This window comes from Hemicordylus capensis, chromosome 4 (genome assembly GCF_027244095.1).
Source record: "Hemicordylus capensis ecotype Gifberg chromosome 4, rHemCap1.1.pri, whole genome shotgun sequence".
Classification (NCBI taxonomy): domain Eukaryota; kingdom Metazoa; phylum Chordata; class Lepidosauria; order Squamata; family Cordylidae; genus Hemicordylus; species Hemicordylus capensis.
The window spans coordinates 76,441,675-76,512,924 of NC_069660.1; the positions used below are offsets into that span (position 1 = coordinate 76,441,675).

The window sequence follows — 71,250 nt, forward strand, 5'->3', positions numbered from 1 at the left end:
GGTTCCATGTAATATTCTAATTTTCTGAGATTGTGGATTTGGGGTTTTCATGAGCTGTACGCCATGATCATCACAATTATAACAAATTAAGGCTTGACTTATCTCGCTTTGCATGTAATGCGTCTGTCTCATATATCAGTTTCACCTTTTAATTTGCATTACTGAAATTAATGGACTTTTGCACGATATTCTAATTTTCCGAGTTTCACCTGTAGTTATAAATAACCACGCAATCCAACTTTATGAATGTCTCCCTGGAAGACAGGATTCCCACTGCAATCAGTGGGACTTACTCCCTGGTAAGAGTGCATAGGACTGCAGCCTTATGTATTTAAATTAAAAGGCAAATGATGAATCAGCTAAATGTTCTACAGGCTCTTGATAGTGACAGCATATGAAACAACAGCCAGCAGGTTTTAAAGGGCATAACATCTCAGCCAAGTCTTGTTGCCACAGCAACAGCTGAAGTAGGGTTCCTCCGCTGTTTGCAAGAAGGACCTGTAAAAAATACAGTTCTAAAATACAACCCACATAGACCATTTAGTAACATGCATGCAGACAGGATCTGACCTCTGATCAATTAGTTTAGAAAAACCTCTGCCCCTAGCTTCCTACTCATACCTATCTGCAGGGATAAAAAGTACCACTCCACACATTAGCACGTGCTGAAATATCACTTAATGCAGATTACTGCCTCAAGCACATCTATATTTTCATGTGTATCTGTCATGTGTATTAGAATACCCTGATTGGTGGGGATCCTATACACACAGCGGCTGATATCCAGATTAATACTGCATTAGTACAACAAAGAAAGATGCACACATGCAAGAACATCATGTAGCTGAAGGGATGCTAGGGTTGCTATGTCCCCCAGAATTTAGGGTAGCCCCCAGATTTTGGCTCCTCCCCCCGGCTGCTAAATTCCACCTGTATTTACAAGGATTTCAAATGTGCTGCCCAGATTGCCCAGATTTTACTCTGGAGCTGATCACATGGGAGGGCAGAGAAGGAGGGGAAAGTATACAAATCTGTCAAATAAATAAAAATGCAAATTAGTTGTCACATGATTTGCATAATATGCACATTAGGCCACACAAATTTTGGAAGCTTGAATATGGCAACCCTAGGGGATGCTCAAAGTTGCACATTCTCTTGCAGTGATGCTAAATGGTCTGCTTGCACAAACACTGAACTTTCCCAACAAGGATAGTAGACAGGGCTCCATATACAACATATATATATGGACTGATGAAGAGGTTTCATAGTAGGAGCAGTGTTCCCTCTAACAGGGATTTCCAGATGTTGTTGACTACAGCTCCCATAATCCCCAAGCAAAAGCCATTGCAACTGAGGATTCTGGGAGTTGTAGTCAACAACATCTGGGAATCCCTGTTAGAGGGAACACTGAGTAGAAGGTGCACCATGTTGGGATTTCACCATGGACATTGTCTCAGTTCTCTGTGTGGGGCATGCTTGTCTATGTTTGAATGTGTCTATGTACTGGCTTGGGGGTGGAGTCAGAGTTTGTCAGCTTCTTACATTTCAAACTGAGAGGTTCCCTCTCTCTGCATAAGAAATTGTTAGTTTATTGTTTTCTTAGCCTATGTTTCATTAGAAATAAATATCAGACTCTTGTTTCTCAGTTAAAGTTCCTTCCTGTAGTTTCTCTGCAACATTGGTTTATGGGCCCAGTTGTGAAAGAGTTTGTAGGCAAGAAAGCTGGACAAGATGAATGTTTTGCATCTGTGGGGAGACATCTCATGATTGACGTGCTCAATGAAACTAACTACAGAAAATGTTCACCTGTGTGTGTTTTGTGTGACCCTGTGATGATTCTTCTTGAGTGTTCTTATGAAAATTATAGTTTATTCTGTTTGGATGTGCTTTGCATCGGTACATCAGTTTAATTAAATAGCATCTTTAAAAATTAAACATGTTTGATCAGGAAGGGGTTAATAGAGCAATACTAAGTTCTGGGGAGGGGAGCAAAAGTAGAGTTCTTTTGAAAGCTATTTTTAGACGTTCTATAATATGGATCCTCATTATTTCTTCCTCAATCTTTCAGCACTATAGTACAGGCAAATCCTCCCTGCCTTCTGTACGTGAACGGCTGGGACTCTTAATTTGAAATATGTACATGAATCACCATCTGGATCGTAGTTAGTGGGTGGAGTTTCATCGCTACAGCACAAACAATTCTAACTCTCAGCTGTTCTGCTGCTTAGATTTGTCCTTTATTAAATGTAGATTTCAAGGCTTCCAGGTGGTTGTATCGTCTGGGACTATTTATCGAATGGAGGTAGGTGTAGTAATATTTAATTCGCTCTCAAACTGTATCGCTTGTACGGGAGCTCGATTCCAAAAATAGAACTCGACATTGATTCAAGTCAGCGCTTTGATTGTACGAAGTTTTCCATCGGTATGTTGATGTTGATTATAGACTGGGACGAAAAGCATTTCAAAAACCAAAACGCGTGAGCTTTGGGGCATCCTTACGTGCAGATTATATAATTAAGACATGGAAAAAGTATGAGTGCAAAGGGTCGGTGTTGATGTTTTTAAGGCCTGGGAAAGTTCAGTGTGTGTCGTACAGTAGGCCATTTGTAAGCAAAATTGTTGCTTTGGCATATAAAAGACTTGTAAACATCCTGCATTATTTTGTGTTAGAGGGCAGTCGCTCATCTAAGCAGGCCTCTGAATGAATCACTCTGCTAAGGAGCAGTGCAAAGCGGGCAGGAAACGTTCTGTGTACAGCCTCTCTCATCCTTTGTCTTTGGGCGGTTCACAATTAATGGGAAGCTATTGTCGGTCTGTATGGTACAAGGGGCCATAAAATAGCTTACAAACATTTTCAGTTTGTCTCAGCGTTGCTTCTCTTCCAACAGTATAAACAATAATTGGGCACCAGTGATGCTGTTGTTGTTGTTGTGATTGTTTGTAGCCTGCACCTTTAGGATGTATTTAAACATTTTAAAACATTCATTCATACCCGGATTTTCTGTCACTCAGACGTTTAAGCCGGTTAACAAAAAAGAAAGAAAGGGGGGGGGGGACTGGAAAGCAGTATAATAGCATAATACTAAAACAAAAATGTTATAAATAGGAGAGGATACTTGGAGACATCCAAGCATTTGCCATACTCCCAAATGTTGTCTGGTACAGCAGGTCTTCATAGTAGGGCAGAACCTAAGGAGTGACAGGGCCACAAGGGAGTTGCCAGGGAGGAATGGGAATCCCAGAGCCTGAAAAAGGCCCTTATGCAGGGCCCACCCATCTTGCTGCAGGTTTAATCGAAGCTTTGTTCCCTACTGCACAAGCCGTGCATGCAGCTCACTCCAATCCATGGTGAGCCACCCCTTACTCCAGAATGTTCCAGAAATAAATGAGGGAATTTTTTAATTTTTTTTAATTTAATGAATGGGAATGAAGAGAAAAAGAAAAGGAGAGAGGGGAAATAACAAGGGCTGACATTCCAGACTAACTTACTGAATGGTACTACTCAGGAGTTACTCTAAAGGACTACTAAATTTCAGTAGGACTTTCTCTGGTAAAGTTAGTTGAGTGTCAGCCAGGGGAAGGAAGGAAGGAAGGAAAATAGAGGTGCCTTGAAAAGAATGGAAGAGAGTAAGGGAAGGATCTACTTTTGTACAAGGTTATGAATATTGAAGGAAGCAGTGTTCATCTTTATTTTCTCTTTCTCTTTTCTTTTTATCCCCTATTTCTTTTAAAGGAACAACCTACTTTCTTATTAAACTGCATAGGTCCAATTGCACAAAAATTTCATTTTCATGTCACTGCACTGCACAAAATTTGCCCAGCTGCACACTAGAATAAACCTTATCTCAGGTGACAGAGAGACACAGAGCAGGGCTTCAGAGAAGGTAACCCTTTATCTATCCTGCATGTGTACTGATGAAGACATGTTGTTTTTCCTCTAGAGTTAAAAAAAACAACTATAACACCCCAAACCCTCTCCCTGTTTTAATTCCTCCTACATTTATCATACCTACTTAAATTAATGGATAAAATCATTTTTAGTCCCAAATGCTAATTTGTCTGGTAGATATTTTTATGTAACTGCCAGTTGCAAGCACATCTGATAGATGTCAGTTCATGTGATCAGGTTTAGCAGAGGAGAGCAGGATTTGACCATACAAAGAAAGCTCTCAAGGCCGTTACTGAAATCTAGAAAATTTCAGCTTTTTACGTTTGGGAGGGAGTTTCTAGTCCTCATATCCGCCAATATATCTTTAATCATGTTAAATATGACAGGATCAGAAATAAAGAAATAGATTCGTTATCCCATTCCTCATGAGGTGGAAAAAATATAAACCATTTTAGATCTGTATTATGAGTTTTTCTCAAGATGGCTCAGGAGCTGTTGCATATTTGACAATAAAATTATCCGTCAATGGGACCAAAGTTCCATGACGAAGCATCTTTCATAAGGCCTAGGGTTCAATTCCTGACATCTTCATGTAGGGCTGGGGAACCCAGTTGCCTATCCCTGCTACATTGGACAGCCAAGATCCAAAGAGCTTTGCATGCTTACTCCTTTCAGATGCAGCTCCTCCTGTTGAATCAGGCTGAGATCCCTGGTCAGCCACAAAGCTGACTGTCAGTCACTGTATTTCAGCCTAAACTACCTCACAGGATTGTTGTAAGGATAAAAAGGGAGGAATGTTGCCACCCTGAGCTCTCTGGAGGAAGGGTGGACTGCATATGTAAGAACTAATAATAGTTTTTAGCACCAAATTATTTCCAAAGCACCTCAAAACTGGTAATTATCTAGCTATGTCATTCATCTTTTCCCAGTTAATCAATGTGTGTGTCTCTGTAACCTTTCTATTTTGAAAAAAGCTGACAATGGGAGGAAAGCAGAAGTATGCATAAAAGTAGATGGATCTTTTTAGTTTTATGGTAACTGAGTTTTCACAAGTTTTCCTGACAAAACCAGCTTAAGCCAAAGTATTTGTAAACTGTATATGTGGTATTGTATGATTACAGGAAACAGTAGCTCTTTCAATGTAAATCTAGCTATTTGTGCTGGGAGATATTTAAGCAGAGGCACATTGCCAAGGATCAGTTTAAATGTAGGAATGTATAAGAAAAGTAGTTATCCTTAATAAACATTTTCTTATTTAAATATAGCTTCTCAAAAGGAAATTGTTTAATGGAACATGCTATGTGTGTGTGCATACACAGATACACGCACACAGAGTCAATGGCTTTCAACAAACAGACCTCAGTAAACTGCACCCCACAATTACCAAAGGTGCAACTTCTTGTGCCCAGCTGAGAAACACAGATACACAAACATGCATCCCTGGCTGCTAAAGAGTCAGTGCTTGTTGTCCAAGAATAGCTCAGCAAGCCTGGCTGCGTTAACCCCACCCTTGTCTTTGATGCTGTTGATGTCAGCTAAGGATAAGGGAGCTGGCCCTTGGAGTAGGAGAAGCGAGAGTAAAGACGCAGATGCTTGAAGAAGAAGAAAAACTGCAGATCACATGCCACCTCTGGACCACGTAGTGAATGCTACAATACTAAAGGAAGAATGGGTGAAATTCATATGGAAGTGTCAAGCATTTTGTCCTGTGTGCTAAACGGCATTTTTAGCCCATAGTTTCAAGGTTATGGTATTTGCAAAGATGGGATTTCTTGTCAGAGTAGAATAAGGCAACACTGCTCTTAAGTGTTGCTACCATTAAACTACTAATTCAGAATAAGAAACACAGTTGGGCAATTCATCAGTTTTACAGAGTAATCGTAAATATTGTCCCTATAATATAATTGTTTGTGCAGGTTGCTAATGCAGCCAGTGTTAGGGTTCCCCCACCCCACCTCTTATACCAGGAATGCATCCATAGATAGCAGCCAGTACATGAACAGTTTTTATGTTTATACATACATACATAACAATAAAAACAAATTTACAGCTTACACAAATTACAAGAAGTTGTTCTAGTAAGAACTAATCTGCCTACTTTCCTTTCACTTTCTCTACAACTGGACTAAATTTGGTTCAAATCGAGGTCCACAAATTAGATCTCCTGCACCTCAAATGTTCATGCATCCACCATCTTGGATCGGAGTGGATGACATCATTACAGACTACACCGTTGAGGTGTCCCTGTGTGTCACTCACTACAACTGTACCTCATTTGGTTCAAATCAGTTAGACCGTCCACAAGTTAGCCCACTTGCACCTCATTCATGTGTCCGCTATCTTGGATTGAGGTAGATGACATCATCACAAACTATGCCATTGAGGTTTCCCCATGTGCCCCGATTGATTGATTTAGTGTCGTCAAGTCAGTACCGACTCTTAGCAACCACATAGATAGATTCTCTCCGTTGTAGCAAATTTGGTTCAAATCCGTTAGGCAGTTCACAAGTTATCCCACTTGCGCCTCAAGGTTTACGTGTCCTCCATCTTGAATCAGAGTGGATGATATCATCACAAACTACACCGTTGAGGTGTCCCTGTGTGTCCCTACAACTGTACCCGATTTGGTTCATATTGGTCCAGACATTGCGAAGTTGATGGGTGGGACACACAAAATGCCTGGTGGTGGTGGTGGTAGTAGTAGTAGTAGTAATAATAATAATAATAATAATAATAATTCTATTTCTATACCGCCCTTCCAAAAATGGCTCAGGGCGGTTTACAAAGAGAAATAACAAATAAGATGGCTCCCTGTCCCCAAAGGGCTCACAATCTAAAAAGAAACATGATAGACACACACCAGCAACAGTCACTGGAAGTACTGTGCTGGGGGTGGATAGGGCCAGTTACTCTCCCCCTGCTAAATAAAGAGAATCACCACGGTAAAAGGTGCCTCTTTGCCCAGTTAGCAGGAGGGGAATCTCATAAGCCCACAGGAAAGTAGCCTAATAAAACAAAAAATCAAATTAAAGCAACACTCTTTAACAAAATATCAACAGCATAAAACTATCAGAGGGGTTAAATGCCTGAGTAAAGGAAAAGGCCTTTGCTTGGTGCTGAAAAGACGGTGGCTCAGTTCAGACGAACATGGCCCTCACTGCCCCGCTATGAGTGATTAAGTCAAGGACATGCCAAGAACATGGTCGCCCCAACATAATTAAACAATGTGCCAACGTGTTCTCAACACGTCCTTTAACTGCTTATGAGGAGTGATCATCTGAATCAAAGGACATGTAGGGCTGTGAGGGGCTGTTGTTCATCTGAATCATCCCATAATAGTAGGCATCAGGTGGGACTACTGAGAAGGCCCTCTCTCCAGTTTCCACCTATCTCGTTCCAGATGGCAGGGACATTCCAGAGGTGAGCTTCTGTAGATTACCAAAGTGCATGGTTGATGTGGGCATAGGTGTTCTTTCAGGTATCTAGGCCTCAAGCTCTGGCAATGTGATGGCTGCTCCCCATATTAGAACTTGACAGATTCTCATGAATCTAGTTCAGAGTCGGTTTGGCAGTTAATGGAGTTGGTATCTTGTAGTTAATTATGTATGCATTAACCACTCCCACACAATACGTTCTGACACAGGTGTGACCCATGGAAGTAGTGATTAATTTCTCAGGGATGCTTTACTCATGATACTTTCCCCACAGAGGGATGCAAAGTTGTGGAGAGGGGAAATCCATTGACACTGTGGTATGTGTGTTGTATAAAGATCTGTCAAATATGTTTTGCTGAGTGTACTCACTGCCAAAGGCAGTTCCTGCATATCCAGGAAAACTGACACTTGCATGATCTTAACACATTACAGTGCATCCTGGTGTACACAAGTGCTTTTCTACATCAGCGTACATCTGTGTAAAAATAATAATAATAATAATGTGTGTGTGTGTTGACTGTCATTGTTACTTGACTCAAGACTTGGCTTGGTGAATAGAGTGCAATGAAATCCCCACCTTACACACACTGAAAAAAATCCCACTATCTCAAAGTGTTAAGACACAAAGCAGGACACCCTAAGAATGATGGCTGGGCTGACTTGGGCAAATGACTTAAAAGTGCTTTAACATTAGTGATGTGCACGGATTGCGGAGGCGCAGTCCAGCGCTGGGTGTGTGTGTTGCTTTAAGGGCGGGGGGGTTGTACTCACCCCTCCCGCCGCTGTTCCCCCTTGGGCGCTGTAGTTTTCGGCAAAATCTTCAGGGCGGCAGCAGTCCTCCCTGCCGGCCCTGCCCCCCTTGTTGGTGCCCAAATGCGAAAGTAACACACGCGCATGCACCCGCTGCCGTGCACGCACTGCGCATGTCACAGTGATGTGTGTGGCGCATGGCGGGGGGGGCGCATGTGTGCCTGTTGGGCACCAACATTTGGGCACCAACACATGTGGGCACCAACAAGGGGGCAGGGGTGGAAGGGAGGACTGCTGCCACCCTAAAGATTTTGCCGAAAACTATGGTGCCAGAGGGGGGAAAGCGGTGGGAGGGGTGAGTAAACCACCACCCCCGCCCTTAAGGCAATACCCACCCACCCCCGCCAACGGTTCATCGGAACAGCAAACTGGTTCGTGCACATCCCTATTTAACATTTTTATAATGTGTTCTAAGTGATCAGAGTGGTACACATACACACACCCACAACATATCACTTATATCCCACTTTTCTGCATGAGTGTTCTGTATTGGAAACAGCATATAACAAATCCATCCACAGACACGCTAGAATACACTGTGTTGAATGGGGTCTACTCACATATAGGTGTGTGTAGTAGCCTCAGTAACCTTTACAACTAGTCTGTAATGCAAGTCAGTATTAACTCCATGTTGCAAACAAGGATTGAGGCTGAGTGGGTTACCGAAGGGCTTCACATGAATCCATGACAGAAGCAAGATTTGGACTTCAGACTTGTACTAGTATCTTCGCTACGAAATTTCACTACTCTCTGAAGTATGTTCTCTGTAGCTTGAGTAAAAGAAGCATTATTGTTCAGTTCCATAATCTTGACCAATGAACCATTCAGAGCAGTTGCAAGCAAAAATAAATAAATAATCCATGTTTCACAATAGGTGCATTTCGCAAAATTACATGCAGTTAGGAGATGCGATCAAGTCCTTACAGCAGAAGGTGTACATTTCTGTTAGGGATGTAATCTCTTCAGTATAGCATATTCAGATGTAATTGGACAGGGACGTAGACCACAATCTAGAGTTGTGACTGGGATGAGAGAGTTCTTCCAGATAAACCCAGCTATTTTTTTCTTATTTACAGAACCCCTCTGCAGATGGGCAGTCAGTCTGAATTATAACCACCCCAAAGGAATAGTAATCGCGCCACTGGAATGGAAAGGTTAAACAATCAAGAATCATGCCAGATGACTGAAAACTTGACTGCTACAATCCACGATCCAGGAGAAAGCAGCCTGAAGCAGGGTAGTCAAACCATGAACATTTCTCCACTATGCAAAAATCGTGGTAAGGATAAGGAGGGCATTTACTTCGATGCATTTAACAGGCTGCAGGCCTGACCTGTCTAACTGCTTTTGCCATGATGATGGAAGCAGCGGTGACTGGCCCTGCCACAGCTAAAGCAAGGAATGGGGCAGGGCTGATTAGCCTCTCCTCACTTGCCAAGCAACCTGCTGTCCCTACACAACATGCCTGGCATGGATTTACATTGATGGTATATCTTCTGAGGGGTTAAAGCATATGGAAGCTCCAAGTGCAAGGAGCTTGGAGGGGTCCCCACTGCCAAGAGTGCTCTGAAGTTGTCCTGTGTGGTCTGGCTGCCACTGTTGATGCAGCTAGTGGTGGGCTTGGGATGGGATCTCCTTCTTCCCTCCTTGCTCTGAGATTTTGCCACCTGAACCTTGGAGTTCCTGTGTTTGCACAGCATCATAAAAAGAGTTTTGCCTTCAGAAGGTCATCTTTTTCTCTGCACATGCGATCTCCAGAAAGCAGTTCAGGCTACTAAATGGAGTGCTTGTTCTCACGATCAACAGCTGGGTTGTAGGAGCATCCAGCCAAGCTTCAGCCCTGTGTGTGCTGCTCCCAAGAAACGGTTGTGTGTTGGCAAAAATCAAGGTAGGAGGAGGGGGAAATGATTGTGCGCTAGCTGCGATCTAGGTAGCATGGGACTGGACATACTGTTCCTCTGCCCTCAAGATAGTGCTGGTATATGATGTGGGTTGGTGGTACATGATGTGGGTTGGTGGGTTGGTAGCCACTCAGATCGTGACTAGCACACAATCATTTTCCCTCCCCCCCCCTCAATTTTTTCCAACACATGACCATTTCTTGGGAGTGCATGTGGTGTTAGAGCTTGGGTGGTTACCCTACCCAGCTGAGAACAAGCCTAGAATGTTGCCTGTTATCAGGCTGAGTCATGGGCACCTACCTCTAGGCAACACAGGACTCCAAGCCAGGGCTAAGAGAATCAACAAGCCAGTAGTCGGGAACAAGACAAGGGTCAAGACAAGGCAGGAATCCAGGATCAAGTTGTAAGCCAGAAGTTAGGAACAGAGCCAAAGGTTAAATCATGCCAATGAATCCATCAAATCAGAGGCTAGGGAGTAAAATAGAGCAGGAGACACAACCAGAACCAAACAAACTTTGAAACCAGGGCAAGGCTTGCCTCAGACGGTAGCTTCTTGTAGCCCTCCTGTTTTACAGAGAACCAGGGCATGCCTTCATGGGCAAGGCCTGCCCATGACCTGGGGGCTCAAAGGCTTGCTGCAGTGCAAGTAAGCAGAGTCTCTGTCCATGCTTAGCGTGTTTTCAGATGGAGAGAGTCTCCGTTTAAAAATGGAAGGTCTTTTCACTTATCCATTCCCTGCCCAGAAGACATTTTCCCTATTGTACAACTTTGCAGCTCCATCTGCCAATCTGTGATGAGAATTGACTCTTTTCAGACTGCCTTAAAAGTACTTCAAATATGTTTGCGCAATTGCACAACACTGCTTCTATTGTTTCCCATGGCAGTAGTGCTGTGCAATTGCATGGATGTTGTTTTAAGTCATTGCACAACTGCCCTGTTGCACAACACCATCAGGGCTGCCTGCTACATGCGCAGTAGCCTCAGCAGGTCCCTAACCAGTATTGTGCTACACTAAATCTTGGCCTCTGTATTTAAGTGCAGAGCTAAGGTATGCTTCTCATGCAGCTAATCCTCAATGTACTTACTCTAGAATATACTAAAAGCATTTTCTTTCAAGCAGGAGGTAAAAGAAATCTTGACTATTATATTGCACAAGAGCAGTTTGGAAATAGTTGTAGCAGTTTGAACAGTGCACCAGAGAAAGTGACTCTTGTTGTTGATGGCACTAGATTTGTTGTCAATCCCCAGATTTTCACAGCTCATCCTGATACTATGTTGGGAAGGTGAGTGGCTTCATTACTTCTTAAAACTCTACAACTCCAATGGAAATAGCATGAACTAGAACTGATGTTGAAACCTTGGTCGGGTTCACACATCACAGCGGCAAGTAAGTATAGAAGAGCCGCAAAATCGCAATGGGCGCATGTTTCCATGACTGCCACCACTTCCATAACAGAACCCGAAAGTGTTGGGTGGAGAATGTCGGGTACCTGCCTCAGCCCAACTTCATCAAGCTAACTTTAGGTGATGGTAACAAATGTTGGGTGACTGTCAGGCTCAGGTGGGTACCCAACATTTTCCACCTGACATTTCTGGGTTCTGATGTCATGGAAGTGTTGGTGGGAGCACATGTCTGCTGGGAACCGGCAGCTCTTCTGTATTTACTTGCCACTGTGACATGTGAACTAGCCTTTGTATCTTTCAAATTGAACAAATTTAAACTATTTTCACATTTTGGAAGATGAGAGAACTGCAGTAGTAAACTCTTCGGACATGAAAGTTAAACCTGCAGAAGTCTCATTGGTATTTGAAAGGTGTAATCTTTCTGTTTCAAGCAAGGGCATTTTGTTTTGGTGATTTTTGCTTCAGTTGCTGTGTAATTGTGAAAATAAAACCCTACACTGGCTAGAATTCTCATCTAATTTACAAATGCCTCTCCTTCAGTTTCTATTCTGCATTAACCAGGATCACATGTTCACAAAAATAGCACGAGACAGTGCTATTGCATTGCAAGAGAAAGGTGCTTTGAACTTCAAGCTTTAAAACGTCCTCATATCAGGATTTTAACTACATGTTAACAACTACATTTACAGAACATCTACTATTGGAATGCAGGTCATGCTGAATTTTTGTAAAGTGAGGGGGCAGTTTCAAAGGATGGGCAGGAGGAGGTTGTTGAATACTTCCCTGGCCTAGCTACTGCCACCGCCACCCCCCATTTATTTCCAGGCATTTTTCTTCAGACTGGAATTAACTCTGATTTCAGAGCCCATGGGCAGAAACGGATTCAAACACATGGGTCTGCTGTGAGCCTCTGTCCCTGCTAAGTTTCTCTTGTCCATACTTAGGGTGTGATCCTGCTTCCCCAGCATGTGTGTATGTGTAGAGAGCAAACTAGCAGAACTTTCCCTTCACCCTCCCTCCTGTCCTGTGTTACATACGAAGCTGCCCTGTACGAAGCCAGAGACCATTGTTGGCCCATCTAGTTTCATACTCTACACCTGGGGTGAACAACTCAAATGAGAACTGCTCTTGTGGTAAAGTGTACCGATTTCAACTCCTGGTAACCACAGAGCTATGTGGTTTTCTTTGGTAGAATACAGGAGAGGTTTACCATTGCCTCCTCCCACGCAGTATGAGATGATGCCTTTCAGCATCTTCCTATATCGCTGCTGCCCGATATAGTACCAGTGGGGATTTGAACCAGTAACCTTCTGCTTGTTAGTCAAGCATTCCCCTGCTACTTGAATTGTCCCCTTTGCTAAGCAGGGTCCACCCTGCTTTGCATTTGAATGGGAGACTACATGTGAGAGCACTGTAAGGTATTCCCCTCAGGGAATGGAGCTGCTCTGGGAAAAGCATCTAACGGTTCCAAGTTCCTTCCCTGGCATCTCCAAGATAGGGCTAAGAGAGATTCCTGCCTGCAACCTCGGAGAAGCCGCTGCCAGTCTGTGAAGACAATACTGAGCTAGATAGACCAATGGTCTGACTCGGTACATGGCAGCTTCCTATGTTCCTGTGCCCCCGTGGGTCGGAACTAACTATTGCTTGATGTACAAGGGCTGAGGTCAATTTTCAGTCCATCAACTATTGCATTAAAATTAATTACTAAAAATATTAATGAGGTGCCAGTGGGCTCCAGCCCAAGGGCATCTGGTCTCAAGCAGCCAATTGCACTGAGTGGCTGCAGCAGATCAGCAAAAGAAGCCCATAGCTCTTCATGGCTCCTGCTATCGAAACAGGGTATTCCTACCCACAGTTCAGCAAAAAAGGCCTCGCGGGCTAGATCTGGCCCCCAGGCCTTATGTTGTGCAGGTGACCTACACTCTCTGGCAACTGGTCTCCAGGGTTTCAAATACGGATGTGCATGAAACTGGGCGGGAGAGGCTCGAAGGCGTGTGTGTGTGTGCTGCTTTAAGGGCGAGGGAAGGTGCACTTACCCTTCCCACCGCTTTCCCCCTCGCTGGCACTCCGTTTTTAGAAAGTCCATCAGGGCAGCAGCGTACCTCCCTGCCACTCCGTTTGCCCCCTTTCCCGGAACTGATTCAGGTACTTCCGGTTAGTCCCGGTAAAGGGGGCAAACAGGGCAGCAGGGAGGTTACGCTGCCGCCCTTATGGACTTTCTAAAAACGGAGCGCCAGCGGGGGAAGAGCGGTGGGAGGGGTAAGTGCTCCTTCCCCCACCCTTAAAGCAGCACCCCCCTGCCTTCGAACTGGTGGAACCACCTGCTGTTGGGACCGGTTTGGAGGCCCGTAAAGGGCCTCCAAACCGGTTCTGTGCACATCCCTTGTTTCAAATTCAGAGAGGTATTTCCTAGCCCTGCCGGGAGATACCCAAGATTGGACTCAAGACCTTCCACATGCAAAGCAGGTGCTCTACCACTGAGCTACGGTCCCTTCTCCGTTGGGCCACTTGAGCCACAATGGTGTTTTCATGGTCCCTCGCAGTCAGGCACTGAATCTTGGCAGAGCTCTCCTGCCTTTTACGTACCATGATCCAGCAGCAGCCCATTCATTCTCAGGCCCCACATGCTCAGGCTGCTCTCAGCATGTGCAGAACCCAAAGGTGAGAGATTTGCTGGATCCTCCTAAAGCAAAGGTGCCGATTCACCAGCACAGCACTGTCCGAGAAAGCCAGGGGAGAATTCTGTATGGTTTCTATGGGGAGCCTCTCTGCAACCTCCTCAGTGGGCAAGCCGGGTTGCACCCACTGTGTTTTACTTCTTGGTTCTTGAACCAATTGCTCATGACTGTGTTTATCTCCAAGCATCTGCAGTACAAAGCTAAAGAGGGCATAGAGCAAATGTGATGAGTTGGCCAATAGGTAGCTAGCTACAGCTGCTGCCATGGAAGTAAAGAAAATGTATGCAGTTAAGTACTGAATTCAGCTGGATCAAACAGCAGATACCCTTAGAAGAACTGCAGTCCCTTTTCAGCTGCTTAGGATACCATCCACCTCCTGACCAAAGAATCTTGTTGCATTCTGAAATAAAGGGTTGTTCAAATTTGTATTATTCTTTCTTTAGATGATCTTAGACCCAAACGAAGTACAATGTGGGAGATCCATGATCAGGATGGATCCGCGTGACTTTTAGTTCTGTTTTTGGTTTTTTAAAAGTCAATTTTAAAAAAAAAATCGCTGGTGGCACTGAAGGAATGGTGTTAACTATTCTACCCCATGCCATTTTCCTGATTGAAATGTACCCCCAAGCAGCTCATTGCCCCATAGGGGGAAACATACAAGTACCATTGATACCTGTAAGTTTTCCCCTACATGGCAAAGAGCAGCTTCAAGGTGGTGGTGGTGGTATTTAAATCAGAAAAATGGCACAGTTAACCCCTCTTAGCCAGGGGTGTAGCTATAATTGAGAAGATGGGTTCAAAGAACCTGGGCCCCCCAGCTCCACCCCTCCCTATTTTCTTCATTATCTCCCTCACTCAGGAGCCGCCGGAGAAAGGGGCGAACACGGGCCCCCTCTCCCCTAGCTACACCCCTGCTCCTAGCACTGATACCCACTGGTGCTATTGCATTAAGAAAAACCTGCAAGCGATCCTGATAATAGATCTCTTGCATCGTATCGTGTTGTGCCTTTAGTGTTATCTTCTTATGTCAATATTTCATCACCTGATACTCGGATATTTCTACCTTTCAGAATGTTTGGGCCAGGACGCGAATATAACTTCACTCGGCCAAATGAGAAGGGTGAATATGAAATTGCAGAAGGAATCAGCTCCACTGTGTTCCGGACTGTGCTGGTGAGGAACCCCACAGTAGCAAATCAGAAGTAACATTGTCTTTCCAGTGCTGCATAATAATCCTTTTGGCAACACCCCATGTTCAACACTCCCTCCATCCATGCCTGCTTCCTTAGTTAGGATATCAACCACTACTCCTGCCTTCAGCTTCAAAGGCACTTTGGAGCTTCTCTATAAATATTTTAAATTCCGTTCTCTGTGCATATTCTAAAGTACATAGATCTCAGATGTTTTCCTCATTTCCTCCTCCTTTTAAAGACTGTGGCCCAGTTCAGACACAACAGCAAACTGTAGCTTGTTATTACAAACATAAATCACCATGAGCCTTGGGCTATTCCCTCCCCCCCCCCACACACACACACTTTGTGCACAAGGTGTAGAGACTGAAAGCTTTCTTTTATAGTTTGTAGCAAACTACTGTTTCATCTGGACACGGAAACTGGAGTTGGTTGTTATTAATAATAATAGTAATAATAGGAGGCCTGCTTTATCATTGTCTCTTTCAGGATTATTACAAAACTGGAATCATTAACTGTCCTGATGGGATTTCTATTCCTGATCTTAGAGACACATGTGACTACCTTTGCATCAACTTTGACTTCAATACAATCAAATGTCAAGATTTAAGTAAGTGTAGCGCAATGAAAGAGAGAGACATGTCATTGTTGTGTCCATCATAGTCATTCTGCAATAGATCATGCTCTGTTTTCTGAACTTACATACAGTGCAGTGCACCGTCCATAGAAGAGTGGGATGCATGCGCTGGCTCCATTTGAGCCCAAACTGTGCCCTATTAAGCTTATAGAGTCTCTCTGGCTCCTAAGAGTTGTGTCATCGCTGCAGCAATGAGCCTCCCATTATTCCTAATGGGCAGTAAGCACCAGGGGGGAAACTGAGGGAGGCACAGAAGGAGCAAAGTGCATTTATGGGTGGACAAGCTGTATCTTACATATGATTTCTGGAACAGAACTAGGGGAGGTTTGTTTGTTTGTTTGTTCCATTTATAAACCGCCCCATCCAGAGGCTCTGGGCAGTGTACAACTTTTTAAAAATACATAAAACCCACAATTCAAACAATGCTAAAAACAATATAAAAACAATTCAAAAATGATTAAAACTATTTAAAACCAATTAAAATACATTTAAAAACAACAAAACTTTACAAGTCTTGGAAGGCCAGGCCAAATAAATAGGTTTTTAGGGCTCTCTTAAAGGCCAACAGTGAGCCTAAACTGCAGATATCTTTCGGGAGTGCATTCCATAGACTATGAGCAGCTACAGAAAAGGCCCAGTTCTGAGACGCCACCAGACGTACCGGTGGTAACTGGAGACGGACCTCTCCAGATGACCTCAATGAGTGATGGGGATCATACTGAAGAAGATGCTCTCTAAGGTAACCCGGACCCAAGCCATTCAGAGCTTTAAAGGTAATAATCAGCACTTTGTATTTCGCCTGGAAACATATTGACAGCCAGTGCAGCTGTTTTAAGACAGGCATAATATGGTCTCTCGGGGTTACCCCAGAGACCAATCTGGCTGCCGCATTTTGAACTAACTGAAGTTTCCAAACTACGTACAAAGGCAGCCCCACGTGGAGCGCATTGCAGTAGTCCACTCCTAAGAAGTGGTCTAATCATTGCCTCCTTCAAACAAGGAGGCATCCTACCCTCCCGCAGCGATGACTTAATGATATTAACTAAGACATCTGCAACAATCTCCCTGCTAGATAGAATCAGCAAAGTTGGGCAAGGATCCAGAGAACAAGTGGTAGGCCGCACCGCCCCAAGCAGCTTGTCCACGTTCATCAGGCATCACAGATTGAAACTGATCCAGTCTAATACTGCAAGAGGGATTGCTGGACACCACCTTAATAGACTCTGCAGAAACAGTGGAGTCCAAGTCGGCCTGAATACAGGAGATTTTGTCTGCAAAGAACCCATTAAGAGCATCACAGCAGAACAAAGTCCCCGGGGATTGGTTTGAATTGGAAGGAGCCTGAATCAAACTCCTCACAACCCGGAACAGCTCTGCCGGATGGGATAGGTGATAGAGGTCAAACAACTTGTTTGAGTGCACACTTGCCTCTCCTCTGGAGCCATCCTTGCCAAAGGGAGGCTCATTGCTACAGCAATGACTTTATTTATTTATGACTTAATGACTTTATTTATTTATAATATTTATAACCCCATCCACCCACCCCGTGCACTACTGCTCGGGGCAGCTCACAACATTAATTTAAAAATACAATATAAAAGTAAAATAAGACTAACGAAATTAACCAAATTGAAGTTAAACGAGTTAAAACCAGGCTAAAGCCACAATTCTTAGGAAACCACCTGTTTTTTACTATTCTGTAAACTGTGCTGAGAACTTCTTGATTTTGTTGAAAAGCAATATATAAATAGGAACATAGGAAGCTGCCTTCTCCCAAGTCAGATGCTTGGTCCATCTAGCTCAGTATTGTCTACACAGGCTGGCAGTGGCTTCTCCAAGGTTACAGGCAGGTGTGTCTCATCCTGGAGAATATTAATATTTTTGATGTGTGCAGCTAGGGTAGAGCTTTCCATTCTGGTTGTATGGAAAGGTCTCATTGGTGATTTCTTTCCTGTTAGGTGCTTTATTGCATGAACTGTCTAATGATGGGGCTCACAAGCAGTTTGATGGCTTCCTGGAAGAGCTAATTCTGCCTATCATGGTGGCTAGTGCTAAAAAGGGAGAACGCGAGTGTCACATAGTGGTATTAACAGATGAAGACACAGTAGATTGGGATGAAGACTATCCGCCGCCTGTGGGAGAAGAATACTCACGAAGTAGGTGCTCTTACCAATTTATTTTTAAATAAATATATATATTTATTTATTATAGACTATTTTTTATCTTGGCCAGAGGCTCATCCCCAATAGTCATCATGTTTTGGTGTCCAGATTTGCACATCAACGTCTTGTTGATTGCATTGTGTGTAGTTGAATGTCACAATGTGGGCTAAAGGCCTTCCAACACAACCAAGTTCTTGTTTCATGCAATGGATGTGCCATTTTTGCTCATATGTTGCTTGGGATCCAAACATGACTGTAGCAATTTTGTCTCAGCTCTCTTACAGCAACGTTTTGTCATGGTGAAAATGCTATTTTTCCTGTGGCAAGTTCATGCATTGATATGAATACTGCATGGAATGTCATTATGCAAGTGTCACTTGACACTTATTGAATAGCACATGTGATGTCACTAGTGATAAATTACATCACTCTTACCACATGTTTACATCACCCACCATCACATGTAGCAGGATTGTGTGCAGGCTTAGATCTGCAGCCTGACACATTAGCCCTATTCAGACATTATGTTGCACTGATGTACAGGTGTATGCATTGACATGTGTTTGTGTGAATGACTGTACATGCATTCTTTTAAAATGTGAACCTGCGTACAGGCCCTTCAAATGCAAGATACAGTTAGGAAGTATACTAGTGTGTGTTTTGAACATTATGTGTGAATAACTATACATGCACACACTGTACACAGATTGTGAAAGAGTTGAACATAACATGAATTGGGCTGCAGCTAAACAGGCTTCAGCCTATTAATTTTGGTAAGGTTAAGGACCTTGACTTATAGCCCCTAGGTTACAAGAAAGTGGTGATCTGAACTCACCATTCTTTTCCCGCGTGGAGCAGGTTCTGGTGCAGGTTTGCACACAAAGAGCAGCTGTTTCCCAGCTGCAAGGGTCTTATCCATGCCCAAAGCAACTGCTGGAATGAGGCATCTGGTAACAAGCTGATCCAATAGCCACGTACAGCGCAGTGAAAGGCTGGCAGTCCAGCACTGCTGACGCCACTGCGTCTGTCTGAAATACTGCCCATGGAGTTTGCATTTGTGCAATTTTAAGTTGGAGCTGAACTGCCCTTAAATCAAGATTTGAATGCACAATTATATCTTACACTGCTGCATTATATGTAAGATGCAGCACTGTAGGATATAATAGTGCATTCAGATGTTGCTTTCTTGTAATATTTGTTTCTTTCCAGAATATTTCTTTTTGGATGCCTCTTTCCAATGGCATCCAGACAGTTTTGCTGCTAGTGTGAATATTGTCAGGAGGGCTCTCTTATGCAGATATTAATTATGGTTTTTCCCCATCTCTACTCCAAGTCCTGTATAGTTCTAAGCTCTACAGATTCTTCAAGTACATTGAGAATCGGGATGTTGCCAAAACCGTTTTGAAAGAACGTGGCCTGAAAAATATTCGAATTGGCATTGAAGGTAGGTATTGTATTTCCTAAACCATAAAGGCATTTCAGATGAAGCCACCAACCATTTCCTTTAGAAGTTACCCTGTACTGATTCTGCTAGTATTTGCCTTGCCACTCCCAGGTGCCCTTTTGCTGCTCTCGCAGGTGATGAATGTTGACCTGCTTCTCGGCATTACTTTAGCGCTGCAAGCCTTCGCTTCCTGATTAGTGATTTCATGAATAGCCCTTTTGCTGGAGGTTCTCAAACTTGGGTTCCCAAATGTTGCAGGACTACAACTCCCATCGTGGCCAAAGGCCATTGTGGCTGGGGATGATGGGAGTTGTAGTCCAGCAATATCCAGGGACCCAAGTTTGAGAACCCCTGCCTTACCCCTGTTTCTGGCAGCAGTGTTGAGAATCCTGAGGCTGTTGTGCCCCGTTTGAGGGTGCTGCCTTACAGTCTGCTCCATGGATTAATTGCGGCAACTGGTGAGTAACTTATTTATTTAATACAGTCCCATACCGCCCCAAACTCATGTCTTTGGGCTGCTTACAATAAAAATACCATTAAAACACTTTAAAATTTAAAACATGTTAAAGGTGTTAACTGTTAAAACTATAAATCTAACTTAGAGCCAAACTATACAAGACCGGGCAGCCACATGTTTTACTATCTGTTTATTCACATACAAAGTGGGGGTGGGACTTTCCCCCCTTTTTGCTTATTAAAATTATACGGCACCCTTCCACACAAAGATTTTCAGAATGGTTTACAAAATCAAAAGGACAACAAAAACAACCAACCCAATAAAGCAGCACAAGAATAAAGCAGAAGGTAAAAACAAGCCTCAGCAAGAGTTTAAATGGGTGGAGAGCTGGTCTTGCAGTAGCCAACATGACTTGTCCCCTTTGCTAAGCAGGGTTTGTCTTGGTTTGCATTTGGATGGCTGACTGCATGTGAGCACTGTAAGATAACCCCCTAAGGGGATGGGCCATAGCTCAATGAAAGGCCATCTGCTTGCATGCCGGAGATCCCAAGCTCAATTCCTAGCACTTCCAGGCAGGGCTTGGAAGACTTCTGTTTGAGACGTTATGGAGTCATCACCAGTCAGTGTTGCCCTATATGGACCTATGGTCTGACTTCATATAAGGCAACTTGTTATGTTCAAAGACATCAAAGTAGATGCCAGTGGAGTCTTCCTAGGGAGAACATCCCAGAAGTATGGCACCACCACCAAGGCCCTCCAAAGATGACCCCACTGTTAATGGAAATGAACACATGGGGGAGGGGAGCAAAGTCTGCCCCCTCCCCTGCTCTCCCTGTCTGTGTGCACTGTTGCTTGAAAAACTCCCAGCTGCCCATCCAAATTATAGTATTGGAACTGGGCTGAAAGAAAGCTCCTTTAAGCAGCAGTACACAGCAAGGTCAAGCAGTAAAGCACACTTCTTCTCATTTAGAACTGCCCCCACTCCATGCATCGACATGCATGAGCACTGTAAGGTGTTCTGGGAAGAGCACATGCGTGCTTGCATGGAGACAGTTCCAATTTCCCTCCCTGGCATCTCCCAGACAGGGCTGAGACAGACTCTTACCTGCAACCTTTGAGAAGCCGCTGCTAGTCTGTGTAGACCAGGGATTCTCAGTGTTGGGTCCCCAGATGTTATTGGACTTTAACTCCCATAATCCCCAACCAAAGTTCACTGGGTCTGGGGATTATGGGAGTTGAAGTCCAATAACATCTGGGGACCCAACGTTGCGAATCCCTGGTGTAGACAATAGTGAGCTAGATAGACCAATGGTCTGACTTGGTATATGGCAGGCTCCTATGTTATATGCAGACAGGGCAGATATGGCTGACCTCTCATGTCTAGTTTGGCTGGTGCTGCTAACATGTCACTGGTCTTAGGGGGCGGCAGGTGGACAGACACATTTTCTTCCGTCTTCCCTTTGCTTCATTTTCAAGCTGAGTTCTATTAGCACGAGCACATTTCTGCCCCTGAAGGCATTTCGCTTTTATTCTACAGCCCCCTTCCTTCTGATTCTTTGAACTTGTCTGGTCAGGGCTGGGTGGAAACTATGCTCCCTTGACAGGTGTGGCTGTGTGAGCTTCTCCCCCACCCACCCCCAAACAAATAGAGGTGCCTCTCTGTCATGTGGCTTAAAAATAACTGTTTGGCCATCCCATAAACCATGCACTCTTTTGTTTGGTGAGAAAATAAAATCATGATTGGCTGACATCCAGGAAGGATAATTTTAGGACCTTTTAGAAGGTGTCTTCTGTGGATGAATATGCAGAACTTAAACTTCTGTTTCATGAAGATGACTTTGGAAACTGGCGAGATCCTCTCCATCTCTCCCTTAGAAGTGCTTCTGCACCATGATGTCCCTAAGAGAGTTCTGCCCCTATAATCTAGGTTCTTTTACTTTGCTGCACGAGTGATAGGGCTTCCCACAGGGGCTGGAGTGTACATGAGATAATGATGCCAGGCTAATTATGTTTCAGGTTACCCCACCTGTAAGGAGAAAGTGAAAAGGAGGCCTGGAGGACGCTCGGAAGTGATTTATAACTATGTGCAACGCCCATTCATCCAGATGTCCTGGGAAAAGGAAGAGGGGAAGAGTCGCCATGTTGACTTTCAGTGTGTTAGAAGCAAATCTCTAACCAACCTTGTGGCAGTGGGTGAAGATGTAGCAGAAGATCAGGAGGTCATGTTGCATCACCCACCCCAGGTGGATGAACTTGACAGATTAAATGCACCATTCTCTCAAATGGAGCCCAATGATCTACAAGATTAATACTGAAGTTAAGCACAGTTCTCTAAAATGAATTTGACTGATCTTCTACATTAAAACTGAATAACTAGGGCAGCTTGCCAATGGTCTTCCTACAACCGGATCTCTTACAAGCTGTTCTATTCTTACAATTGCTGCGCTCTATAAATATGATGTCCAAGCAAAAAGGACTAGTGCCATTAAATCCACAGTTGAAGGCTTCCAAACACTGTCCATGGAGGACCTGGTCCCTGATGAGTGATACGAAGGTTATATCTAATCCTGTCAAATGTTCCCATTAGAAAAAATGTTCATATGCAATTCTGTGTTACTGCTCTGCATCTGTTGCTCTTTTCAGTGGCCATCACTCAGTTACAAAGAGACCGAGCATTATACCATGAGGGCCTCCCTTCCAGGAGTACAATTGTTATTGGCAGAAATTAAGAGACTATGGCTGTTTCCAGTGAGCTAGCTGTTCAGTTTCCCTTTCAGCAGCTCTGACACCAACTTCCAAAACTGCATCTTAAACTCAGGGACCTACGGAAGGAAAACAAAAAACTCCTGCTATGTGCACAAATCAGACACACACCCCTCTGCGTCATGAGCTGTATGGGAGAGACTTTGAGCACAGGACAGAGGAACTTCTGCACAAACTCCCATTAAATGTACAATGCTGTCTTCTGAAAGAGTGAAAGCCTTCAAGAAAGCAAATGTTAAATTAGTGAATCCCATTCAATAATCTAAAGATGCAGGAAGTTTTCAATATGAAGTACAGCGATGCAAATGACAACATGTACCTGTCTTTACATGTTGTACCTCTAACATGCTCTCTTTTATGACTCCCTCAGATTACTCAGCATGTCTTAAGGCTATCAAGACTGTTGAATTCTACTGGCTTTGCAGGTGACAAGTGCAAAAGCTTTCTTCTCATTAAACAGTGAACATTAAACCGTTTGCTCCTCCAAAAAGGATAAAAAATGCTGCTGGTGAATATGTATGACCCAAGACAGCTGCTGTTTCACCAGTATAGTCTTAGTCTTAACATAGGCATATTTCACAGTGTGCTGGTCCCCCCTGCTTTTATGTTAACATTGAGCCAATCAGTGTTGAGCAAGGTCATGAGTTCAGAGATCTCACGGGAACTGCAACCTCTATATTATGTAGGAGATAATCTATTTCATATACATCAGTATCAAACCTACTCTGCATGGTGAACACAGCCAAGCATACTGGTGGTGTTCAGGGAGTTGCATGCAAGGACTGTAGCACATGGATCGCTGAACACTTGAGTTGGCTGTTACATTGGTCCAAAGAAAGACAAGGTATAATGCAGTTCCATGCTGTGGTGACTTCTTACTTCTCAGTATGCCAGCCCCTTGCATAACAGCAAGCTCTAAAAACAGATATAGATAATTTTGTTTAAGATAGATGGGCAGCTAACGATGATGATGATTAAAAGAACATGGACATTTGTAATTAGTTGACTTCTGCCAACTTAAGTGGGGGGTTTTAGAGGCTGTGCACCAGAAGTTTGAAGCACACCAAATTTTAGAACAGATGCCTGTTGCTAAGCTAAAGCGGTCTTGTAACTTCATAAAAGAAACTTTCAAAGAAAGCAAAACAAATTTTGTAGATAGATTTAAAAATCTATGCCAGTGCTGTTTCCAGACCCTTTCACAAGTAAGTGCCTATAGGAAAGGGTTTTCAAGAACATGAGAGGAACCACCACGTTACATGTGCTCTGAACAAGGTGAGTGGCAGAGTGTTCAATTCCTTTGATCTTTTTGACAATATGCTGTTTAGATGCATCAAGAGGACAGATTCAGCATTTGCAAGCAGGCAATTGGAAGCAGGCACTGGTTGCATGTGAACTCTTCCAGTACTGAATTCCAATATGAAACTAAAAATTCTTGATCAAGAGATAGGTGGATAGCCCTGTGTATGTTATACAACATTTGCTTGCCAGTCATCTCTATAGTTAAAGTCCCAAAATGTTACAACCGTGCCAGGCACTAAGCACAACAGCCTGATCTAGCAAAGTGTCAGTTTCACTTTGGTAAGACTGACTTTCATATACATGTTAAACATTTATTAAGGGCTCATCTCCAGTGCAAATGAAACTGGTTTAACAGTATTTTCTTTGAAGAAATTACAGCTTTGATAGGTGAGAATTTCTGATTGAGATCTCAAACAGAATATACAGCCATGTTTTCCAAACCGGAAGCTATGCATGTTATCAGTGTTGCTTAGAGGCAGCCTACTTTATACAACAATTACATTTGCTGCAGCTGTACTGGTGTTTCCAGCAGCAAACCTGTGAAATGTGAAGGTCAGAGGTACATTCATAAGCGCTGAAGGATACCTGCTGGAAGGTCAAGGTGGCTGTGACTGCCTGGCATGTGTCCACTTCATGTTCAGAAACACGGACCTGCCCTTCACATTTTGCATTTGCTGTGCTGCAGTCATGTTACCACAGCAAACATGACTGCCATGCAAAATATGAAGCAGCACTTAAAAATAGGATTCTGAGTACAAAGTTCAAGTGCTGGAACTTCAAATGTGAAGCACATCAATGAAATGAGAGGCACGTCGGTCTTTAAAGGATTACTCTGCCATTCATTTCATTAAGAGTTGAATGTTCATATTGCAAAACAATACATGGGAGATTGAAAACTATCCATATATGTTGGTTTCCTGAAGAAACAGGATGTATTTAAATCTTGTATCTGATGCAAGAGGGTTTAAAAAAATTGTTCTTTAGCAAATGCCACAGAAGTGTGTAAATGGAATGCTTCCAATTCAGGTGTGAAGGCATCTTTACTCCCTTCTTCTATTACTTGCCATTCAAGTTAAAAAAAAAGACAAAATTTGCCTCATTTTATATTTACAAGAACATACTGCTTCTGTGGCTACAGTTTCTGTATAAGTTGTTTACATGCTGCTTTATACCCTTGAATAAAGGCGGCTTTAGATCTTATTTTTATGCTTCCAACCTACTTCTTGTGCCTTTTCTTCCAAGGTCTTCATACGGAACTTTACTACGAGAAAGGGCCACATCATTCCCTTCTTCACATTTCCTTGCTGCCAATTGTTTACCTGAAGACACTGCAGAGGGCCAGACTGACTCCAGCTTCCCACCCACATGTGCACATGGTGGAAGGAAGGTGTATATCCCCCTGTGTTACAGGACACATCTTGTGCCCTCAGGAAACCGAACGTGTGAAGCAGCCCTAAGGATATTTCACGTTAGAGAAGAGCCAATTAGCATATTAGGAGGTCGTGAAGAGGAGCATGAAGCTGATTCCTCATTCTCATGCTGAACAAAAATGGTTTCTGAGGTGCTTTGAATTATCAGAGGCAATGATACGTTTTCCACTCTTGCCCAATCACTGCCATGTGTCTCTTCCATCTCCCAATCCTCTGCCAGACTAGTTTGCAGTTCAGGGTTCTTTTCAAAACCTGCATTTCAGCAATTATAATAAAAGGAACTTGTGTATTTATTCTAGTTGCACCTAATCAAGACAATGTATAAAAAATGTCAACACACACTTCAAGATTACTTCAGTGTAATCTGTAAACAAGGCTTTCAATTCACAACAAACCCTCCAAACATTAGCAAAACTACATTTATTGAAGAGCAATGATTTTAAACAGCTCAGAATGCAAAGATTGTTCCATAAAAAGTTGGTCTTCACACAAAACCCCAGAATCACATACAAAGTATACCAATTTTATATTGCCATTAGTAACAGTTGTATGCAGATACAAAACCAATTTTCATCTGCCAAAATTAGACAGAACCCAGGCACATTGGTTAAGCAGTACCTAAGTGCAATACTGTGCTAGGAATCTCATACAACCAGCAGCATTGCTTATATACATCTCAGCTAGGAAGTTTATTCTCTCCTGCACTCACACGCGCCTAACTCATTTTGCAGCTTTGGGGGTATGTTGGGGAGACTCCAGCATCATTCAATACTTCAGGACAGCAAAAAAAAAACCCCAGGAAAATATACAAGCCGATAAAATAGTAAGATGTGTAATTGTTTGGCTACTAGATCTAAAACTAGTTTTCAGGGAACAAAATGTGCCATTCCAGAAAGACTGTGGCCAACCTCCCGTGTAGCACTGATTCATCAGAGCTGCTGCGGCTCACAGTAGAGTGCTGGCAGTCTTCCACTTTTGTGCAAGAGTGCAAAAATGTTGATTTGCCCGTCTGTACTCTGGAAGTACTAGTTGGATCGGGCGTGTATGTCTGACAATCAGCGACATTTTCCTAATCAAACTAGCACTTCCAGAGTAAGGGCACACTAATCAAAGTATATGCACCCTCATGCAAAAGCACAAGGCTGCCAGCTCTTCACTGCAAGCCTGCAGGAGCGTAGGTGGAGCAGCGCTGACCATTTTATGTTACACTGAATGTTGGCCTCTGGTTTTTCCTTGAGAGATTAATATGAGCTGGTGCAGACTTAATCAAAGGTGGCAGAGAGTCAGCAATATGAGGTTGGACATCTGCAATGGGCAGCACACTCTCCAGTTTCTCCTGTCTTAATTGTTGCTAAGTGTTAACATTAACACCGATAGTAACTGCAGCTAAACCTAACTGGAGTTCCTATTTATGGAGGAGCTGGAACTATAGTTTACATGCTGGCCTCAAATTCTGACTAAAGAGGAACCTTAGTTTGCCATTGTTAAGATGGGAAGGGGAAATCAGCAAGTGGAAGGGGGTGCAACAGGTAGGGAACTCACATACTCCACTCTTAATTGCAGTCAAGAGGGAACCAACTTTTACGTCTAACAGCCTATATGGTCTACTCAATGAACATCCCTGCTTTAGTGTTTTTTTTTAAAAAGAGAGCTATAGGAATTCAATTTGTAATGCTAAGCGAGAGTAAAATGGTTGATTAAAAAACAACAACCCTAGACTGATGTTCTAGATCCCCAAATACACATATCTCTATTCCATACACATTTGTTAATAGCCTCCACTTGCTGCAATAAAAGTGTCAAAAGTCTCAGGAAAGTCAACTCCCATCTTAGCTGCTGCCAAGACCACAGCATTAGGCTCCCCCTTGCAACAATACACTCCATTCATTTTCACTACAACGTGTAAAAGATAAACCTCCCAGAAATTCCCAACGGTGGAAGACACAGAAAATTACATCTAGTGTGGCAACTCATTTGCTCATGTACATACAGTCATTCAAATCTGTCACACTGTGGCACAGAGATGCTTTGTGAAATGGTCATAATGCAAAAGGACAATGCAGAAGAAGCATGCAGCAATATATTTTTCTTTCCTTTTGTGCAAGTTATTGGCTGAGCACCTCTCTATGCAATCAGATGATCCTGAAGTCTTCTACAGCCTTTTTATGTTAATGAAGGCTTTATAAGCACCAGTTAGGAATGCTACATATTTTAAACATTCAGCAAGTACTGGAAATTTAACTCATCATTATCTAACCCATCATTATCTAGCAAGTAAGCAAACACTTTATCCCCCACCACGTGTGGGACACGTCATTGAAGCACAGTTATAATTACAAACTAGGCACAGTGGAGACATGAAAGCAAGAACAAGAGTTACTTCCCTGTAGTCTCTCTTTAAATACAGTTCTTTGTCAAAGCCAAAATTTGAAGTATTTTTGTATTGTAGTCCTTCCCCAACAACTTTTTCATTGAAGCTTCTCTAGTTCTACCTCTAGAAAAACGATTGTGTGTTTGAGGGAATACCAAGTTAGACAGTAAATTCATGGCAGACAAGAACAAAAAACCCTACTACATAAAACTGCTGTATTGGTTGGAGTGGTGGAAGGAGGGGGAAAGGGGACACTATCTTTAAGGTACAATGACTACTAAAACAGCTTTTTGTCAACATTCTGGGAAAACAATCCTAAGCCACTAGAATAATGAGAGATGAACCCAAATGAAATACGAATCTACATTCAGTGAGTGTGGTCAAGGCATCTGTCATTGCAATATCACAGCAGGCTTCATCAAGCAGACTTTTAACGACAACAGCTACAATGATCTTTGGCAAGTGCTTTCTAAATTGCAACAACAGAATCTTGGTCCCTCGGTTTGATCTAAGAACGAAGCACTTGAGCTGCTTTTAGTCTACTTTATCAATCAATAAACCCTGCCAGAGCATCTTACAAAATGAAAGTTCATGTTCTTATCAAATCACCTGATAAAGATCCTGATGTACTTCATATTTCCCAAAATACTATCTTTAGATTTCATCCTCTGGCTTTTCTGTCCTCATCTTGGCTCCCAGATAAACACGGGGCCTATTCCTACATAGCTAACCCTCTGTCTGAAACTTACCGGTGTTTAGAACAAGACACCCAACATGTATCAAAGATAGTTGAATACACAGGACAGCAAGTAATAATGATGAATGACATGGAGCTCTTATATCATTGCAATATGTTGCATCATGCAGAGATTGGGGAGGACAGGGGTTCTGAATGCTATTAAAATGTTTTAAAAGTTATTAAGGCCACCTAATCACACAAGCAAACTCCAAGATGTGGAACTACACTACAAAAAAACTCTTAGCCTGATCAATACAATCTCCATTACCCTAGGAGTTTCCACTAGCAACCTCTACAGGAAGCATCCCAAGGCACTTTAATGTTCTCAGCGTCCAAGCTACAGAAGGATGACATTCCAAAGCATCATCATGCTACTAGTTCAAACTTCACACATTACCATTCTTGGCTTGTAGCAACTTCTGGGCTTCGATTAATCAAAGACTGGTGGGTGGGAGCAGGGAGGAGAAGGAGACAGACACACTTTCTTCCTTCTCCAACATCAAATTTGTAAGGACATGGTTCCTGACAGTATAAGCCACAGTGTGCCAATAACTATTATTTCTAGTGACCTGCTTTCTACCAAGCAGCTGAAAAAATGTTGCACAGAATAAATTTTACTAGGAATCACCCTCCTCTAAACATTGCTCATAAAAAGCACAAAGTATTTCACAAATTGAAAATTTAGAAAGAAGTTTAACATTTTAGGGCTGCTATTTTAGTACCAACAGTAAAGTGCAGCAGGCTTTGAGGCTATTGTTGAGTAGAAAAAAAATGCAATCCAAAAGGCTTTTGACCCAAATATAAAAACACTAGTGACCTTTAAGGCAATACAGGTTTTGCCTTCCTATGGGATAAAACTTACTGAGAATTTGGTCTACCTCATTCTAGTTATTGCTCTATTTCCTCTAGAATATCTTAGCCCTTAGAACAGTGCTGTACTGTAGCACAGCACTTGTGACAGAACACACACACAAAAATCACAATGATGCTATGCTTTGCAATGTTAGTAAGTAAAAGCTTGCTCTCTCCTTTTTGATGGAAGTAACAGTCTTAAGAGCGTTAACTAAAGCAGGAAGAACCTATATCCACAGTAAATTCTGCAAAAGCAGATTTTAAGTGTGGTTTGTGGAAGCTTTCAATGAATAAATCCATTTCAATGTAAACAGTGCATAAAAGATATTATCCGGCAGACTTCTCAAAGAGTTCACAACCCTCAGGTAACGTTCTTGAAGCATAGGGAAAAATAATTGTGCCAACAAGCAGGAATGAAGGCTCAGGAACAGTTCCACTGTGAATCATTACTTTCCAGTTTTCATGTAGGATGGTATTGCCCCTCGAGCTGTCAGGCCCTCAAAACGCTTGTAGGTGTAATTGATAAAGACCCAGTCTTTATTCTTGTAGTCTGTCTCTGGATGGTTACTGGTGGTCACTGAAGAAAATAAGCACATAGAAGTTGTTCAGGTATTATGTTATAGAGTTTAGAATAGGACACAGATTTTTTTTGTTGAGAATATTCTAGAGTTGCTTGCCAGGTAAGTTCTGCATTCCAATTATAAGCTTCAGTTTAGCTCCAACATGAGCTTTTAGTTACAGAAATGTTTGAGATAGTCATATTGATACCAATAGCCAAGAGAAGCCATTACAAAGCCACACTGAAATTAAATGTTGATTGTCATCACCTCACCCCCAAACATAAAGGCCATGACATTGGGTGCAGCATAAAATAATTAAGTTTGCACATTAGACAGAGAATCTAGAGAACTAATTTCCATGTTTTCCTCCTGCATTTAATCAAAATGCTTTAGGGCAATAAAAATAAAGGGGCATTTCCATCTTCATAAACAATTCCATCTTTGTATTATGGGAAAATGCAAAGAGCAAAAAGAAATTATGTCACTATCCTTAACTCATTTTAACACAATCCAACACAATGTTTACTGTGCTTTAGCACACTGAAACCAACAAGACTTTAAAGCATGCTTAAACATACATGTATGGAATTGTGGCCAGTGCCTAGACACACAGAAGTAGACGGCCTCCTCTCTCGAGGCCAAGCTTTAATATAAACAGAATGAAAGGGCATGGGGTCTGCAGTACTGGACGTGCAGGAAATTAAGGATGATTTTTCTATGAACTGACTAACTGAAAAAGCAGCAAAGGATAAAGAAATCTATATAAAAATGAAATCAAAAACCAGAAAAAGAAATATTTACCTGCTGGTTTAAGGATATCAGATTCTGGAAATTCATCAAAGTTTGACGTATCATCAATACTTTTTATTTCTATTGATATTGCAGCTGGTCTCTCCCTAAGAGGAATCAGTTTTTATTAGATCTCACACTGCAAGCAAGAATCAGGAATCCAATCTCAAATCTAGATCATGACTGCTTTGGAAGCTCAAGCAAGCTAACAAAGTTTGCCTTGCTCAAAGACAACCACCACACAGGCACCCCCACCCTCATTATTAAGATATTGGATTAGATAACTAAGAAGTTACCATCTTAGAGGGAAGGGGCAGAGAAATGTACCTGATATGCTCCCAGTCAACCCCTTCAAAAAAAGGGTTTGTTTTGATTTCTTCAACACCTGGGGCACCAATTCGATGTTCCCACTCACAACAAAATCTGTGAGGAAAAAATGAAGCACAAAGTGGTCAAAAAGTTAAAGAAAGTTAAGCACAAACTCACCAAGTAAAGAAGGGTACATCTGAGATAATATCTGTGTTTAGGTACCATTTCTTTCTAGAACAGACCTTCATATGCAGAAAAAACCCTGAGAATCAGTGGCAGCTTTGCATTACAACTAATGCATCTCTTAAATGATTTCTGTTTGGTCATGAACAAGTGAGAGAAACTCGCATCTGAAAACTGCTCTCTCATATCCCTGAGGAATAACGACAAGGATTTGGAACATTTTTCATCCTGAAGCAGCAGTGGTGGCGGTTGGAAAGGAACTGGGAGAAGTGATGCTCTAACCACCCTTTTCAATGGCAATGCGTGAGCAGAGCTAAAGGGTCACGTGGAGCTTTAGAAGTCCAACTGAAGTGGCTACTGCACATGTGCTTTGCCCAGTAATGTGAATACCAACTGGATCACAACAAGGAGCTGGGCTTTCTTGTCATTCAGTTATTTCAAGTGTGGCTAGGCCAGTTAGGCCCCAGCAAATTGAGGGTACAGGATCTTTCACATTACATGGTTGAAGACAGCATGACAGCCCTGCTACTTCCAGTCTTCCTTCAGGCACCCACTCTTGCCTCAGCCCTCTGTGTCTTACAGAGAAGTCATGTGGCGTCTTTCTGCAGGGCCTCCAAGTACAGCAATGAGTGCCAGCATCTTTTACACTTGAGGGAAATACAATGCAGAAGTGAACGCCCCCAGTCCTCTTCAATGCACACAGGTTTAGGAACAGAAGGCAAGTTCTTCCACTGGAACACTGAGCTTTCAAGAAGGCTGAAAGCAGTAGAAGTCTCTGTAGGAGGTCAATGTAAGAATGCCCAGCTTCTCCTCTAAATCATGTGTAGCAACAAGGGACTTGGGGAGAAGACAGAATTTCTCACTTTATGCCAGCCGGCCGGGGAAGTTGTAGGTAGCACAAGAGAGGCTCATGCCGCTTCTAACCTTTTCTGAAGCCCACTAGGAAGTGGCAAATGATGTGAACAACCGGTGGGCCCCTAAGCTCCAGCATTTGCCTAACTTATCTAATCTCTAATGAGGATGATGGGACAAGCTTAAGCTAAAAGAGGAAGAAGGCCACAAAATGGCAGGACATGTGGGGAAAGGCTGGGAAAAGAGAAGAAGAGGGTAGCTTTGCTGTATGCCACATAAAAGAAAGGCAACATGAACACTCATACTCCTAGGGCACACAATGCTCTACCACTGCACAGTTCTTAAAACACAAAACTCAAAATGTTAGAAGTTCACCAAATGGTAGCCAACCTACTTTTGTTGACTGAATGTTGAGAAAGTGTGCAATTTGCATGATGAAAACACACAGGAAATATAGGTTATGTCATGCTCCCAAATTTACTGATAGCAGAGGTAAATGATCTAGTACCTTAGAATAAGATCTTTAGCTCTCTCAGAAATTGGAACTTCTGGTGGAAATATTAGAGTCTCTTTCCAATTCATCACTTTCTTGTATGTTTCTTGAGGAGTCTCTGAACAGAAAGGAGGGTAACCTGAGAGAGAAAGCAAGCTGTGATTAGAGTCTACTGAAGACCACATCTAACTAGCCCCACTCACCCCCCTGAACTCTCTTTTCAGGTCAAAAACCACAACTGCAGATAAAAATCAAACTCAGCAACAGGGTTTTGTATCTAATAAAAAACAATAACACAGAATCAAGAGAATTAGTGGAAGATCCATGAATGGATATAGGCTTTCAGTATTTTATTTTAAGAATTCAATCATAATGCTTCATACCGATTAGCATCTCATACATGATGACCCCAAGTGACCACCAGTCACAAAGCTTATTGTAGCCCGTCTGCATGAAGACCTCTGGAGCAATATAATCTGGAGTTCCCACTGTGGAGAAGGCCTGAAATTAAACATTTGTTACACATTTTCAGAGAGATCCCGAATCTGAATGCAGAGTGAAAAATCTAAGGAAGATTGTGGAAGACAAACTGCTTCTGTAATAGTTAACTATGAATAAGCTTAGGAAGAAATTGACTTATCCTACTTCAAGAAGTAGAAAAGTGGTATTAAATAGACAATCCAAGCATAAAAGAAAGCTCCTGGCCTGATTTAAATCTGGCCTGATTTAAACAAAATAATCCTAGTCCAACAGAGGAGAGGAGAGGAGAGCTGGTCTTGTGGTAGCAAGCATGACTTGTCCCCTTAGCGAAGCAGGGTCCACCCTGATTGCATATGAATGGAAGACTTGACGTGTGAGCACTGTAAGAGCACTCCATCCCTTAGAGGATAGAGCCACTCTGGGAAGAGCAGAAAGTTCCAAGTTCCCTCCCTGGCATCTACAAGATAGGGCTGAGAGAGATTCCTGCCTGCAACCTTGGAGAAGCCGCTGCCAGTCTGTGTAGACAATACTGAGCGAGATGGACCTATGGCCTGACTCAGTAGATGGCAGCTTCCTATGTTCCTATAGATTGTGGTTTGTTGGGCTGGGAGCAAGCTCTTACCCACACATTCCCCCTGCCTTGCACATTAATTCAAATCTTCCTGGTTTGTTAAGCCACAAACTGTGGTTTGAACAATCCCTATGAAACATGAGCTCAGCATGAGAACACAGAAACCAGGCAGGCCTCTGCTAGTGGAAAGCGCCCCCATCTGGTTTCCAGGCTCTCCCCGACACGCCCTCCATCCCAGCCATAACACAACTCTTAGCAACACTTTTTCAGCAGGCTCTGGGGTTGCAGCAGCACTGAGAGTTGCTTACACCGACTCTTTTCTGCTGGCATTGCTGTGCATGTGAGCCAGTGCTTTTTCTCTGAAAACATTAGTTTCTTCACAATAAATGCCAAGATCTACATACTGGATAGCATTCAAAATGCTGCTGGCACAACATATGCTAGCACAGTCCCCCTCCCACCCTCCATGAGTCCCCCCAAAAGAAAGTGTTGAGGGTGGGGGAAATATTGGGAAGCCACAAATGGAGCACCCACAAGCAGTTTCCCCTGATGTTTCCAGGTATTCCCCACAATCCCCTACAGCCCTCCATGCCACATCCCATGCTGCTGACAAAGGTCCTCTGATCCTTAACACTGGCTTTTGAGGGCTTACAAATTACATACAAAGCAAGATCATTTTATTAATGCAATCTTTAGGGACAAGTTGCAATGCTCTCAAAGCAGAGCTAGCACCAAAACTTGTCAAGAAAAAAAGTCAATTTCAAAAGATTATCTAGTGTATCTAGCTGCAAATGACTCAAGCCAAGTATAATGCAGGGCCTCTTTTCACATTACGTTGTTTCTAAACTTGCAGAGAATCATGCACACCCACTACAGTGGGATGCCACATGTTGGTAATTCAGTTATGCTCACAAGTGGCCAACATGTCCAGACAGTCACAACAAGCAGAGGAGTACAGTGGTCCCTCTACTTACGAAATTAATCCGTTCCGAATGCACATTTGTAAGTCGAAAAATTCGTAAGTCGAAAAGCGGTTTCCCATAGGAATGCATTGGGAACGGATTAATGAGTTCCGGAGCCTAGAAAAAAGACCCAGACCCCCAGTAAGGCTTGCAAACTGCACAGGAACATTTCTTTTCAAGAATAAACAGGCAGTAAACAGGCAGGCAAGTCAAGGAAACCGCATGTAAAATTCGTAAGTCGAAAAAACCGCATCTAAAACCGGATCTAAAACTGCCGTTTGTAACTCGAAAAATACTTATGTCGAGTAGTTTGTAAGTCGAGGGACCACTGTACCATGGAATTGCAGCAATAACAGTACCAGCATTTCCCTACATCACAATATAATGGCAGGGAGAAAAGAGGCTTATTATTACTGCTCTTGCAGAGCCCCGTTACCCATACTTCTTTGGGTATCCCAATGACTTTAAACACAGCTCTGGAATATTGCGTTATATCAGCAAGGATCTCTAAAACAGACTGTACCTACCAATTGCCGTCTGTTTCTTTTCCAAGTTTCTGCTTTCCTTTTGGAATTCATATTCTGAAAAGCTGAAGAGAAATATAGGCATTTTTAAAAAGTTACTGAAAATCAAGACATCATTAAATTTAAGGAGGTGCAAAATCCTGGATGATAGTTAAATCATTTTTAACATATTTCCTCTGACTGCCACCTCCTCCCAACCCATGATTTAGAAAGAAGAAAGTGGAAGGAACATTAATTAAGGTTGCATATTGATGCCAAGACACAAGTTCAGCGTTAGTCAGCGTAACTTCCCCAAAAACGGCTCCCATATTGAATAAAGTTTATCAGTTGTTTCTTCAGCTCAATATAGGCAATTCTTTCTTTTGTGGCTAGAACTACAAGACCTTAAGTTCACCACCCTGCAGTAGGCATATATTTTGTCTTCTGTTTTTGCAAACACAATGCTATTGGCTACCTGTAGTGGCACTTGCAATCCATAGTTCATGTTGAGAGAGCCCAGATCAAATCCCTACAGGGATATTCTAGCATGTTAAAACCACCCTCTTTCAAAAGTGGCTAAATAATGGTTCTTGAAGTACAGAGGAAGACTTACCAGGATTACATTGGGTACTATAAAAATTCATTGGCATACCTCTCTCAATCAGCTCTACCTTGCCAGCTTGAGGCTTGATTTTAAAAACCAACTTGCTGTCTTAGTTGACCTTCTAAGTGCCTGAGGGGCCTGCATAATCCCAGAAGCAATAAGCACCAAGTAGGACAGCTTTCCTTTTAGGGCCCTCAGGGGTCCTGCTCAGGGCACTCAAGGTCCTAAAAGAAAAGCTGTTCTACTAGGTGCTCATATGGCCCAGCTGCTTCTGAGATTGCCCAAGCCACTCAGGCACCTAGAAAGACAGCTAAAGGAAAAAAATAATTGCTTTTAAAATCAGGACTCAAGCCAGTTGATTAAGTGCTCCCTCCAGGGTGAAGAGGAAGTGAAGCAGCCCTCTCTCCTGCCCCCACTCAGTAACAGGCAAAAGGAGGGCAGGGGTGCAGAAGAGGCAGGAGACAGGGCTAACAAGATCAGAGTTCCACAATAGCAGAACTTGACCCGATAGTTGCTACTGTCTGCTCACATCTTGCTGGAATCAACAGTTCTAGCTGTGCACAGCTGTAGCAGCCAAACAAGCCACAGAGGAGGGGGGAACCAAATTCTTTTAATCACACACTTAAACACAGACTGTTTTCTTTTGGCTGTGATTGACCGCCCTTTTTCAAGGCTATTCTGTCTCCTGTTTTTTACCTCCTTACCTGTTTCACAGAACATTTGTGGATTGCAATTTCAGCTTGTTATTTCAGGAAGAGACTAGATTGCCTGAACAGCTTTAAGAAGACTTATGTTCAAATCCAAGTATAGTTATTCATTGGAGAGGACAGTTACAATAAGCATATCATTTGCATTAACGTGTACTGACTCCACATATTAGAACTTTCCTTTCCCAGCTAGCCTTCTGTGCTCTTCCTCTCTTAATCCAAGTCCAGTGGTTGAGCAGAATAGTGACTGCACATTTTGCTCCATAACTCCACTTCTACAAGGGCTAGAGCTTAGCTTTATTATTTTTATTTTTTAATGAAATCTGAAATCTGGGTGAATCCGGGTGGGCTAAGAAATCCGGGTGAAACCCACAATTCCAGGGGGCCGGGGGGGGGGGGGCTGGCAACTCTCCTCATGGGATTAATTTGGCACACCATCAGTCTCTAGGGTGATTATAGGAAGTAATGATTCTCCTAGCTTTTGCAAAGACTATAAATTCCCAAGAACATTTTGATACTTACTGAAGTCACTAGGAAGACTGTGGCTCAAATTTCTGTAGAATTCTGTTCTATGAGCTTTCTTTAGGCCAGTACACAGACCAAAGTCTGAAAGCTTCACATGACCCTACAGGTAAAGAAAGACATGCCACACAAATTGGAGATACCCACAGCAAATATATTGAAGTCACTGAATACATTTAGTTATATATAGTATGCCATCTGATAATGGATTAATTGGATTGACACATCCTGCAAGCCAAATGTGTTACAGAAAGAACCTAGCATTAAACGGCACTAACAAAGAGACTCTCTTCTAGGGAAGAGAGCTGGTCTTGTGGTAGCAAGCAGGACTTGTCCCCTTAAGCTAAGCAGGGTCCACCCTGGTTGCATATGAAAGGGAGACTAGAAGTGTGAGTGCTGCAAGATATTCCCCTTAGGGGATGGAGGCGCTCTGGGAAGAACATCTAGGCTCCAAGTTCCTTCCCTGGCATCTCCAAGATAGGGCTGAGAGAGATTCCTGCCTGCAACCTTGGAGAGGTTGTATTGTCTGTGTAGACAATACTGAGCGTGATGGACCTATGATCTGACTCAGTATATGGCCTATGACACATTATATTAAAAGTGCAGTATGACCTATGTGTGTATTAACTTAAGTAGCAGCCGCTTAAGGTAGGGTGAGAAAGTGAACAGAATCTTGGCACATGAGGAGGGGATCTTTAACTCTTTCCCCTCATGCCATGGTCCCAATGAAAATGTGTCCCGAGGCAAACAGTTGCTGGGGTCACTTTTGTCAGGACCACATGCTGTAGTTCTTTATCGCATCCTTTCCACAGCAGCTATTTAAATATACACACCCAAGACCAGACTACACATTGAAGTCAACGTTTGTCCTCTAACACATTGGGCTTGAGAGATATCACAACACTGCACTGATGGTGAGACATCAGGCAACTGTGCCATTGGGAGGAGAACAGTGGTTTGCTGCTGCTGCTCCCCATTCCCTTCTGGTTAGCCTCCCCAATGGGCCCTGGATTACCAGGTAGCAGCAGACCCTCCAGGCCTTCAAGGTCGGCCAGGCAAATGCAGGCCTTGTGATGAGTGGGCTCTTCGCTCATACCCAGTCACAGAGGCTGCCCAAGCCATTATGGCCAAAAGAAAGCTTGGTATTGCTTATGTTCAACTACTGAAGAATATGTATCGGGGGCACCAGAACACCATATTAAAGCAGCAACAACAAAAAATATCATGAACCCTATTGAGCAGTTGGAAGACTAGCTCCAATTCAAAATTCTCCACACAAAACAACTGTATTGGAAGCTCACAGCTTCTCATTCCTTCAAGGGGTCAGAGGAAGATTGGGGATCAGGCATTGACAGAGACTCTGTTTCTGCCTTGCCCTTTCCCCCACCATTATACATTAGGAATGTGCACAGAATCGGCGGGGGCCAGTTCGAAGGTGGGAGGGGTAACTTTAAGGGCAGAGGAGGGTGCACTTGCACCCCCCCCCACACACACACACGTCTTCCCCACCGGCGCTCAATGAAAAACCAGTTCAGCGGGGCAGCTGTGTACCTCCCTGCCGCCCCGTCTGCTCCTCAGACCAGAAATGACAGGAAGTAGCATTTACCTGACGTATGCATGAGTGAGTGTGGCGTGCGCACACATGTGCTGACGTGTACACGCTACTTCCTGTCACTTCCGGTCTGAGGAGCAGACGGGGCAGCAGGGAGGTATGCTGCCGCCCTGGTTTTTCAGCAAGCGCCAGCAGGGGAAACATGGTGGGGGTGGGGGTGGAGTGCACCCTCCCCTGCCCTTAAGGTTATTCCTCCCCTCCCCGCCAAACCATCAAACCTCCCAGTGTTCAAACCTGTTCGGAGGACCATAAAAGGGCCTCTGAACAGGTTCATGCACATCCCTACTATACACTACACCCCTACATACTTGCACCAAAAGAATTTTTAAGTGTATGAACCGGAGCTGAATTCACCCGAGATTCACTTCATCAAGAAACATGGCAATGCCCTTCCATTTTAAGCCCTTAGTTTCCAAACTATACTGTATAATGGTGCCATATAACAGAACAAGCCAAAATATTTCTACTACAAAATACAAGGAAATGCTAAATCAGTAAATAATACCCATACCTTACTGTCCAAAAGGAGATTATCTGGCTTGATATCACGATGAATGAAACCCAGCTGATGAATCGAGTCAATAGCTAGCACAGTCTCTGCTATATAAAACTGAGTCTCCTCTTCAGTTAGGGTATCTTTTTTCATCAATAATGTCATCATATCACCTATAGATACAGATACTAGGAAGTGAGTGGAAGATAAATACAGCTCCTCTGTAGTGTTACTTTAGTAGACTTTAAGCTACACTAAAGAGCTAGGATACACACTCACTGTATTCAGTACAGATTCTATATTTTCCCCAAGAAGAATTCCCAATTGTAGGTGAGGAAACAACTTCAAACAGCATAATCTTACATCCTAAATTTGTTATACATTTCATAGCTCTTAACGGCTTGGAACCAGGCTATTTAAGAGAGCGCCTCCTTTATTATTAACCCTCCCACCTTTTATGATCTTCTGGAGAGGTTCGGCTACGGTTGCCACCAGCTCGTCTGGTAGTGACTCAGGACCGGGCTTTCTCTGTGGCTGCCCCAGGGCTTTGGAAGATGCTCCTTGCTGAAATAAGACCACCTCCTTCTCTGTTTGTTCTCAGGAAGACCCTCAAGACTTTCCTGCTCTTGCAAACTTTTAATTAGAATTTTAATAATTTTAATAATTTGTTTTATATTGTTTTTATCGTGTTTTATATATTTTAACCTCTGATTTTTCATGTTGGGATTTGTACACCGCCTAGAGATTCACATATCAGGCAGTATAAACATATGACAAATAAAATAAAAATAAGCAAATAATTCTTGCAGAAATAGTGACCTTCTGAATACACCTTTAGTTTAGCCAACCCTAATAAGATATTTTCTTCAAACAGGTTAACATGCTTCCAATTTCAACGCAAGAAAACAAATATAATTAAATACAACTGTATTCAACTGCAGTAAGAGTAGTCTCAAGTTATTTCTGCTTCTAGCCAAGTAAAAAAGTTAAAACATGAATGCCTAGTTACGGCACTGAAAAGGTTGTTTCTTGAGCAGTAAAACTGGTATTATTAATTTTATTTGTATACCGCCTTTCAGGTCAGGGCTTCTCATAGTGGTTTACAAAAGCTTAAAAAAAAATCAAAGTGGTCAGGTCTGTGGCTGCTAGTGGTAAAAAGCTGCAGCAGATTGGGTGTAAAGAGCCCCCAGAAGAGTCATGGCAACTGCCATCTGCTGCCAGGGACATGGCTTCTCCTCCTTCAGGCTACAGATATAAGAGTGGCACCGGCTGCTATCTGTTCTACTCTGCAGCAGCTAAAAGCAGGGGCAAGATGGCAACAGTCCTCACCTCATCCCAGGTGTTTTGGCGGCTGCACGAGTTCTGAAGTAAACAGCCCCCTGGAAAATGGTCCTCAGGAAATCTCTTCCCTCAAAAACAGGAACATGCAAATCCTGACTCACCCACCCAGCAAATTATTCCATCTCAATAGTACTCACTACATGGACAGTGGGTTTCATATAGTCCCAAACTAATTCATGTATATTGCTTCCCAAAGATCAAGCTATATGTCTCCTTTTGCAAATCAACAGGCACCTCTTAGCACAGACTGAAACCGCTCACCAACTCCGGATCAGACCCGATATACGGAAGCAAAGTATTCATATGCACAACAAGATTTTGACGGACCACCATCACAAATATAAAAAAAGAATTAAGAGACATTTATACCACAAGAAACGAACATTTTATTTTAAATAGTTACCTCCAGGCAGGAACTCCATGATTAGGTAGAGGTTTAGCTTATCCTGAAAGCTATAGAACATTTTAACAACCCACAAACTGTCTGCCTCCACTAGAATGTCACGCTCTGCTCGAATATGGCCAACCTGAGGGAGTATATATTTGTCCAATTACAAGCTTGAACATTTTCACACAATATTTGCAAATGGTGTTAAAGAAGAGTTACATTTTGAGTTGAGCAAGGATCAAAGATGCCAGCAACACTAGTATTGCTAACTGACACACTTAACACGGAGGCAAAGAGACTACTTTGGTAAAGTCGTTTCATTACACACAACCACTCAATTAAGTGAGCCAGTTTAGTCCTGATAACAACTATGTGGAAGCTACCAAAATACATTTATCCATGCAGATAACCACATGTGACTGGAACAGCATTTAAAATGCACCAACCCATATACATGCAATGCCTGCACACCAGCATGGTGGCTACGTGGGTCATGCATTGCTGGCATGTATATATACTGCATGCATATAAGCCAGTGCACAGGCAAAGAGTCCTAACAATATGCCAGCTACATGCAGCACCAATGCTTTTTGGAAGCTTGTATGTTGTCGCCATGTTGTTTATATCAGACTCAAGACACACCCAGCCCTGAAAACACACAGATTGCATGTACTGTGCACAGAAGTTAGCAGCTGAGATGGCTAATGAGAGAATTCTGTTTTCCCTGCACAGCTCCACATACACAACTGAACACACACGGAGCTTTGGAGCAGGACATATGCATACAGTCTGCAACATTTAGAGTTTTTAACAGGAAAGATTTGGGACTGGATGCTACAAAGCAGGAGCCAAAAAAAGCGTGTACAAGGGAACTCCCCAACCTTTCCTCTGCACACAAGGTGACTCCATCTGATTTTCAACTATTTCTCTCTTGTCCCATCCCACAACATTCCAAAGGGTCCTCTGACCTTTAGAAGCAATTTTTTTGGTGGGGGTGCTTGAGGCTGATTTGCAGAGGAGCAGCAGGGAAGTTCCCTTGCATAAGCAGTGCTTCATAGAATCCAACTCTTAGACTATTAAAAACATTAATATACTGGGAACAAAAAAAGATAACCCTAAACAAAAAAACCTCGGCCATAAGTACATAATACTTTTGTTGGCAAGATCTAAACAGAGTTGCCAGAATATCCATTTGGTGGATTGCCAAGTTGGTTTCCTTTCCCAGAAGGTTATCTTCCAGGAATTCCCATTCCCCACAGAAAAAAACAAAATGGTAATTCAAAATAGTATATGAACATAAAGATTCCAGCAAGAAGAAAGAACTGCACATTACTCACACATCAGTATATGTGCTAGCTTTGCCATTTGGTACCAGTATTTACCTGCTCTTTTTCAAGCATGTCTGCTTTGCGTAGGATTTTCATTGCGTACACGTGCCCCGTGTCTTTCTTCTGAACAAGCCGCACCTAGAATTATGCAAGAACAATGCACCCATTAAGACCCTTTTAACCAATTTGTTTTTCAGTTAAGGTTCACAGGTATGGAAAGTAGAATAAATTAGAGATAACTTGTGGTTCTATTCTCTTCATGGTATGCTGAACAACACAGAATCTTCTGCCTCTCTATCAATGTAGCATCACTAATTCCAGCACCCAAGGAACTTTTAGATTGGCTCAATAGACCTCAAAAATTCTTAACATGTCAGAAATGGACCTCTTTCTGACAATTGACACTGAACTACTACTACTCTTTAGCCAACATACACAATGGGTAGGGATGTGCATGGAAGCGGCTGGCCTGGTTTGGTTCGAGGCTGGACCAGCCTTGAACCCAACCGGGCCAGTTCAGTCCGGCACCCTCTTGAATCCCCCACACCGGTCCGGTCCAGGGGGTTTGTGGACCATTTTAGTTTTAAAAGATGGAAAAAAAATTTAACCTTTACTCCACTCAGGGGAGTTCCTGGTGGCGGTGGGGTTCACAGAGGTTCCCCCTCCCCCTGCCAGCCTTCCTCATGTCCCCCTCGGCCGGTTTGGTCGCTCTTCGGCCTTCACTCAGCGGTGCAGTGGCCATTATGGAGCCCGCACACCTGCACACTTGGCCTCTGCGTGGCCCGGGCAGCAAAGAATGGGTGATTCTTCCCAGCAAAGAACGGGTGATTCGGAAAAGGGCCTCTAGACAGGAATCCGCTGATGCAATAAGCACAGAGAAATGAGTAGATTTGGCTGCCCTTATCACCACTATATACTCCCAAACATGGGCAAGCAATTGTGCTCGATTGGCTTCTGTCTTAGTATTCCTCCAGAGGCACTCTAGACTCTTTTGAATTGCTTTATTTCTCAAAGTTCCTCAGAGAACCAAAGAAGCCAAGATCCACGAGCCCTCAGAGGCTGCTCAGGAGCAAATCACGTCAAGCACCCTCTTAGCCCCAATGTTCCAGGCCTCAACGAGTAGCGCTGGCGAGTTGCCTACCAGATTGCTGGGAAACTCCCCAAGTGCCCTCTGAAAACCATCAGGATCCATAAGGTGCCTAGGGCAGACCATCCTAATAGGTCCAGTGCCCCTGCAAAGGGAAGGAGTGGCAGCGATCAGCAAACGAATTAGGGAGTGATCAGACCACAGCAAGGAACAGATGGATAAGTCCCCCACTTTAAGATCATGTCACCACTGCTCCGAGACAAAAACCATGTCCAAAGTGTGACCACCAACATGAGTCGGGCCAGAAATAATTTGCGAAAAGCCCATGGATGCCATGAAATCCCGGACCATAATCGAATTCTCACACAGGGCCAACAGGTTGAAATCCCCCAGAATCACAAATCTGGGGTTCGTAACCAGTGGGCCCGCAGCAAGGTTGAGAAGCTCAGGAAGGGCTGAGGCTGGGCAGCCGGTACACAAGCAACAGCCCAAACTTATCGTGAAGATCCATCGTCACAAAAAGGCACTCACAACCTGCTGCCTACAGAGCAGGGCCACTAATCAATGTGAAGTTTTCCCTATAAATCACTGCCACTCCGCCTCCCCAGCCAAAGACTCGGGGCTGACTGAACACACGGAAACCTGGCGGGCAGATCTCAGATAAGGCAACATCACCATCATGACCCAGAATTCTGGCTAGAATATGCCAAGATTGGTTGGTTCAAATGCCTTGAGTGATCCTGGCTTGTTTCTAGACACAACAGGCAACAGAATACTTTGCAGGCTTCTGTGCAAAAGGCATGGTGGAGTACATGGACTCCTGAGGCTAAAAGATGCCGAACAACGCCAAGTTTAATCTTTGCTCTGTGCAAGGCTTGAACTTAAAAATATATGGATAAAGGAGGATTTCTATTAAATACAAAACAATGGGATAGGGCAACTTGGGGACACAAAGCAAATCAAGACAAAAGTTTGAGATAACATATTATAGTGTTAGCTGTTGGTGGTTAATCGGCAAAACATTAATTTTCTTCTAGATTTTGGAAACAACTGCACAAGGTATTCAGAAGTAAACCGGAAAATGTCATGGAGTTCAGCATGAAGCTTCACCTTGTTTGGCAAACTTCAAATGGGTTTGTCTTCTCTGCAAGTTCTGTACTAATTTTTGTGGGTGGGAGGAAGTAATTTAGTATATCCTCATAAAGAAATGGACTACTGGGCATAGTTTCTTTGTTAACTATACTATGCACAGTTTAGAACATAAGAACAGCCCTGCTGGATCAGGCCTAAGCCCCATCTAGTCCAGCATCCTGTTTGCGGTGGGCCAAAGAAACTATGCCCAGTAGTCCATTTCTTTATGAGGATATACTAAATTACTTCCTCCCACCCACAAAAATTAGTACAGAACTTGCAGAGAAGACAGACCCATTTGAACTTAAGCGAGAGTTTATGTAATATAGGCCTATAAAATAAACTATGCAGTTTGCCTTCCACCAAATCAAACCTTTGGTCCATCCAGCTCAGCACTATCTACAATGACTGGCCATGGCTCTCCAGGATTTCAGACAGAGTGTCTTTCCCAGCCCTAACTGAAGATGCCAGGGATTGAACCTAGGACATTCTCTGCTCAAAACAGGTGCTCCACTGAGCTATGGTGCCCACCTTTCATTTTTATATTAAGAACAAGGGGGGAAAAACAGGACAACCAGGAGACCCTCTTGCTTGACCTGGGTGGCAAACACAAGGCAGGTTATGAGTGGTGTGAAGGGGTAGTAATTACCCCTTCTATGCCACATACTGTTTTTTTCAAAAGCATCTAAGTCTCTGCAATAATGTTATTCCTTGGGCTCTTACCTCTCCAAATGCTCCTCTGCCTATTACTTTTAAAGACTCAAAGTCTTCCAATCCAAGTCTTGTTCTTTTTAGGCGCAGAAACTCTGTTTCTTTTCGGGCGTGTGCTGATCTCCTAATTCTTTTCTAGATTTTTTTGTTTTTTTTAAAAAAAGAAAAACAGTTTAAAATATAATTTTGGAATACAGTCAGTAACTAGGCTCTAGGGGTCCACAGCAATGGTTTGTTAGAAGCAGGTTTACAGGATACTTATCTACCAGGCAAGCCAGTTTTAGTATATGCAATACCTCATCATCTTTTAAGCCTTCCTCTTCCATCACTTTTTCTAATTTCTTTTGCCTGAAAATTTTGGAAAAAAGTTTTGTAAATGAGTAATTTCCCACAAGTTGGCAAGTACTGTATGCACACACAATTTCAGAACAGAGTAAAGTTGTCTAGAGTAAAAGTCAGGAGATTTTGGCAGAAGGAATGGTTTATTTTTATCCCAAGGCTCTGTTCTCAGTGCAGAACACTGATTAGAACACGAGCACTGCTTCCATTTGCACTTCTGTGAAACAAGGAGAACAATCTGCCGATATATTTTATATACTATTTGTCCTTGGTGCAATAAAGTGCATAAAGCAGATGAAGATGACAGATTTCTATATTTTATCTTTAAGAAAAACATATGCAAATAATAGTGTGATCACAAGATGAACAACTTATCTTACAATATGGTCTGGCTGGAGGCTATCAGACCTCATTTAGGTCAACAGACATTTGGACCAAGATGGGTCTCTGATGGGAAAAGACTAACTGGAGGCAGTTGGCAGGAACTACAGCTGAAGCCACACCATGAACACACGAGAAGCTGTTCCATATTGCACAACAAAACTACATCATGCTACAGAGTGAACAGTGTTTCTATATTAAAACATGTATAAAGAAACAGAATTACAGACTAAAAAATAGAATAAGAACTTCCTTAAACAGAACACATCTGAAGCAATACAAGAGCTTCTCTGCTGTAAACATTACAATTTCAATAGTCAAAGGGCTCTGCTCTAGCTTTTACCAGATATGCTAGCTGAAAGAATCTTCAGTTATTCCATGCATTCCTGCCAATCCTTAACTGAAGGGATTTTTTAAAAAAGATTTCCAGCATTGGACTACTGTCGCAAAAAATTAATATATTTGATGCAATTGGAACTACATCTTTATGAACTTTGGTAGTTTCTAGACTACTGCCTATAACCACCTAGAGGCTTCAGTAGTGGGCGGTATACAGATATGTTAAATAAAATACAAATAAAAAATGAAGCCCTAACCATTTCAGCACAAAGCTTTCTCTAGGTTACTACATGCACATTTTCCACACTGCAGAATAGGGAGAGCTACAACCTAACTGAATAAATGAAGGCTGGGATTTAGAAGAACATTCCTAACTATGAGAAACAAGAATTTGAAACTGCTTTCATAACTCTAAGGAAACTAAGTAGTATATTAGAAGGAAAAATGGGGCTGGAGAGATTTATGAAGGATACGGTTGGGAAGTGAATCTGATATACTTCAGTAAGCACCTATCAGATCAAGCAAATGGTTCATTCCTTTGAGAGAGTGAATGTCAAAATACTTAATATTTTCAGGAAACACTTTCCATATCAACTTGCCTGCCAAGGAATCCCTGCATCTTGCAGAGGATTCTGAGGCATATCCCAGGGTGCACCCACATGCACACAGTGCACTAGGAACATAGGAAGCTGCCATATACCGAGTCAAACCATAGGTCCATCTCACTCAGTATTGTCTACACAGACTGGCAGCAGCTTCTCCAAGGTTGCAGGCAGGAATCTCTCTCAGCCCTATCTTGGAGATGCCAGGGAAGGAACCTGGAACCTAGATGCTCTTCCCAGAGCAGCTCCATCCCCTAAGGGGAATATCTTACAGTGCTCACACTTCTAGTCTCCCTTTCGTATGCAACCAGGGTAGACCCTGCTTAGCTTAAGGGGACAAGTCATGCTCGCTACCACAAAACCAGCTCTCTTCCCAACAGACCTCACTAGCCAGGTCTGTTGGCAGACATCTACAAATCCACATGCCAGCTTGTCAATGGCAAGTGCTCCCAGCCTCTGGTTAGCAGGACGTCCAGCACCACACAGATCTCCGCACTAGAGGTCTCATTTCCATTGCCATTTTTGAGAAGGTACAGGAATCCTTTCTGAGCAGAAGGAAAGGCTCCCACTGTTTCTTACCATCTCTATATCCCAGCACAAATGACAGAAGACTAACTTCTCTCGTAAGCCCTCTGCCTATATGCCAGAAAAGAAGTCAAGGGAAGAAAGGGGGCCAGATAATGGCTGGCTAGTAAGGCAAGAATAAATTTGTAGATCCCTGTAGGTCTTACTGTTATAGTACTACTATTAATCCCATGTGAATTCACAGTTGGCCAGTTCAGATGAACAACAGATGCTATATATGAGGAGGACGGAGCTGCACCACGAACATGGCCATCTTGACATCACTGAATGATGTTCCAAGCAGTCAGCATGTCCTTTAATCATGTAAGAGGAGTGTTCATCTGACCTGCCCCTCTGAATAGGGTTTTGTAGAGTGTATAGAGGGTCAGTGTGGATGAACACTTTCTCATGCAATTAAAGGACATCCTCCTGACAGTGCATCAGGATGTCCTCCAGTTACATCAAGATGGACACGCTCGAAGTGCAACCAATTCCTCTGCACATGTAGTGGCTACTGTTCATCTGAACTGGCCCAGAATACCCAACACACATCCTACTATTGCAGCATGCAGCTGTGGAGACTGCTAACACAGAACAAGCTGTCTTTCAGAAGAACATTTTCTCCATTACTGAACTTGCTCATTGAGGAGCTCAGCTGACTATAAAGCACAAGGACTCCTAAAACAGTGTTTGAAAATGACTTCTCTAAGACATCAGAGATTACCACTGCTGGAGTTAAAATTGTGCAGTCTACCATACGCCTGCTTGCTAGGACGAATGGCCACAGCCCTGGGCAAAACAGCTGGCAGAACCTACCCCCAATCTCATCACCACAGCACTCTTTTTCCCAGCTGAAAAAACAACAACTGCAGAATATCTCAGGTTATCTGAGAGTGCTTTGCCCCATATGTCCTGTCCTGGACCTTGAGATTTTCTTCAGAAGCCCCGCTCTGAGTGCCTCCACCAAATGAGGCAAGATGGGTGGCTACTAGAGAGAGGGCCTTTTCAGTGGTGGCGCCCTGTTTACACAATAGCTCCCCCAGCAAGGCTTGGCTGCCACTGTTACTTTCTTCTTTTGGAAGCCAGGAGAATACCTTTCTGTTCACTAAGGCCTTTTAAAGTAGGTTTTTAAAATGTTTGCATATTGTAGTTTTTTTGTTTGGTTTTGATTGTATATTTAATTTTATTAAACAATGCCTGTCCTGGTCCTTTAGAAGAAGAAGAGGGAGACATACACTGCTTTTCCTATCCAGGGGGGAAAGGATTGCAGCAGATTCATAGCTTTGTATACTGTTCCACTTGGCCCTTTAAGTGCCACAGTACACTTTCAAACTTGAGAAGTGCTATGGTGGCAACCACAAGTGATGAGAGAAAGGAAGGGGTGGGTGAGCAGATAGCTACTGCTGGGGAAGGAAGAGAAGCCAAGCAGCCTTTGAATTACTATTTCCAAAAATAGAATATTGGGTGGGGTCAGCTTCTTTGAGATAATTATCAGTCATCCAAAACCTTCAGTTTAAGATTAAAGTTAAGATGCTTTCAATTTTCACTTGTGCCCTACAAAGTGTGGAAATTGCATGTTAAGGTGCCCATCTCAACTTCCGCATCATGAAAACTATAAAGACTTTTGAAAATTGAAAACATTTAAGCTCTTCTCTTAAAGCAAAGGTTTGAGGATGACTAAATTTGCAGGTGTTTTGAGGAGGAAAATCGGATTGGGCATGGTGGGAGAGCAAAGTTCAACAGGAGCTTTTACCCAGGCTGGCTAAGTGGAGTCTCCATGTTCAAAGGTTGTCTCCCACAGCCTTGTGTGCCTTGCAAGGTCCTCTGACAACAAACTTCCCTGCTAAGTCCATCGGCTGCCTCGTCCCACTTGGCGTGCCCTCGCAGTATTCCCTGTAACAGAGATTCCCAGATGTTGGCTACAACACCCAGCATCCCCAGCTGTACTGGCCTTTGGTTGGCAATTGTGGGAGCTGTAGTCAATAACATCTGGCAAAGCCTGTTGGCACAACCTCAGTGGAGGAGTCCCCCAAGAAGAGGGGGAAAGGAATGTTTTATAGCCAACAGAATGTTTTGGGTTTATAATGGTAGAATGTTGAAACAACTCATCTTAATTATACTGGAACTATCACACCAGTATAATAAAATGCCTCTCCCTGAAAAGCTCAGGATTTAAAAATGAGGATGAGATATAATTTTCCTTATGGTCAGAATTCTACACACTGGATTGGAGAAAACAGAAGGTAGCAGAAGTGCTTCTGAAAATGTCTTCTAATATAGACTTATATATAAGCCCACAAAAATTGGTAGTCTATGTTTTACTAGTCCATCAGCTTAACATCACTAACTTAATAATTTGTGGCCATAAGAGAACCAACTTTTGAGAATGTTTCCCTGCCTATTCATTTGCAGCTAGTTCTTAACTCACCATAGACATGGCTGTTTATGTAACACTGCTCTAACAATTCAAGACAAACATTTGCTTCTCACGTAGAATGCCAAAGAAGCTGGTTCAAGTTCTCACTGAAATGTATGAATTATTTATTTGTAACAATATGTTGTAGCTCCTTCTATAGGACAGTAGAAGTCAAACTCATAACCTTTTCTGCTGTACTGGAGTAAAGGGAAAGAGAAATCCAAAAGCTACAGGAATCGTGACTGAAGATTTTCTTGTTATAAAACAGAGCTACTCTTTGCATTATAGGAAAAAGTTCCAAATGGGGTGGGGCAGAAAAAGAGAGTGGATATGCAATTCAGAACTAATATAAAGAGCTATTATAACTACAAGTTATTTTTGAGGAAGGTAACGTTTATTTTTTGAAGAGGGGGTTGGAATCTAAGCAATTATTAGTCCTAAATGTGCAGAACCGGTTAGAATTGAACCAGGTTTGATTCAAACCAGCCCAGTTCGACCAGTTCGAACTTGAACTGGACCGGCCTCAAAAAAAGGTGATCGGTCCGAGTTCGGGGTGAGGGAATCCTGTGAAAGTGTTCTAAGAGTGGCCAAGATGGTGGTGAGAGGGCACCTTAGCGGCTTCGTTGTAGTCAGCGGTGGCACGCTGGTAGCTCCACTCTCTCAGCTTAACCTACCTCACATGGTTAACTATGGTGCTGTGACAATAAAGAGCAGGAGATATACATGTGGCCCTGAGTTCCTTAGAAAAGGGGCAGGTTAAAAGATGTACTAAGTAATAATAAGTTTCAGGGATGTGAAGAAAGATGACAATCTTATGCAACTTGCTCTTTTGCAATACCACTTTCCGGGTGGTATCCTTTCTACCGGTGGGGTTTGTTAAAGTTATTTTCATGCAAGTTCCAGCAGCTTTGTTGACACTTGGGCAGCTCCTTCTTGCTCTAGTGCTGTGGTTGATTATTAACTGGGCACTAAAATTTAGCTATGGGGTGGCAGGGAACAGCTGTCCCTATTTAATCCAGCATAGTGCCCCTCCCAGCAGCTGCTGGTAGTGTCTCCCTTGTTTCTTTACATTGTGAACCCCTCAGTCCTTTTGACAGAAAAACCATGTTGTGGGGTGGAGGGGTGGTTGGGGGGGTGGTTGAAAAGCAATACAAAAATATGCTTCAAAACACATGATATTAATACCTGTACCACAGAGCAGAAAACATAGAAGTAAAAAAGCTCGTCTTTCCTCTGACAAGGAGAAACTACATTTTCAATTCTTTGTTCTAATTTAAAACTGGTGTTCTGTTTAAAACTGATTATTTTTCAAGATCTGTTTCAAGTCAGCCATAAAACTGCATGAAAGGTGGCAAGATCTGGCAATATAAAATAAGAAGAGCAAGTTTCATATCATCAGGCACTCAGGAAATCTGCATTCTCTGTTCACAAGAACAACAAGGAACAGAGAACATGTCATCCAATACAGAGACCAGCAGCCCAAACAGAGCCTGAAGCATGTCATCTTAACTTCAATAAAGTAGTTTGTTTTTTTAAAGTATAAATATTTGAGAGAAACTGACCAACTGGAGAACCCAAGATTAGGGCCACTCGGAGCTGTCCTGATCTATGTCATTCTGTTTCTCCCCACTGCCACCTTGCATTTTACCCATGAGACTCAACAATTCTTCCCCAACCCTTTAAGAGAAACCCACCCCCCACAAATAAGTTCATATTCTGCAGAACATGTGTCCAATAGCCTCAGTTGTACATCTGTGTAAATTCTGTGCAACATGTAAATAACACAGATACAGATTTACCCAGTTTGCTGTACTCCTGATCAGTGTTCCCTCTAACAGGGATTCCCAGATGTTGTTGTCTACAACTCCCATAATGCCCAAGCAAAAGCCACTGCAGCTGGGGATTCTGGGAGTTGTAGTCTACAATATCAGAATCCCTGTTAGAGGGAACACTGTTCCCAATGCACCCTTTGGGATTTTCTCATACGCAGTTCTAGAGCTCTTGATCATTAACTACAGCACACCATAGTTTCTTGGCACCTATAAACAGGTCTTCAACCTTTATTTATTTATTTTATTTTTATTTTAAACACATTTCTATACCCATATGCAAGTCCCCGGGCAGTTCACAATCTAAAAAAACAATTAAAATATCAACACAATTAAAACAGTTTAAAATATGGATAAAAATCCCCAAACTTAAAACTATGAACTAAAAGCCTGACAAACAGGTATATTTTCAGGTCTTTCTTAAAAACATCCAGAGAAAGTGAAGCTCTATTTATTTTTATATATATATATATATATATATATATATATATATATATATATATATATATAAAATTTTTCCAACAGGTTAACAGAAATAAGAAAGGAACACAGAAAAAGAAGAAAGTTAAAAGTAAGTTTACAGTTAATGTCTCTTGGACATCTCAAAATTACATACATCAGTCGGAGATTCAGCAGCCCTCTGTTCTCCACCACCCAAGCGCACGCGCACGCACACGCACACACACCCTTGCCAAGAATTGTAAAGAAACAGAGATAACACTTTAATTGGCTGTCTATTCTAGAAAGAAAAACCAAATCTTGGATGAGGGTGTTGACCCTGTGCTAAATTGTAAATTATGAAAGGTTCCCAAATTGAAACAAATGTTTCATCTGAAGTATTCCGTAAGTAAGCAGTAACCTTAGCCACAGAGGCATATTCCCATAGCTTTAATAACCACTCATCTACAGTTGGGATTATTTATTGTCTCCAATTAGCAGCATATAAGATCCTGGCTGCAGTAATCATATATAAAGACAGTTCCGTATATTTGGTAGGAATATAGGATTTTATCATATTTAACAAAAAAAACCCTCTGGAGAATAAAGGAAATTTATGTTTAAAATTTCTTGCTTCTTATGGTAAATTCCCACCCCCACCCCCGAATTGTTGCACTTTGCTATATGTCCACCACGTATGATAAAATGTCCCCACATGGCTCTTATACTTCCCACGATCTCCAGAGTAATTACTATCCATCTTTGCAATCATCATGGGGGGTAATATACTAGCAAAAATACATTTTATACCATTTTTCCATTAAGGTGCTATTTGCTGTCAATTTAATGTTCACCTTCCATAAATATTCCCATTGTTGCATATCAATTGTCCTGTTTAAATTTTGCATCCACTTAATCATACAGTCTTTTACCTGTTCTGTTTCTGAATCCTATTTCAATAGCAACTTATATGTCAATCCCAGTAAATGATCGGTATTTTAGTAATTAATAATTTGAATTCTGTTAAGTCTCTAAGTTTGCCACCTTGTCTTTATATTTCTTTCTGCACTATAGTATTAATTTGTAGATATTGAAACCATGAGGGCTCATTGGACTATCCCAAAGCAAGAGTCTGGATGGGTTTCATTTTTGTTTTTCCTGTAGTTAAGCTTTGCAAGTTGTATGCCTTCTCTCTCTATCGGGCAAAATTTCTAGAATTTTCTTTTCCATGGAAAAAGATATTTAAGATAGATGCCAAAGGCGATTACTCTGAACTTATCCTGTTCTTATATTTGTCCCAAACATGTAATAAACTACTTCTAATTGTATGGGATTTTATGTCATGATCTTACCTTTTTATATTAGTCCATAAATGCTTATGTAACCCTTCTGGAAGGTCAGATCTTTCCATAGCCATCATCGAACCATATGGTTCTTTAACCCAGTCCAAAATCCATGTCAAACAACTGGCATGATGATATAATTTTAAATTAGGAACAGCCAATCCTCCCCTCTCTTTTACATTTTGCGTGACTCTGAATATAGTTCTTGGTTTTTTATTGGCCCAGATAAAAGAATGTATATACCTCTGCCACGTATTCAATGTCTTATCCTCAATTTCATAGGAACATAGGAAGCTGCCATACACCGAGTCAGACCATTGGTCTGTCTAGCTCAGTATTGTCTTCACAGACTGGCAGCAGCTTCTCCAAGGTTGCATGCAGGTGTCTCTCTCAGCCCTATCTTGGAGAAGCCAGGGAGGGAACCTGAAGCCTTCTGCTCTTCCCAGAGCGGCTCCATCCCCTGAGGGAAATATCTTACAGTGCTCACACTTCTAGTCTCCCTTTCGTATGCAACCAGGGCAGACCCTGCTTAGCTTAAGGGGACAAGTCATGCTTGCTACCACAAGACCAGCTCTCCTCTTCAATAGGGATTTCAATAGGGATGGACCTTGGGCCTGATCCAGCAGGGCTGTTCTTATGTAGGTGATGCCTCCTCTCTTGCTCTTGCTCCCCTGCAGCTGGTATTTAGAGGCATCCTGCCTCTGAGGCTGAAGGTGGCCTATAGCCACCAGACTAGTAGCCATTGATAGACCTTAACAATGTTAATGCGTGTTATAAATTAATATAAATTTCAAAAAGAAATCAAGTCCAGGAGAGACAATGAAATGTGTTTGGAGAGGCTAGTTTAAATTATAGTGGTCAATGGAGCCAAGTATGTTTCACAATACAGATTGCATTTATACTGGACATGCTGAAATCAAATGAAAATATTAAACTAAGCTAGAGAGAGAAAAACAAGTTTTACTCCAAGAAAGTGCTTCTACTTATTTTCACCAAGCAGCTGCAAGAGTGTAGCCTTAATTGGAATGCACAGTCAGAGAATGGGAAGGTGTCTGAAAAGTTTTGATGATCCCATAGCTACTAAGGTATTGTGTAGACTGCAAATGCTATTTTAAAAAACTTTCTGTCAGGATAAGAAAATCAATGCATTTGGGGCACCCATTTTTAAATAATTTAATGAAAACAACACTATTTTCATATTCAATTGAGGGTTGTTGGGTTTTTTACCTCATTTCCCGTTCTTCATGCTGTGCAATCAGATTACTGTAGAAGTTTTCTAATGTCACTTTTGTCATTGTAACTCGCTCCTTGGTATGGTTGCTCATAGATGAGCAAGGTGCTGGACCAGTCATTGCCATGGTTACTGGGGGTGGGGGGGAGAAAAAATATATATTTTAAAAACAGTCACAATATAGCTCTTGAAGCAAGAATTTAACCTGTGTAGTTGTTTAAATTAAGAGATGCAAGTCAAGTTGCAAAATGCAATATTATCACAAACAATCATCCAATGTTCAAGCTACAAAGGCAGTAAGAGGCCAGAGTTACAAAACAGTTGTACAAGACAGACTTCCTGTTTTTGTTCATAAGATATAAACCAAGGAGAAAGAAATCTGACAAGTGTAGTCTTTCCAAGTTTCAGCTTGTATTAGAAATATTAGATCTCTCAAATCTTCATTCGTGGTCCTATAAATACCACAGAAGTTATTTACACACCAAAGATATTTCCATGTAAGGATATTACAAATACATTACAAAACACATTAGTTTCAATGGAATTTACTTCCAAATAAGATCACAGCCCAATCATATGCATATCTGCTTGGAACAGTCCTGATTTAAACAGGGCTTACTCTTAAGGAAGTTTGCACAAGATTGCACCCAGATATTTATTTCTTCCTTTAATAACAGCAGGAGAAAAAGATCTAGTACATACTGCTCTCTCTACAGTGCAACTAGCCAAGCTAGAACCAGTTAATATGTACAACTGTAGATCATTGGACATGAGATAAACAGCTGCTTTCTAAGTATGTCAATTTAACAGAAATTTCTCCGAAAGTTAACTTGACAGTCTAGCTTTAAAAAAAAAACACTTCAAAGTTTGCCATTTAAAGGGCATGGTCCTTTGAACCCAATCATTAAGAAGTGATGCACTGTCTTGTTGAAAAATTTACATCATAACATTTGTTCCAAGAGTAGCTGCACGCCTTTTCCTCTGGATCTGAAAACTTTCAGGCACAGACTTCCACAGGAGAACTTGCATTCAGAGTGCCTATAATCACAAAAGGCGAAGACTACAATCCGACAGACCCCCTACTTGAGACATGCTTCCGAGTAAAGAGGCACAAGATCGGGCTATAAAGTCCATTTTTTTACATCAAAAGTTATGAGCAGCAGCAGGAGCAAGACAAGACAAGCAGGTGTCAGCGAAGAGAGAAAGGGAAGGTTGAGCCAGGCGAGGCCATGCGCTCCACTAACAGTCCAGGAAGAGAACGAGGATATGGGGGGCGGCGGGGGGGGGAGGACAGGGGACAGAAGGAGACGACTTAGAGGGGGCCCACCAGCCAGGTGTGCAGATGCACCACGGCCGGCCGCCAGGACATCGAAGAAGCCAGAGGCGAGGGGGGAGGATGGATGGAGCAGAGCAGGGTGCCATGGAAACAGAGAGGAGGGGTCTCAGCCTGATAAGACCGAGCTGGGGAGAAGAGCAGCCGGGGCGAGGGGCAACGCGAGGTCGCTTACCGGACCCCCCCACCCCTCCGTCGGGGGGCGGATGCGTATGAAGAAGCCTCGTTGTCTAGATCCTTCGCAGGTCCGAGGACGCAAGAGAAAAAGTAGTTCCCAGAGAGGCCTATCTGCCCCTCATCCCCTCACCCAAAGGAAAGCTGGAACCTCCGACCGGACAAATGCCAACTGGAAACTCTAGTACAATCCGCATGCGCACAGGCGCTCTCGTCTAGGCTCCATCCCCTGAAGAGGCGCGGCTCTAGCGGGAAACGGCCCGCGCCTGGGCTGATGCCCCGTCTCTTGTCTGTAGACCGGGGAGGCGCGGCTCTTGGGCTTTGCTTAGGGGCTGCTGCGCATGCGCCATGCCTTGTCGCTTTTCCTGAGCAAGATTGAAATTCTGTTTTGTGTGTTCGTTTTTTTTTCTGCGTATGAGGAAGTCGGTACAAAAGATTGCCGTGGAGTTTGAACCCGCCAGCCCCCAAGTTACCCGTGTTTACACAACGGGTGAATCCCACTGTGCTCAGTGAGGTTACTCACACAAGTAAGTGTACATAGGGGTGGTAGTCTTAACATGTTTGTTGTTCAGAAGGACAGAGTTTAATGGGACTTACTCCCCGATGAGACTACGACCCTAGATAGATACACTTACGGTGCTTAGGTTCCCGCTCCATGCGTGTGTAGGGATAGAACTGCTGCGCCCAACCAAGCCTATGCATATTTATGAAGAATGATTCCTAGTGAGTTCAATTAGAGTTGCTTTTAACTAGTAAGCGTGCACATAGACTACTAGTCAACTGTACGCATAGATTGGAAGGGGAGGGCAGAGTTACGTCCCATAGAACTATTGTGTTGTCTTTCAGGCAACCACCAAACCAGACCGACCTGACTACAGCACAAGCACACAGTTCGCTTTCCTACCACTCCCAATAGTAGAACTACACACAGCTGAAGCTGTGGCGCTCACTGTTTGTCAGATCAAATGTTTTTATAAGGTCGGATCCTGACATAGTTTGAAATCATGAAGTTTTGTAGCACTTTTAAATAATAGAAGATCTAGCCTTAGCATTAGTGTTCCCTCTAACGGGTTCCCAGATGTTGTTTACTACAACTCCCATAACCCCCAAGCAAAGGCTATTGCAGCTGTGGATAAGAACAGCCCTGCTGGATCAGGCACAAGGCCCATCTAGTCCAGCATCCTGTTTCATACAATGGCCCACCAGATGCTTCTGGGGGAGCCCTCAGGAAGAGGTATGTGCATGCCCTCTCTCCTGCTGTTGCTCATCTGCAACTGGTATTGAGAGGCATCATGCCTCTGAGGCTGGAGATGGCCCACAGCCACCAGCCACTGATGTACCTGTCAACCATGAATTGAAAAATTGAAGACTATCAAATTGCAAGGGCCAGATGGCATCCATCCAAGAATCCTTAAAGAACTCAAATGTGAAATTGCCAAACTTCTTGCAAATATATATTACTTATCCCTACAATCAGGCTCCGTACCAGAGGACTGGAAATTAGCAAATGTAACACCAATTTTCAAAAAGGAATCCAGGGGCGATCTGGGAAATTCAACAATCTTAATGGTAAAGTGTGCTGTCAAGTCGATTTCAACTCCTGGCATCCACAGAGCCCTATGGTTTTCTTTGGCAGAACACCGGAGGGGTTTACCATTGTCTCCTCCCACACAGTATGAGATGATGCCTTTCAGCATCTTACTATATCGCTTAGGTGGTCTTTAATTACTCCTCTGTTAGGTTTATAGGACATTCAGATAAATTTTATTTAATTTGGCTTCTTTCTGATAAACGCCCAAGAATCACATTTAATGTTGCAAAATTCTGTGCTGCCATATGCAAAAGATGTTGTGAGTTAATTGAGAATAAATAATGATTGTATTGAACAAAGATTGTATTCTCTTACTGGATTTGTAATGCTAATATTTGTTTGTGTGTGTAAGGTTGTGAAGACTCTGGACCAGTCACTTCTCTCTCAGCCTAACCTACTTCACAGGGTTGTTGTGAGGAGAAACTTAAGAATGTAGTACACTGCTCTGGGCTTCTTGGAGGAAGAGCGGGATATAAAATGTAATATATATTCTGACACACATGTATTCAACCACATGGCGCCATATTTTTTCTGCAGATAGTTTGTGGTGTTGCATGTTATTTTACCAAATATCTTAGGAACGTAGGAAGCTACCATATATGGAGTCAGACCATTGGTCTATCTAACTCAGTATTTTCTTCGCAGACTGGCAGTGGCTTCTCCAAGGTTGCAGGCAGGAATCTCTCTCAGCCCTATCTTGGATAAACCAGGGAGGGAACTTGGAACCTTCTGCTCTTACCAGAGCAGCTCCATCCCCTGAGGGGAATATCTTACAGTGCTCACACTTCTAGTCTCTAGCAGGGTGGACCCTGCTTAGCTAAGGGTCATGCTTGCTACCACAAGACCAGCTCTCTCCTCTTTCTTTGCATAACATTTTTTTTCTTGCAGAGGCAAATTGCGGAATTTGTGAAAAATGGAAAAATCTGAACTCCAGGGAGTGATAAAGTACCTGTCCCTGAAGGACCTGTTCTCACAGGAGATTCATGCAGCAAACACTGGGGAAGAATGCACCAGACTATTCGATTGTTGTGAAGTGGCAAGGAGAAATCAGTTGTGGCAGAGAATCATGTGAAGATGGAGAATGCACAGGATGACCCTCAACATCCATCACACAGGAAAACATCAGCAGTGTGCATCATCTCGTGATGGAGGACAGGAGAATGACAGTCAAGACAGTTGCTGACTCCATTGGCATCTCAGTAGAGTTCATTCCATCTTAACACACAATTTGAAGATGAAGAAGGTGAGGGCCAGATGGGTGCCACGAATATTGACAGAGCAACAAAAGGCATGTCGCCTGCATCAGCCAATTTGGACATGTTGCATCAAGCTCCATCAAACCTTTGGGCGTAACAAGGGATGAAACCTGGATCCATCACTTTGATCCTGAGACTAAAAAGCAAAGCATGATGTGGAAGCATACCTTGAGGCTCTTCTCATGATTATTGAGAAGAGCCTCTAGGGCAGGGTTTCTCAGCGTGTGGGTCCCCAGATATTATTGGACTTCAACTCCCATAATCCCCAGCCTCAGTGGCCTTTGGTTGGGAATTATGGGAGTTGAAGTTCAATTACATCTGGGGACCTACACGTTGAGAATCTCTGCTCTAGGGGGTTTGTGGGGAGAGCGGGCTTAGCCCGCTCTCCCCACAGACGAGCAGTCTGCTCTGGGCGGCCACAGCAGCTGCCCACACAACTGCCTGCTCTGTCACGGAGCCGGCCGGGGCTGGGGAGTTCAGGGGCCACGCGGCCCCCAGAAGCTCCAGCATGCCCCACACGAGCGTGCAGGGCACGCTGGAGTGACCCCTGAGCCAGGAGACTGCTTTTCAGAAGCCACGGCAACTCACAATCCGTTAACCCAGGTTAGTGGAGTGCTCACTCCGCTAACCTGGGATAAAGGGCAGGCTACCTAAGCGGGCTAGCTGCTTGTAAGCCACTGGGCTCACCTGTGAGCCCAAGGGTTTACACGAACAGCAACAATCAGGCTAGGCTCTCCTAGCCCGATTTTTGCTGCTCGTAGGAATAGCCTCCTTGTCACTGCTGGCAAAGTGGTGCCTTCTATTTTTGGGGGGTGCTGCAGATATCTTCATGGCTGACCATCTGGACCATGGCACCACAAATATTAGAAATTACTATGCCAACCTAATCAGTCAACTTAGTGCAGCAATCAGGCAGATGAGGCGTGGGAAGTTACGACAAGACGTGCTCCTCCTTCAAGAAAACACACTAAGTAACACACACACACCCATTGTAATGGCTGCCATTCGTAATTCAGGATTAGAAATACTTGAACACCCTCCCCATTCCCCAGACCTTTCCATAGTAACTTTTGTTTCCCCAAATGAAGGAGCACCTTTGTGGGATGAAATATTCATGTGATACTGGGGACATGACTGTTGTTGATGAGTGGCTGGATGACTGGAACAAATATTTTTTTTCCAGAGGGATAGAGGCACTGGAGCCCAGGTGGAACAAGTGTATAGCAGTCTCAAGTGGGGAGGGGGGGTTACACTGAAAAACAAAAACACATAGATCCGAGTTCATATATGTCAGAATACAAACTTTATGAACACCGTGTGTGTGTGTGTGTGTGTGTGTGTGTGTGTGTGTGTGTGTGTGTGTAAATATATGAATGAATATTAAGGCTGAAATCCTGAACACATTTACTTGAGAGTAAGCCCCATTGGACTTACAACATTGGTGCACAACAGTAAAATAAATGTGCACGTTTCTTGTGGTGTACACTTTCCATAGACTAGATCCCACCTTGTGAAATACAGCTGGCTCTAATCCATGAAAGTTTATACTGCAATAAATCTATTGTTTTGTAAAGTGTCAGAAAGCTGTTGTTTGGGATTGGGGTTTTTTTTTGCTTTGTTTTGGTTTGGGGGGGGGTTGCAACAAACAAGGTCATCTTTCTATAATTAAAATATTATGTCGGTGATTAAAATATTAGTCGCTGTCCCTGGAACAAGGGCAACAGTTTACTTCAAATTTCTTTTCATGATGACCTTTCATCCCTGATAGAAGCTTGAGGAAAGGGCTCTTTGGACAATAGCAGTATTGATCTGGCCAATTAAATAAAGACTTGACACATGCCACTAGGACCTAAGCAACACTGAGACTGTTCACACAAGCAGCCCTACTTGGCTTGCATGTCCTATACCTGGGTAGGGCTGCTTGTGTGGAGTTCCAGGATTGCACCTGATTCTGGCGCTGCCCTGCGGTGTAGCCTGAGGTTTCCCCCCAGGCTATTACTGAGGTAGAAGCGCACGAGCACTCCCTTTTACCTCGGTACCCAGTTGTGTGACTACTTGGGCTGCTTGCAGCCTGAAGCAGCCACAGAGATGGATGCCTAGAGCACCTGCTTCTGGAGAAATCCTCCAATGCACTGCACTCCTTACACAGTGCGTTGAAGGATTTCTGGAGGCCAGACAGCTTTCCCCCAGCCTTCAGATGGCTGCATGGCTCTGGGTAGCATGGATCGTGTGGGCACATGAGCGGCACGGCCCAAAGAAGACAGGAGATCATCTGGGAGTAAGGTAAGAGCACTCCTGCCTTCTCCCCCAACCTTCCCCACCCTGCTGTCCTGGGATATGTGAACAACCTTACTAGATAGGTATTAACCCTGACAGGATCATGTGCCCCTGTAATGCAACCCTGTGCATCATTACAAAGAAGTAAGTCTCAGTGTGTTCAACTAGACTTCGTCCCTTGTTAGTGGGTTCACTAGAACGTGGGCAAATAGCCGGCAGAGGGCTTGGAAACTGGACTTGGAAAAGCAAAAAAAGAACCGTGCAAAATGTAGGAACAGGGGCCAGAGGGGATTTGGCGTGCATCCCGCTCATTTTCTGCTTTCATTCCTCATTGCTTGCGGCCATGGATGCCCTCAAGAGCACGTTTGCTTTTACAGATGAGGATAGGAATCATATATTAGGCAGATTGCCAGCTGACCATACTATGTCATCTAATTGTGATTTTTCAGAATGGAACAGTTTTTGTGGATTAAAACGGAAATCCGTTAAATTACAACATCATGCTAACATGCTTAAACAGTATTGCCAAGAAAACAAAATTCCTAGGAGATTATGTATTCAGAAAGCTGCAGCTATGTTTCTTGAAGATGAGAACTTCAAACACCGTTGGATTTCCATCCTCTCTAATAAAAGGCTTGGTGTCCGTCCGTGGACGGACACCAAGCATGTGTCCGTGCCTCTCTGACCTGTTCTGGGCATGCGCGGAGCGCATGCCCAGAACAGAGCAAGGGAGACACGACCGCCAGCACCCGGCAGCCATGTTGGGCGGCCAGAAGCGGCCGCCCCGAAGAAGCCAAGTAAGCGGCGGCAGGGGACACTGGCCGAGGCGGCGGCAAAGCCGCCACCTCGGCCGGAGGACGCGGCGCGGCGGAGCCATGGCCAAGGCCTGGCCGCACCGCCGCTTACCCGGCTTCTTTGGGGCGGCCGCTTCTGGCCGCCCAACATGGCCGCTGGACGAGGTGGTGGGGGAAACTGGATGCGGCGGTGTGACCGGGCAGTGGTGGGCCCGAACGGACCCGCGGGCGGCGGTGGGTGGCGGGAGGGGGAATGGCGGCGGGGGTCCGGAGTGCACAGCTCCACTAGCGCCCATTATCCAACGGGCTTAAAAACACTAGTTCTGAATAAATGCTCTCTGGACCTGATGCTGCTCCTTATCCAAAAGTCATCTCAAGAAATGGAAACGGCTACTGCGGAAACCATTTTCTTAAAGGATCATATTAATCAGCAATTCTCTCCTGAAGTTTTGGATAAATAGATGAATTATTTAGAGGCTGATTTAACCAGGTTTCAAGAGAAACTTATGGAATTTCAGGCTCGGAAAATTAATCGCGATACTCAGGATTATGAAAAGGGTAATGTTTATTTTTGGATGAATTCCATGAATAAAAGGAAAACAGTTAGATGGAGAGAACCTTTAAGCATTTCTGATAGCGAATTTACTGATGAGGGTTCCCCAAACACATCAGATGAAGATAGCTGGCGTTTTGCCAGACGAAATAGGTTAGACCGGGCTGCCAAAACAAAGAGAGGGTATGCCCAACCTCCTTTTCAGAGAGACAGGGGACCATGTTCGCGAAGAAAGATGCCGTAATTAATTTGAGTTCCCGGATTTTGACTCAACAGGAACTTCGAGTTCTTAATTTGGGTTTAAATTATGTTCCAAAACCTTTGCACAATGATTTCAATTTGAAAAAAGATTTATTTAAGTTAATCAGACTATTGAAATTACGAAAAAAATTTGGTGACTCTTGACTTCCAGATAAAATGGGCTTTAGAACCAAGTCCACTTTCTGTCCTAACGTCGATGACCCAGCTATAGCAGTTTTTTACAAGCAAATAGAGACTAGGATCAGTTCCTTACAGAAAGATCATATAAGGAGAGGTAGAAGTGGTTATAACAATTTCTCCAAACAGGACTGGCAATCACTATATAATTTAAGATCAGATAAGACTATTATAATTAAGCCAGCTGATAAAGGGGGAGCGGTGGTAATTATGTATCTTCAGGATTATCAGAAGGAAATTGACCACATATTATCAGATGCCACCACCTATAAACCGATCCCTAATGACCCCACTGATAAAATCAAATTTTTGATTAAAATAGTGGTGCAAGAGGGTGTATCCTTAAACCTTATTTCAGAGTCTCTTGCTAAATTTTTGATGAAACCCTATGGACGCATTCCAGTTTTTTCCATACTTCCAAAAGTACATAAAAGCTTGGTCTCTCCTCCCTGCCGCCCTATTGTGTCTGGATGTGACTCTTATTGGAACCACTATCTGTTTTTGTAGATTCATTTCTCAGACCTTTTGTTCCTCAAATTTCTTCATATGTAAAATATACAAAAGAACTTATTAACCAATTGGAAGGCATGCAAGTGCCTGAAGGATGCATACTGGTCACCTTGGATGTAGTGTCACTGTATTCCAACATTCCTTTGGATGAAGCTAGGATTACTATTCAAAACTTTTTGGACAAACGGGACAACATGGACCCTCCCTCTTTCTTTATTATGGAACTGGCAGATATTGTTTTGGAAGAAAGCTTTTTTAGGTTTAATGAACTATTTTACCTTCAACAGAAGGGGGGTGCTATGGGTAATACAATGGCTCCCAGCCTTGTTTGTCTCTTTATGTCCGATTTAGAAGAAGCCACTATTCTATCTCAGAAATGCAATCCTTTTTTTGAGCACATAATTTTTTACAAACGTTATATCGATGACATTTTTTTTTATCTTTAAGGATTGCAGTAAACTTACTGAATTTGATAAATGGATTAATGCGATCCACTCTTCCATCAAATTCAGTTGGGCTTCGGACCCTTATAGAATAGCATTTTTGGACACTTACATCAGTATAGGACGTGTCAGGTCCATTTTTTCCAACTTTTTCGTAAACCAACAGATAAGAACATGTTGCTCCACTATGACTCTTGGCACCCTGACCATTTGCACAAAGGACTTCCGTATGGTCAATTCTTACATTTAAAGAGAAATGCCACTTATGGCTCTGATTTTGAAAAAGAGGCAGAAATACTTACAGAACATCTATTAGACAGAGGCTATCCGAGACAAGTGGTTGCTGCAGCCAAAAAGAAAGCACGCAGAAAAAGGAGGAGACAGCTGTTGGAAGAGAGACCTCATAATAAAAAAACAAAGCGCCTTATATGGTCCTCAGACTTTACACCTCTGAGTTTCTAGATTAAAAACATTATTCGCCAGGAATGGCGTACTGTTAAAGATATTCCGGGGTGTTCGTTGCCACCAATTTTTGCTTTTAGGAGAACAAAAAATATCAGAGGCCATCTTGTTAAAACAGATATATGTGTTACTCCATCACTTCCTGCGACTCCAACAGGGTTTTATCGCTGTGGCCACTGTGCCGCCTGCTCTTTGGCTATGGAAATCAATGAAGTATACATTTCCAGTGGGAAACGAATGTCTAAGTTATTATTCTTTGCCAGTTGTAGCAGTAAAAACATCATTTATATGATCACGTGTCCCTGTGGTTTAAAATATGTGGGTAAAAGTAATCGGGCAGTTAGGACTAGAATCGTTGAACATCACTCTAGAATTAAACATATGGGTTTGGAAGCACCTCTAACTGAACATTTCCGGAGTTTCCAACATTCCCCTGAAGATATCAGGTTCAGCGTAATGTATAAATACCAACCAAAGAAATTTGGGCATGAGAATGTTGAACAATTACTGTTAAGAATGGAATCTACTTTTATATACAGATTGAATACGCTTATCCCATATGGGCTTAATTCGGCATGTGACATGTCAGTGTTTTTGTGATTCTTTCATTCTGTTATATTATTCATGTAATCAGCTGTTGAAGGTCGGGTGTATACACCAGATTTATCGAAAGGAATTTGATTCAGATTTACCATCAGTATATAGGAGGTTTTGGATTTATAATTTGGAAAAAGGTGTTTACACTAAATGTGCCGATGTATCTGACAGTATTTGAAGGAATTTACTCCAGATTTGCTATTGTAGATAGAAGTTTCCGCTTCTCATATGGTAAACTGCTTATGCAGCTTATGCTGCTTATGTCAACAATCAGAAAAGCAAAAAAAGTTGCATTTTCTATGAATAGACTGCTTTAGTAGCCTTGGCAGCATGACATGTCAACAATCCAAAAAGCAAGATAAAGCTGCATTTCTAATGAATGTGGTGATATTGTACAGCTGGTGCTAAAACGTTTACATTAATTTTCTTGTAGATCTAATTGGAGGTGGCCTCACCTGGTATGAATCATCCTAATTGGTGCTGGGCTATATATCTCTAAGCCCTTGGTGCTTGAAAGTTAGTAAGCTTTTTCCACCTCAACAAGGTATAGGAGGAAAGGCTGCCTCCATAAAGATTGGATCATTGAGCTGTTGTTGTTTGAGCTCAGGGAGGAGGAAAAGTGGTATGTATTGGTTTGTGCATAAGGGGGAGGATACTATTCATATTATTACGGTTATCTACATAAGCTGTCGGTTAGAAGATTTGTTAGTGCTTGTTTTATCTTTACAGAATATTCCAGTTCTCTGAGGAAGGACTAATTCCGAAATGGGCTCAAGAATCCCGGGCTATCCTATAAGGACTTTTTTCGTCTTGGCAAGACTTTTCTCTTGAACACAGGAGAAGTTTCTGTTCTATTTACTGAGATGCAATATTCTTTACATATGCATGTGCATTTACAACTTGCAAGATCATTGTCATTGTTATTCATCTAAGGATTTCTCACCATTGCAAGACTTTTATTTACTTTTGATATAAATTTATTTTTAATACGCATAAGAAAAACACTTTTTCATACATTCATACTGTTTTTTCAAATACATATATGTTTGGGTTTGAATTTGAATTTATCTTTAACAATGACTTCTGCTCAATTTATTGAGATGCAATATCTTTGTCATATGTATGTGCAGATATAATCTGCAAGACAACTGTTATTGTCATTTATTCACTCTGGACTATTAATATAGCACCTCAGTTACAGACAAAATGGATACATGTGTTTTGCTTCTTTCCTCTATATAAATCCTTGATCTTTGTATGTAGCACAGTTTGTGTGTTTGCAATTTCTGGAACCTTTTTTGTGGCCCCTCCGTTCCTACATCTTGCACGGTTCTTTTTTTGCTTTTCCTTGTTGATTTGACGTGCATCTGGCTCATTTTCTGGAAACTGGACTTGAGCAGGATTGCACGACATGCCCTCTGAGAGCGTGTGCACCCTGAGAACCTCTGGTGTCCTCCTACTTACTTGCTGGTGGATCGTGTGAAGCTGCCTGGAGAATGAAAGCATCTTGAGTAAAATGCTCGGAAAATACCATTGCCTCTGAGAAAGAGGCATCAGCTCAAAATGTGTCAATTTTTTAACCAGAGTATTCAAAATGGAACCAAAAAATAGCACTTTGAATTTGTCCCCTTTTGTTTGGTGGGTGCTGTTTCCCCTGCCCCACTTCTTTTCTTTCACATAGGAGGGTGGTACTAAACTTTACAGATCAAACCTCGATTCTCAGGTAGCAGCTTTGCCATTACAACATGTGTGATGAGGTGTGTATATTCTGTATACCCCATTGCATAATCAACTTGTCAGAAGGAAACATACTTTAGCCCTCTTCAGATGTTATTGTAAGACACTGTACTTGCGCGCAGTGTCTAAAGTGGAGCTGGAAGATACACCTCAGCCCTGTCACCACTGGCAGTGCACTGTTCACAGTTACGATGGCATTTGTCTGAAGAGAGGAATGCCATATCTGTGATGGCTGGCATTTCCATGAAGGGGAGGCTGGGGCCAGCCATGGCAATGCCAGCCATCACACATGCAGTGTTTGTCTTTTCAGACAAACCCCTCTGTTGCCGTGAGAGGCGCACTGCCGGGCTGAGTGTCAGGGCTGGGGTAGGTCTTCCGGCCCTGCTTTGGACAGTATGTGAGTATAGCATCTTACAATAATATTTGAAGAGGGCTCTTGTGTTCAGAGGACTGAGCTGATAACTGGACTCCAGCCAAACATTTACTCATCAGTTAGATAGCCATCAGATAGGAGCCCTATGCAGACATTATGCTGCACGTGCATACAGGTCTCTGTACATGTGTGAATGACTGTGCATGCGTCCCTCTTTAAAATTGGACCTGGTTACAGGCCCTCTCAAATGTAGGCTACTAGCCCTCTTCAGGAAGTGTACTACTGTACGTGCATTGACCCTAACATTTGAATAGGGCTTAGCTGTTCAACAAAAACAAGAGTCAATGTGGTGCAGTGGTTAGTGTGTCAGAATTGGATGGGGAGTCCTGAGTTCAAATGTGTGTTCAGCCATTACATTCACTGGGTGACTTTGGGCCAGTCATTTACCTCTCAGCCTAACCTACCTCACAGAATACAAATAACCATGTATAATGCCCTGAGCTCCTTGGAGTAAAAGCAGAATACAACTGTAGTGTAAAGATAAATATATTTTAAATGTTGTTTTCACACTGAATGGAAGATTTGTCATTCAAGCTGGCACTGTTTTAAACAGTTTGTCCAATTCAATAAATAGTATCATTTCACTTGCTCTTTGTTTTTCTCACGGTGGGGGACCACATGCTTGCAAATATCTGAGTTAAATATGACATGAAGATGTCATTCTAAATCCACCAACAGTATGAGGTAACAGCGACAATAAGCACATCTGTGGCTGTAGAATATCTCATTCATATTGCCATGGCCAAGAACCCTTGCTAACTTGGCAAAGAGGCACCTTTTAACATGGTGATTCTCTTTATTTAGCGGGGGAGAGTAACCAGCCCTACCCACTCCAGCACAGTACCTCCAGTGACTGTTGCTAGTGTCTATCTTATGTTTCTTTTTAGACTGTGAGCCCTTTGGGGACAGGGATCCATCTTATTTATTTATTATTTCTCTATGTAAACCGCTCTGAGCCTTTTTTGGAAGGGCGGCATAGAAATCGAATAAATAAATAAAAATAAAGAAAGTCAGTGTTGTTTTCTTCCAAGAATGTTTTAAGAGTTACTTTAATAAATATATAGCTATTAGCAAAATATGTTGCTTTATTTTTATTTATATTTCTATGGTAAACCAAATACAACATCTGGATGTATTTCATGCACAAAGCATAATTATATTTATATATTCCATTACTGTACAGTGAGGATGGAGGGCTTTTAAAACATCACTGTGTAAGATGGGTAATACATCTATCTGCATTCACTGATTATCAAAATATTATTTGACTTGTCCCTTATATATATATCTACTGAAGCACTGATATTTTTGTGGCCAGAATATATCAATACTGCATTTGTTGTTGAAATAGATATGTTTAGCATTTGTAGTAGATGTTGCTTTTCTCAGACATCGTAGACAGATTGTTATTAAATATGAATGAGAACATTAAATATTTTGTGCCCTTTATTACTCCTTTGGGATACAAGAAGATGGCCTTTTACATTTTCACTTCTTATGACAAAACATTATTAATGTGATTCAGAAATACATATGTGATTTTTCAGAAAGAGTTTGGATCTGTAATGCTGTGTTGGAAACTGAGAAACCACTCTCCTAACCCTTGACCAGGACGGCTGGATCCAGCTCCACCTGTGATAGCCTTCAGAGATTATCCAGGAAAAAATAGAGCTATACAACACAAAACATCATGTACAGTTATGCAAAACACAAAACAAGCAAGAAAAAGAATCTTATCACTCACAAGGCTCCAATAATATTGACAGAGGCTCCAATAATACATGTCTACAGCATGGTTTTCTATCTGGTGTGCTGGCACTAATATGCAACCAAACCATGTAGTCTGATTATATCCAAAATGTGATTATACATCGGATGTTTGTGAAATGCAACCGAGTAGCACCATGGAAAGTCTGTGTTTTCTTTTGATGGTTGTGTTGGTATCTGCAGTGCTGGAACTGATATAACATTGATTCTGTGTTGTGTTTGGGCACAGTTAATTACTTGAACACTGTCCCCAGAAGTACAACCTACCCAGCCTCCAGAATCCCCACTCCTCCTCTTCCATAGAGCTAGGAGAAATCCTGCTGCAGGCCTACTTTTCCACTAAAGGTTTAAAGCAGGCCGTGGCACCAATTTGGATTTTTCCAGTTCTCTGGAAAACTCTTCTTAACTCACAATTCTTGCTTTCTAATGAAGAAAGCACAATTCTGTTCAATAGGTTTAATTCTTAGATAAGTGTGCATAGAATTACAACCTTACTCTGAAAAGTGTTGAGTTATATCCTAAGGTTTCTTACCTAGGAGGAGGGAGTCTTCCTTCAGAGCAAGACTCCTTTCTCCAGAAGAAAGAAACTTTAGCACACAACCCAATGTTTGGAACATAGGAAGCTGCCATATACTGAGTCAGACCCTTGGTCTATCTAGCTCAGTATCGTCTTCACAGACTGGCAGCGGCTTCTCCAAGGTTGCAGGCAGGAATCTCTCTCAGCCCTATCTTGGAGAAGCCAAGGAGCGAACTTGAAACCTTCTGCTCTTCTCAGTGCAGCTCCATCCCCTGAGGGGAATATCTTACAGTGCCCACACTTCTAGTCTCCCATTCATATGCAACCAGGGCAGACATTGCTTAGCTAAGGGGACGAGTCATTCTTGCGACCACAAGACTAGCTCTCTTTGCTTCTTCAGCAGGTTCTTTGTGAATGTGCACATAGAGCCATGGATATACATTTGGAATAGGGTGGCCAGATGGAACAGAGAATAGATTTCCTGTATCTTTCATAGATGCAAACAGAAGAGATTTCAGGCAGCACAGCTATTCTTTCCCTTACGTGACAAGCGGCATCAGCTGAAATACCTTCTTCGATGCATCTGTTAAGAGTAGAGGAGTGCTGCCTTCTTTTCCATCTGGCTACCCTATTTTCATGTGAAAAAAATGAATATTTGAGTACAGTATTGGACTTTGCTTTCCAGTGTGACTATTTTCATAGAGTTAGGTCAGCCATGTGCATTGTTTTTTATCTAACCACAATGCTAATGGGTTATGGGAGAAAATGGGAACAGTGGCACCTTTGTAATTCTGATGTACAGGAGCGGGAAGCAGCAAATTAGCACAGGAGGTCCTTACTTTTCACCCACCCTGGCAGAACCTTCAGGTATACTGAGAATCAGAATACCTAAAGCTATCAATACAAGTATTTAGCAAATGTGGAGTGAATTAGATAGTAGGGATTACAGTGCACTTCTGGCAATACCACTAGCAGTTATGGAATGTTCATGCTATCTACAAGGGAAATATCTGAGCCTTGTAACTTCCTGTATACCAAGTCTCTTTAATCAAAATATAGGGAAAACATTATGATCCTTTATAAGAGGCTGTGTTTGAACAATACCAAGGAGTAGTAAACGGCACAAATATTTTTTCTTTGCAATTCATCTGCATTCCCTCAAGACACCACTGTATATTTCACAGAATGGACAGGGTGCAGTAGATTAAGCCTAGAGATCTATATCTGAGCACTGAGATTCCTTTTTTCTTCTTGGTCCCCAATTTGGAATAAGCCAGAAAGGTCTTGAAGATCCTGACTACCCTTTGCATTCTTTAGATAGTGTAACACATTGGTTTTCACAGCAAAAGGTGAATGTTTCTCCAGCAATCCAAGCAACAGTCGCCTCATGGTGTCTGGGGTCTCTTCCTTGCCTGTGCTGTCATACAGGTCTTGGTTCTTTGGTGAAGTCCACATAATGTGTGCCTGAGAGATGTCTCTTCCACTGGCTGTGTGCACTCCGCCGATGGCAGTGTGGAGCCACATCAGTCGCTTCAGCCCTTGAAGAGCCCTCCCTCTGTCATTCAGGAGCTGGTGCTCTGTCACTGCTCTTTTACTGAAATATGAAATGGCAACACAGTTTAGAAGAGGAAGCATATATTCAACACGGGGAGAGAAAACATTCCTAGCAGAGCTTATTGGCTGACACTGAGTGCTTCACTCAGAAGGATAAATTTTGTTGGCATTATATTGGCTACCATTTGCTTCCAGGTTCAATTTAAAGTACTGGCAGTTTTGGCCTTTAAAGCTGGGACCTCGTTA

At 42.7% G+C, this 71,250-nt stretch overlaps 3 protein-coding genes and 1 long non-coding RNA gene across 9 annotated transcripts in view; 2 read left to right on the top strand and 2 right to left on the bottom strand.

Moving 5' to 3' along the window:
* The first annotated feature begins 2,105 nt into the window (after nt 1–2,105).
* Nucleotides 2,106–25,791, top strand: KCTD20 (potassium channel tetramerization domain containing 20). Of its 5 annotated transcripts, XR_008306059.1 has the most exons (9): nt 2,110–2,302; nt 9,210–9,412; nt 11,152–11,317; nt 15,187–15,289; nt 15,796–15,916; nt 17,902–18,099; nt 19,439–19,549; nt 22,023–23,194; nt 25,311–25,791. XR_008306059.1 is itself a non-coding variant. In XM_053245106.1 (8 exons), the coding sequence occupies exons 3-8, from the start codon at nt 11,307–11,309 to the stop codon at nt 22,313–22,315; spliced, it is 837 nt and encodes a 278-aa protein (XP_053101081.1). In that variant the 5' UTR covers nt 2,106–2,302; nt 9,210–9,412; nt 11,283–11,306; the 3' UTR covers nt 22,316–25,268. The 5 variants fall into 5 exon arrangements, 4 of the variants coding, with proteins under 4 accessions (XP_053101081.1, XP_053101078.1, XP_053101080.1 ...); XM_053245106.1 differs by lacking the exon at nt 25,311–25,791 and having other exon boundaries at nt 2,106–2,302; nt 11,283–11,317; nt 22,023–25,268; XM_053245103.1 differs by lacking the exon at nt 25,311–25,791 and having other exon boundaries at nt 22,023–25,268.
* A 110-nt stretch (nt 25,792–25,901) lies between these two features.
* On the bottom strand, nt 25,902–56,398 carry STK38 (serine/threonine kinase 38). 2 transcript variants are annotated; one of them, XM_053245101.1, is made up of 14 exons: nt 56,209–56,398; nt 54,565–54,700; nt 45,383–45,434; nt 45,099–45,221; nt 42,212–42,295; nt 40,845–40,968; nt 39,119–39,273; nt 36,996–37,098; nt 35,187–35,248; nt 33,030–33,147; nt 32,662–32,785; nt 31,137–31,232; nt 30,822–30,916; nt 25,902–30,037 (listed from the first exon to the last, which is right to left on the bottom strand). In XM_053245101.1, exons 1-14 carry the CDS (start codon nt 56,270–56,272, stop codon nt 29,907–29,909), a joined length of 1,467 nt encoding a protein of 488 aa, XP_053101076.1. In that variant the 5' UTR covers nt 56,273–56,398; the 3' UTR covers nt 25,902–29,906. The 2 variants fall into 2 exon arrangements, with proteins under 2 accessions (XP_053101076.1, XP_053101077.1); XM_053245102.1 differs by having other exon boundaries at nt 56,077–56,371.
* Nucleotides 56,399–65,430: 9,032 nt separating this feature from the next.
* On the top strand, nt 65,431–66,258 carry LOC128322902 (uncharacterized). The gene is made up of 2 exons (XR_008306060.1): nt 65,431–65,618; nt 65,726–66,258. It is a non-coding gene; the product is annotated as an uncharacterized LOC128322902 (long non-coding RNA).
* A 4,240-nt stretch (nt 66,259–70,498) lies between these two features.
* Nucleotides 70,499–71,250, bottom strand: part of LOC128322406 (parathyroid hormone 4-like) — a 5,910-nt gene continuing 5,158 nt past the window's right edge. Inside the window, exon 3 of the mRNA XM_053243582.1 lies at nt 70,499–71,044. Coding sequence (XP_053099557.1) covers nt 70,669–71,044 — 376 coding nt within the window. The 3' untranslated portion in view covers nt 70,499–70,668. The remainder of the gene's footprint in view (nt 71,045–71,250) is intronic.

What these genes read in the sequence shown, in the direction of transcription:
- KCTD20 (XM_053245103.1), top strand. Translation starts at nt 9,280, where the DNA reads ATGGAAAGGTTAAACAATCAAGAATCATGCCAGATGACTGAAAACTTG. An exon ending in TCCACTATGCAAAAATCGTG is followed by an intron (nt 9,413 to 11,151) that starts GTAAGGATAAGG and finishes TTTTCTTTCAAG; the next exon opens with CAGGAGGTAAAAGAAATCTT. An exon ending in CTGTGTTCCGGACTGTGCTG is followed by an intron (nt 15,290 to 15,795) that starts GTGAGGAACCCC and finishes TGTCTCTTTCAG; the next exon opens with GATTATTACAAAACTGGAAT.
- STK38 (XM_053245101.1), bottom strand. Translation starts at nt 56,272, where the DNA reads ATGCGGATTGTACTAGAGTTTCCAGTTGGCATTTGTCCGGTCGGAGGT. An exon ending in GCTAAAGATCTTATTCTAAG is followed by an intron (nt 31,233 to 32,661) that starts GTACTAGATCAT and finishes TTTTCCTCACAG; the next exon opens with ATTTTGTTGTGAGTGGGAAC. An exon ending in TGATATCCTTAAACCAGCAG is followed by an intron (nt 30,038 to 30,821) that starts GTAAATATTTCT and finishes TATTTTCTTCAG; the next exon opens with TGACCACCAGTAACCATCCA.